The sequence below is a fragment of the Thermobia domestica genome, chromosome 15 (assembly GCF_964235325.1).
Source record: "Thermobia domestica chromosome 15, izTheDome1.hap1.1, whole genome shotgun sequence".
Lineage (NCBI taxonomy): Eukaryota > Metazoa > Arthropoda > Insecta > Zygentoma > Lepismatidae > Thermobia > Thermobia domestica.
Genome location: NC_137468.1, coordinates 22,289,054 through 22,361,142, shown reverse-complemented (window position 1 = coordinate 22,361,142; position 72,089 = coordinate 22,289,054). Strand labels below are relative to the sequence as shown.

Sequence of the window (72,089 nt, the reverse complement as noted above, 5' to 3'; positions counted from 1 at the left end):
GTATTCTGCCTTTCGGCAGTTCTTGGAACTAATGACTATTTTTTACTTCTGTTTTCATTTTTTCTCAATTTTTAGATTTGGGCCTGGAAACGTCTCTTCCACTTTTCTCGAACTTCAACTTCCCCTTTTAACTTCCAATATTTTCTCCTAGCTTTCAAATAATCGATCAGCTGTGTTCTTCTTCTTCCTATTCCTCGCTTCCCTTCCATCTTTCCTTCTATGGCGATGTGGCAATTCCTTCGCAAAACGTGTCCAATCCAATTGGCCTTTCTATGGAGGATGTTGGTTAGAAATGTCCTCTTCTCTCCTATTCGTTTTATAAACACCTTCGTTTGTTGCTCTCTCTGTCTATTTTATCTTTTCCATCTTCCTCTAACACCACGTTTCGAAGTTCTCTAAGTATTTCTTCTCCAACTTCCGTAATGTGCACGTCTCTGAAGTATACAGGGTCCAATGATCCATATATAGCACTTGACCAACTTTTTCTTAAGTCAAATATTGAGCCTGCTAGTTAAGAGTGGTCTTTCCTTGTTGAATGTTTCTTTAGTTATGGTCATTCTTGACCTGATCTCTGGTGCAGTAAGAGTTTCTCGTCAAAATACTTCCCAGATACTTGAAATTATCAACCTCTTCACGTTCTCTTAATTCTACTCATCCGTAAGGGCGTATTTCAACGGGATATTCTCATGACTTTCGACTTTTCCCAGTGTCAACTATTTTGTCAATCATCTCCTGTAGTCCTACTTCGGTTTTAGCTATTATAACCATATCATCTGCATACCTGATCTTGTTAATGATCTGAACTCCAATCTTGAAATCTCCAATTTCCATAAAAAAAAAACTGCAATATGAGCATGTAAGTTTATTGTGAAACGACGACTGAATAAAAAAAAAACAAAAAAAAAAAAACGTGACGGCCATAGGTCTAATAAACTCCTTTTACGCCTGTTAAAGACAGAGAGGCTCGAAACGTTAACTTCGTGTCCATCTCAAGACTGACTTTATTCTGCCGGTCGCTAACGGATAGCGTTGGAGCAGGCTTAGGCTCGCAAAAGACTGGAAATCTAGTGGTTGGTTATATGCAACTTTACTTCCTTGTGATGCATAGATGAGTATTTCTTAGCTGTTCAACTAAACATGAAGTCCCATCTTCTAATCACATTGTCAACATGAGAACATCTTAGGCAAACCTGTTCATCATGCGTTAACACAAAAATATTCAATGAACCAACACAGTATGGTCTACTGTATCCAGTGGCGTATTTAGGGGGGCTTCCGAGCTTAAGCCCCCCCCCGAAATCTTACTTACTATAGTAAAGTATATGAAATATTTTGCAGAATTTTCACATTTTCAGGCAAAGCTCCCCCCCCCCCGAAAGTTAGCAAAGCCCCTCCCGAAACAAAATCGTAAATAGGCCACTGACTGTATCCTTTTAGTAATTTCTCTGAAGAATTTACGGTACTATTTTACATTTTTTAAAGGTTTGTCATGTTTATGGAACTAATTCCCACCATTAGAACTGAGATTGACGTTCACTAAGGTTGAAGCTGAATGTTGCGGTGAAATTAACCAATGACATACTGTAGTGTGGGTGAAATTTGATTATGAACTCCAATCCAGGTTCAAAACGGCCACATTCTAAAATTTTCTTTTATTTCTCTTTCAGTTCGAGGAGAAACCTAATCCCACAGCCAATGTTGCAATACCACGTGAGGAAATCAAGTGTCAAACCTTCTCCACTTTATTCTATAAAGTTAGTTTGCATCATCATCATGTTTAAATAAGGAACTTCTTCTGTTTGGAAGAACAGCTGTAGTATTAGTTCGTTAGTTGGTTCATTCAGTAGGGGAAGGAGATTTCTATTTAATGGTTTGATTCAAAATAATAGAAAAGAAAAAAAAACGATGACTAAGTAGATGGCTAAGAAAAATTAAGAAGAAAACAAGAATGAGAATTGGTTTGAGATAATTTGTTCCAGAACAAAGACTCATTTGTCAAGATTTGACGTGCAATTAATATTTTTTAAACAAAATAAAAGTAAATAGCTAAAAGAAATGAATATAACATAAGCGTACATGTCCCAGATATGATTTCGCCTTATATACCTTTTAAGGTGATCAATGTTAAAAGGTGGACGCTATAATGCGCAGCTATTTAATCCAGTGCTAAACGTGCCTAAATTTTGAATGCATGGTACCAAATATTGTTTCAAGTTGTGAATTGGCCCCAACTTTAAAAGTGGATTTCTTCTTATGTCGTCTCTATATAGAAAAGCAACATTAAACACCAATTTTCAATCAAATAATCAATAATAATATATGGTGCAATAAAGAAAATGGGTGTAAGCTTGGACATTTTAAGAAAATTCTCATACACAGTGTTAGATCTATATAACATTCACTTGCAGGGGTAAAAGGGGATCTGAAAAGGTAGGGTGGCGCATGACGTCATGTTGTCCCCATGTACCCATCTTAGCACATTGTATTTTTTAGAAAGTGAGGGACGCCACAGATATTTTCTGGAAGTGGGAGGAAGGCGCCTCCCTGCGTACCCCCTCATTTTTACTCCTGCCCACATGGAAATATCTAAAGCTGGTCGAGAAATTCACACACTACAGAAAATGAAATGAAATCTTCAAGTTTTACGTCCCACGATTATGCCGGTTAGCCTAAAGGTGACTGTGATTATGAGAAATGAATGAAAGGTGGAATGAAGAAAGTGGGAGGACACAGGAGAACCCCGAGAAAACACACGACCAAGGTGTTTGTCCCCCACAAAGTCCACACTGCGCGAGCTGGCATCGAACCAGGGACCCCAAGCACCAGAGGTGAGCGCTCTACCACTGAACCACCGCGTCCCCCACCACACAGTACAGATTAACACTATAGTACTGACATATGATGGTGGATTGCTCTCCTTTTTCTTAGTGCAGGATACTTTAGTTTGCCTATTATTAACGTTTTTTTTTTTTTTATCAAAGCGTTTTGGTTATGGAAAGGAACACCATCATCCTTTTTCTTTCCTCACATAATGATTAAGTACAATTTAGCTTGAAACACGTAGTCTATTAGAAATTGAGTAATAAAACTTTGCATACTGTTTGTATAATTCCCCATCTAACTTAAAGAACTAGAAATCACAATTTGCTAACATACTGTACATGATTTGCAGCTACTGAATCCATGCATGGTCATTTTGATCCGCCTTTAACTCTAGGAATTCCTTATACGTTTTAAGTAAGTTCGTTCCTCGCCATTGATCAACGATTTCTTTCTTTTTCTTTTCTTTTCTTTCTTTCTTTTCTTTTTTCTTTCTTTTTTTGATAGCGTACGTTAAGAATATAGAAAGGGAACATGGCTAGTTATCGGCTAGTAGCTTTGAAATGTTTTACATTCAAAGTGTATTCTCCAGTGAATTTCAAAGTTTCTACGTATTTAAAGAAGAAGTATTAGTTTCATCTTTTCTTTTGTTGTTGAGGATATCAATTTCTTTAATTCGCTCTTATAGGGAAATGTAGAAATTGTACATAAATGTACACGTGAATAAGAAAGTTGACAGAAGAAAACCATTCTACGAAGCATACTCATAGAAGGCAGTCGAATGAAAACATGAACCAAAGAAGAATGTCCAACAATATGCATAAGATGATTGTGAAGAAAAGATTGGAAGACCTTCGGTCAACAGTCGATTCATAATGGTTGGTTTTCTTTAAGATTTGCCCAAAACATTGTAGAAATTTGCAAATATAAGCTTTCTACAACGATTCTTGTAAACTCTTTCCCATCTCCAATGTGTAAATTTACTTAGGGTTACATTCCGTAGCGGTTTGCGTCAGCACAACGCAAAAGTTGCGATTTACCTTGCAATAGTTTGCCATAGTAGTTATAATGACTTTTTTGCGTTGCGTTGCGTTGCTGTACGCAAAATTTTTCTAGGGCTAGCACGAAATGACGTCCTTAACGATATCAATGAATTCCAAAGGATGCCATTTGATAGCTGATATTCATTTAGAGAACACATAGGTATATAGATAAGCAGCTGGCGCAGAGTTCCTGGAGGAAGTTTATTTTACCAACAGTGATATAAGCGTATTAGGAGTATGTATGTTAGTCAAGAGATATTGTGTCGAGAATTGTTGGGAAGCCACTCGGATTTTGAATCCCTTTTCTCTAAGCTGTTTCAAGACTCGATTTTTGTGTTCATTTTTTAAGCGGAATGAGAAATAAGAATAGAAAACTGATACAAAATTTATTCCCAAATATAGCACTGTCGTCTGCATTCAAATATGACATTATTATTCTAGCACAATCTGTATTATCTCAGTTATAGCTTTGCTGGACAATTTTAAACATTTAGTTAGTAGATTATAGGGGTATTACTTCCTTGTACAGCAATCAATGTTTCAATTACATCTCATAAACGTGATATTTATTAAGTACATCATTAAGTACTACACGATTAAGTACATGAAATTAAACAATTTAATAATATAAAAGTATCAAATATCTATATACTATTGCAGCAGTTGACAATCCTGTAAACACTCTGTAGCTGTTATTTATAATGTATAAAGTAATAAGAAGAAGTTTTGTAATATGAATTGACACACATTTTGTTATGGAATTTTGTTCTTTAAAGAATCTTTTCTGTGTTAGGACGTGGAAATACATTTTTTCCCTTGTTTAAGTGTCAAAATTCTATTGGTATTTTCGTTTTAATTCCTGGTAATTTAGTCGATATACCCGATTCTGGAAGTGGATTTGAAGGGTTCGGTTGTAGGAGAAACTCGTGGTCCCCATGTGAAAAGATAGAGGCAATTGCCATAGAATGTTAAAAACTGAACATGTGCATATGGAGAAGAACAAAATATAATACGCACCATCCTGATAGACCAAAACGAAAAGAACGTCGAGGTTATAGTTAGTAGACATTCCGTCAAAGAAGCCCTTAAGTTCGCCAGGTCTAGTACTTTGCTCGAAATTCATATTTATTTTCTTACATTCGTATTTTCTTACATTTCTTCTCCAATTGTTTTATTTAATGAAGTAATATTTTGTTTCACACACCAGGTATAAGGTACTCTTTAACTTTATAGAGATGGTAAACCGCACCTTGAAGAATATTCGTGCCTGATAAGTGATCCACGCAAATGCTGAAAACTGTGTTGTATCGCAGACCACTAAAAACAAAAATTAAAAAAAAAAAACTATGATGATATTGATTTATTCACGAAGTATTAATTTATAAGATGCAGAACTGAAACAAGGAAGCAAAAGTTATATATTTCGTGTCAGTTGTTCACAGATAATAACAGATGAATGTTAGTGGAAATTAAATAATCCATTGAAGCCAAGCAGCTTTATCGCATGCCCTCTGGGAATACCCATCCCTTCCTGATATAATTACACTCTGATTCCCGTGATTTCCTTCTATTCCTGTAAGTACTAACTCATTTTTTCTTCTAATAATTATTAGGAAGAGACCAACTTAAATGAAATTGCTGTGGAGAATTTGGAGATAATTATCTTCCGTTGATAGCACATCTACCTTCAGTCTTTTGGCCGAATCGCTTTACTCCGTTCTACGTGGGTCAATGGAGCGTATAAAAACATGATTTCAATTACTTATCTCATCTTCTTATATGTTGGGTAGCTATGTGTGACGATTATCTTTTCAGATAATGGAACTTTGTATAAAAATTTGGTTCCCGTTAAAAGATATGATGTATGATGTAGATGATCAATATAGATACTCATAATAGAGCACAAATATCTTCACAATGAAAAAATATACAGAAAGTCTTTACTCGATGTGGAAATAGAAAGAGAGTAAACAAAGACATTAGTTATATGAACCTCAAAATGATTTCACCTAAAATTATATACGTTTGGGAGGTGATTGCTGACACCAAGTTAAGACAAAAAGTATAGAACAACTTGGGTACACAAATGCTTCCTTTCGGAGTTATAGGTTGCTGGAAACATGAAAAAATGAACTTTTAAAAGTCCATAGCTCCGACACTATGAGACCTACTTAGTCAGGTCAAGACTTTATTTAGGAACTAGTATATGTGTCCTATTAAATAAATCCATGTTTCAGAATCCTGCAGTACTTCTGCAACAATTTTTATACAAGTAATTGGTGAGTATTTATATGCCAGTAGGCAAACTCTCACTATAAAAATTGTTGCGTGAGTATCTTAGGATTCTGAAACATATATTTTTGGATAGGACATATGTTTGTCCCTAAATAAGAATCTCTGGCACAGTATTCATTTTAGCTATAAAGCTAAAAAAATAAGTCTTGACGTTCAATCTCAGATTGTCTCTCAGACAATTGGTGGAGAAAAGTAACGGTCTGCTGTGGTATATTTCGCATAAGAAACATTGTTTATCTACGGCAGCTGAATGGCAATCAATGTCTGTGGTTGCAGGATGTGAAGATCATATCAAACATTTTTCTAGCAAAATAGTTCCCTTCCTTTATTACGACACAGCGTGCTAAATTACCTTGATCAGGCCGGTAGAGTGAGTTCAACGCTCTCAGGATCTCACGTCTCTGGACTTCTACATGTGTCTCTGGACTACCTTAAGGTCTTTGAATATTTTGTCAAGATATTGCATTTGCAACATTTGATGCAGCGAATTGAGGATGCTTGTAGCGTCATGTGTCCAAAGACTTTGGTAATCTGAAAATGATGGGTAGAAGAAGAGTGCTATAAATATAGTTGCACAGATGGTTACTACAATATGTTTTGAGGAGATCAAGTCATAATTAACAAACAGTTAGTGATAGGGTAAAATGGTCAGTAGCATTGCGCTCCTGAAAAAAATATATGAAAGACGATCGTTTATTAAAAGAACAGCCAACATGTTTTTATCTTCTCCCTAATGTCTTAAAATTAATTGTGAGTTAATAACAATAATAGTTATTATTATTATTATTATTATTATTATTATTATTATTATTATTATTATTATTATTATTATTATTATTATTATTACATATAAACTTTCTTGTTAATTCCTTCGTTCTAATTTGTTCGTGCAACTATAAGTTCACATATTACAATACCTAAGTTTAAGTTAATTAAAATGAGATAAACTCGCCGTGGTTTAAATTAGATACATTAATATCTATTGAATTTTGAGTTTAATGTGTTATTTGAAAACAGGTAACTATAGCCTTGATCTTTAGATTCAAAAGCTTTTTTGTTTGTTTGTTTGTTTGTTTAGTAGAAAACCAGTTGTTGACTAATGGACCACTGCTCTTCACTGGGAAAACGGATATGGCAACAAAAGCTTAAGCCCTTGTAGAGGATAAATAAACAGTTCACTCACCAACCTCATGACTTTGCAATTTTGGGTTATAATGAAAACTGAAGTAAATGTTACAGCATCCCGTGAGATGAATCTCTGGTACAGTCGTTGTAGGTATCAATAAACTGAGAAGAAGAAAACTTGTCAAAATGCTTGAAAAAGTGTTTTGGGAATTGTCTAACATGTTTGCTTTTGGAGCTGCTTTTACAAGGATACTTATATATTACCAAGATTCCTGCGCAAAGATCCCTTAAAATCTATTGATATTTATATATCGTAGGCCAAAGAGAACGCTTAATTTTTTGATGCCCTTCTATTCTCTGCGAAGATTGAAATATATTTTATTAACTAGTAACACGATCATGTGGAAGTCATGAATGGATCAAGTCAATGCAATTTAACATTTCAAACGTGGACAAATTGTTAAGTTGGCATTAGATCATATTTTCTTTAGTTAGAAAAAAATAAAGATATATTGAATATACTTTTTTCATTGTAATTATTTCTTGAATTTGTTTTTTAAATGCCTTTTTGTTCTTCAAATGAATGCGATTAACAATTTTAATAGCACTACTAATTATTTCGAACCGTTTTAGAAATAATTACATAAGTATAGTAGATAGTACTTTGTAATTACAATAATTTAAATATGGTTGGCATCTATACTTTAAACTGAAATCTTAAAAGCAATACGAAAGTAATTTATTGTAAAATTGTTGGCAGATAATTTTCAAAGATGACTGAATTCCCGCGCCAAGAATTTCATAATTATATTCTCCGTGGAAAGGCATTATTATTTCATCGCTACACTTGTTTATTGATGGAGATTATTATCGACCATTATTTGTACCATATGCACATTTTAGAAGTTGATTGTTGTCATAAGGAAGACCGTCTGAGAAATAGCTGAGTTAGTTCATAGAAACAAGAAAGTATAAAATGTGTGAATTCAATTATAACTTCAAAATATTACCCCTTTGTTAGCTTTGATATCGACTTAATATTTTGTATGGGTTTGAAGTTTCTAACGTTAGTATTTCCTTATTGCAAAAGTACGAATAAAATATACTTATCCACAGTTGGTATTGTTTAGAATCCATTTCTATGTATGCATATTCAAGACACTAGAACAGCATTAAAGGAGTTCTCTAGCGACATATACTATACCATTTTTCAAAAGAAATATAACTTCGATATTTAAGTATAACTGGAAAGTAGCTTCTTTCTTGCTGATCTTGTTTCAAACGTTCTGACACTCGTACAAATCTTTCACACATTTTTATTTTCTCAAGTATGAAAGGTGATACGTAACATTAGCTCTCTTGATGCCGTGGACCTCTTTCAGCATTTCATTCTGTTCGCTTACATAGGTAAGAAACTGAAACCATTTGCTTCTAACGCGTTTCTCGAATGGAAAAATCTCGCATTTTATTCTTCGTTCCTCTTCAAAGCAAATGCACGGAAAGAAACGAAAGGGACTTTTCTCTCCATCACAAATTGATCAAAGGGAAGAGAAAGATAATGGCTCAGCGAGAGAGGTGAAGAATAGCAAATATGGCAAACAAATATTAAGATTAAAAAATCTTACTTTGTCTTATTTTCTGTCATAGATATTCCAGAAACTAACGATTATTATCCTTCAGCTCAGTATCAGTGAGTAATTAGTTATTCAGTCAGAAGTCAGAGCAGCAGATGAGTTAGAAAATTATTCATAGGAAATGTCGACATTATATTTTAAATTTATTTTTCTTTTATTTGAAAAATTTCGGAAATAAATAATTGCATGACATAGACGAATTATAGATTCATAAGAGATAAAACTGCATTCATCCAGAAATTTTCGTTTGGGAAAAATCAAAGTTTCTGGGATGCAACATTTCAAGACACTGTGTGTATATAGTATTGAGCTAATGTTATTCTGCACATGAAATGATGATAAGTAATTGTTAATTACAACCAGCTATATCCTCAGAAACATGATATAACATGGATTGGCTTTATAAGAAAAGAAAGCGTACAAATGAAATGTAAGATGGAATATTTGGGCTTCACCAGTCGTTCCTCTGCTGAACGAGTTTAGACTATTAAGATAAGTCCAAATGAAAGTAATGTGAACATTTTTTTTGTACGAGAACGTGGACTCGCTTGATCTTTTAATCTTCCGCGTGCCCACTTATTTATTTATAAACATAACTCCAGATACAGTTGAACGCCAGTTTACACTTGATTATCTAACAAATCTAAGAGATGATAACATAAGATAATAATAATAATAATAATAATAATAATAATAATAATAATAATAATAATAATAATAATAATAATAATAATAATAATAATAATAATAATAATAATAACATCAAGTAATAACAAGAAAAGTTGACAATAGTTATGACAATTTATCCATTAAAATGACGTCGTAATGCAGATTTATATGCATTTTTAGAACTGAATATATCTACGGGTGTATGTTATATTTCATTGTGTAACTTAGGAGACCTGTAGAACAGAAAGCTTTGAATTATTCACAGTCTAGGTCATACTAAATGAGAAAGATATGTCTTACGTGCTTGTCTGAATGGAATTCGGAAATACAATTCTGAGAGTAATGTTTAGGATCTGAACTGTCCATTTTTGAGTTTGTAGAGGTATTTGAATTCACTGACTTTATGACGAGTGTCAGATTGTTGAATATTTAGTGTTCGTAACAGTTCGTGCTTTCTCATCTCACGTGTGTGAGATACTCTGAAACATACTATTGCCAGGAACTAGTTAAGAATTGAGTTTAGCCGGGATACGTTTGTGGGAGCTGCCATTGTTCAGATAGGTGAACAATATTCCAATTTAGGAGAAATTATTGCCTTGTAGAACGTTGCTAGTTATCTCTGTCAACTTGTACAAAAGTCCTAGAAAACGCATCGATAGTTTAGTGATAGCGTTTATTTGTTCTGTAAAAGTTACTTTTGTGTCAAGAATAACCCCAAAATATGTATGAGTATTGACTCTCGTGAAAGGTGAACCATTTATCTTGTATGATGTGTGTACAATATTTTTCTTTAGGGAAAATGTTATGGATCTACTCTTATCGGGATTTACTTTTAAGAGCCATATTTTACACCAAGAACAAAAAATATCTATGTCGTTTTGAAGTAGGTCGGAATCTTCTGTACCGTCGACTTTCCTGAAGATTTTACAGTCATCTGCAAATAACAAAATTCTGCTGGAAGTTGAATTGAAGCCATTATATTAATCAACGCAAGATCAGCATATACGCTAATCATTTATACATTTTGAAACTCAGAAATTATTATTATTTTTATTAGCACGGACATCAAGCGAGTTTAGCTTTGAGTGAGAAATGAAAGATGCATCCCATATTCACACAATATCATTACAAATCATTTCAACTGCGTGGTGACGTTTATATATATATATATATATATATATATATATATATATATATATATATATATATATATATATATATATATATATATATATTAGGGTGGTCCTTAATTTTCGATTTCCGAATTTCTTTGCTCCCAACCCCTAAATTGGTTCCATGTCGGACCAAATTAATCTGTGAAAAAATGTACTCAATCGAAGAACATCTGCATGCGTTTACAATATATAGTATATGGCAAAAGTTTGTAATAAACTCTTGTAACTTAAAAATGGCTGAAGGAAAGGAATCATATCTTGGATAGAGGTTGTAGAAGTAGATCCATACCTGATACTGAGTAATGACCGAGAAGAAGGATATCTTTACGTTCACCATCTTGGATTCGGGCACAAAATTTTAAATAGAAATGACCTCGTATGATATATCATTTTGAGGTAGCTTTTGACGACAAACAGAAGTCTGCCTTTATTTTCCACTTATTTCTGAACATGTAATAATTATCAACTATGGAAAATAAAAGCTCCGAAGTAATACAACTTAATATTCTGTGAGTTTATATCTCTGTACGGGCAGCAGATTTATAAGATTGTTGAATAGTTTCCCTTATTTGAATTAAACCATAAAGTAAAGAAAGAAATGCACATGCCCATCTACTTGGAAAGAAGATATGAACTTTCAACGTGGGTTGAATACATTGAAAAACAATGTGGTGGTGAATGATGTTGCAGAGAGAGGTGTGAAACTGATACAAGAATACGGGAACATGCCAAGAAGGCATGGGACATGATATCAACACACACATTAGCCACATTTCAATATCGATCATGTCCCACTAGTGACATTTCTTTAGTTTAGAGTTCCTTTGTTAGTCCCCTTGCACAATTTGAACTTGGCCCCAGTTGTTGCATCCTTATTCGTATGCAACCGTGCATATCATATTGCATCGGTTTGATGGAATATTATTGGTGAATTGGCAATGGCTTTCATGTTCTTGATGCTATTCCTTACATTTCCAACGCTTTGAACTCACGTTTTCTTAGTATGTGTGATTTTTTTCTGGGCATTTTTCGTTATGTGTTTTCACATATGTGAATCACCCTACTTCATCTGTTGTGCTCTACCGACATTCCAGATGTATTTCTAAAGCATTTGAGTACAAATTCGCTACACTTAATACTCAGAACGTCACTGTTGGCTAGCATCCATACCTGGCGATTATGCAACCACACACAACAGCCATGAAGGTGTCCGCCATTAGTTCAAGAGAACTTTTTTTCTTGTCTCACTGGCAGGAGGCACCTCCCAAGACTTGTAACAGTTATTTTGCAACACCCGATATATATGAAAAAATCACCCGTTCCAAACACTTGAGCCCCTCGGACCCGGACCCGGACCAGGTTTCACGTAGGGGTCTAAAAAAATTACGAAATACCCAATGGTACACACAATCTGCAAAGTTCCTATCTGATATCTTGAAAACTAAAGGCATGAAAAAGTTTTGAAATTTGCCTTAAGAAAAGAAAGTCAGGTTCCTGCGCCCCCACTTGGCGCTGCCAAGTAGATCATCCGGTTCCAGAGCCCATCTAGGATATTTCTTGGTTCGTTCTTGACTTTACGAATAAAAACGGCTTAAATGCATGTAATAGAACCTTAATAAGTAGTCAAAGGTGATACTACGCCATGGTAACAAAACTTACCAGAAATCCTAAAAGGGTTAGGGGTTCAAAATAATTAGGAAAGACTATTTCGTTCATGGGAAGAAAGGACAAGAACTATAACTGTGTTCAATTATTATAGACTGTCAACTGCTGATTTACAAAATTATGAAGTTCACTTTACTGCAATAATTAAATCAGTCATTGCGAAAATTTCATATGTCCATCCCCACCACATTGTTGGTTTAGTGTAAATTCGAGACGTACGTGAAGAAACGCGCATCCTCTGAAAAAAAAAAACAATTGTCTGGCCACATTGTTGCATATCCTACACTATTGTCTCAATATCATCGATGCCATAGTGCACTTCGAGTTTGCAACCCAAAGTTTTTTTTCTTCTCAACAATTTACTTTGGTAGATATATGACCTTTTCGAATTAACTGATTCAATTGTATATAAGCTTGATATCTCTAGAGATGATTAAAGACCATTTCACGTATCTGAAGTACTATCAATTTCCAACCCATACAATTATTATTTTAAATTAACTGAAACGAAATGAAAATGAAAGATTTCTCTCGAAACATTAGCTAGTAAGTTCATGCATTCTGAACCATCTTAAAGTTATAAATTCTAGTATCTGATATGGGGGCGTGGTGGCTCAGTGGTAGAGAGTTCACCTCCGGTGCTTGGGGTCCCTGGTTCGATCCCAGCTCGCGCCGCGTGGACTTTGTGGTGGACAAAAACCGTGTTCGTGGGTTTTCTCGGGGTTCTCCCGTTTCCTTCCACTTTCTTCATTTCACTCATCTCTCATCATTACCGTCTCCTTTGGCATGACCGTGGGACGTTAAACTTCATTTCATTTTTATTTCTAGTATCTGATGGTTTTCGTTTCAAAGTAGATAGCTATTTTTATGTAAATAAATTCTTCCAAAGAAATGTGAAAGTATTCCAAGAATTTTCAGTCATTCGAGACAGGTCGACATTTTTAGGAGAAGTCTCGTATCGGTTCGAAAATTTGAGTCGAAACTTGCATCTGTCTTGGGACGTCTCGAATACCGAAACGCGTGATTTGACTCAAATCTCTTCTTGTTTTCGAATCGAATCGAAACGAGAATCGACTCTTGCTGTTCTATACATATAGGCCTATGTGTCAATTACTATGTTGTAGGGGTTAGTGGAATGTTCAGGTTATCTCTGCCGTGAAGATATCTATTGGTGAAAGTTAGTGCAAAAGTATGTCAGCTTATTTCAGCAATCAAATGTTCCATGATTTAAAACAGCATTTTTCTAGTCCTAATACATTGTTTATTTCCATTCTTATTCCGTTAGTTTCACAGCTCATTGCTTTACTGCAAAAACAAAATTAAATATTTAATTTAATTAGTTCATTCTCTTTTTTAGTTTCTTCTCAGAGTCTCTGCACGGTATGCGGTCGCCTATATACAAAGACTCTTTTGAAGAATTCAAACATACAATGATCCTTCGGGAAGGCATCAGGGAAATTAACGAGGTTGTCGTTGTTTAGTGTGACATACAGTCCCGTTGTCTTCCCATAACCACATGAATTGACACTTTCGTGATAGAACCCAATCTTATATGAATCTACATTAATCAGATAAAGAACACATTTTTCTTTACGAAAGGAGTTAAGACAGTTTATTTGCTAATAGATCAAATAGCATCATTAGCTACTTACTCTGTAGTCAACTTTCCACTGTAATTAAATATTGTAATGGTGCAGCCGGTCAGATAAGTGTATACTTAATTTTAAGTGATTGCATGAATTATTACTATTCAACGACATTGCAGAACTCATTCAGTCCGTTGTGCATATGACATATGATCATTACAACTTATGATTAAAACTTATATGCCTTTTGTTGACATTCAAGTCTCAGTTAATAGTGGTGTCCACAATTATCATTGAGGTTGCAAATTTCACTTTTAAAGATTTCCATGTTTTTGCATTGGCACTAGCGACAATATCCTTTACTTTCTGAATTAGGTATTGGAATAGGTCTGAAATTTCCTGTTTTCTGCAGTAATACTGTTACTTTATCTTTCGCATTCAGCACACACAATACACAAATCTGATATTTTGACACCCATAACATTACGCTATTAAGTATGTGCAATCCTAGGAATACAAATTTATTTTTGGGCTACTGCACCGAAAAGTGGTATACTACATTCTTTCTACTAGTTATATTTCTGCACAATTTTACACAATAGACATTTACAGCTACTATCAGATTTGCTGCGATTCAAATCGCCCAGCAGCGCTTCAAGTGCACACCTAATTTCTTACGTTAACTCAGAAACAACCTTTGTGTATATCCTTGTTAAATTAATGTGTTGAGTTTTAAGAATTCGTTTATAATTAGATCAATACCTTGATCAGAGCTGTTATATATTAGTGATAACAGAGTACATTCCTCCTGGTTTCTCTATCTGTCATTAGTCAAAGTTGCAAATCACTTATTCAAATGAATTTTAAATAGAAATTATTTTATTGCTTCGAAGATAATTAAGAACCGCATCAAATTATACCACACATACACTTGAAATATCGGTTAAAATTATGTACATAAATAGGTTTATCATATATGAAGAATATAGAGAGTGAATGTGTGTTTATATTTTTCGCAGAGGAATTAGCTCATTTCAAACGTAAGAACAATCCTTTTCTTTCAATTACACTGCATTAGCATATATTTTCTGTGTATATGTTGTTAAAATACAAAGAACAATTGTTTACTTTTGTAGTATTTTATTTTCTTATTTCTTAGCCTACAGTGTATTAAAAGTATCATCCAACACTGTATTTTCGGTATTCATTTCTCAAGGCACCTCTTCAAGTTTACCTGAAACAATATGATACATTTAAAAAATATTTGGCTTTTTAATGTTTCATGAAATGTAATTTACAAATATAAAATTTATATTATGATAGCTACAACAGTGCTATATATCTGAAAGTAAAATATCTATCAGTTCAAAAACAAAGACAGGTGGACACACACACACACACACACATATATATATATATACGTCTATTTTTGTTACTTTTTCCTTATGCATATAATACTTAGTATTACCCTTCTCGAAGTTTAGATTTTAGGCCATTCAGTAGTAGCTCTGAAGTAAAGGCAGTACATTGGGAGAGTACCTTAGTAGGCAAGCAAAAGGTGATTATTTTATTATATAATTTTCTACATTCAAATACTTTACTGAAATAATGTAAAGAGCAGAAATCTACATCTAGATTTAAAATAATCTTAGGGTTAGAAAGGTTCAATATGCTTTTTGAAAACTCAAATCATACTATTATTTTCTTTCTTTCTCAATGCTTTGCTAGACTTCTTGAAATACCAATTTCATTTTTATCAGATTTGAGAAGGCTGTGAAGTCTTTACTTTAACGAAAGTACTTTTGGAGGAAAAATGTCATATGAGGTGTACATGTAAAGTAAAATAGCAACTCATGTAGGTAGGAAAGCAACGTTATCGCGTTTTACGTTGTTTTATCGGATTTCACTGTAAGTTTTCAGCTTCATCTCGTGGCTATTTTTCATTTCTACATAGAATCTTTAATGTGATCAACATGTGTCCACAGTAGTTGCGGCGATCCTCAGTACTGCTAAATGTGAAGTGCGTTCTGCACTTTGTCATACATTTTATCTAAGCAAAAGCTAGGAATTTAGTGGATACTCACAACGTACACATCTATATTAAGAACATTTTTGTTATTTTATTTTTTTTTAAATTCGAGAATGGCCTTCATTGTAATGGAGACGCATAACAAATGAAGGTGAAATATTGGGAATTCTTTCCTGGTGTGCTATCTCACAGAGAATAGAACATAGAACCACGTGCACCAGAGTTGCACGCGCTTATCAGTATTTTATAACAGCGTTCCTAATTATCATTTATATAAATGTTATGAGCCGTGAATATGAACGAAGTGATCTTGTGAATGCAAAAGAGGTGAAGAAGGAAATTAAAAAGATATTGTGGCAGCGGACAGTAGAATTCTACATATAGAAAAGATAAAGCCGTGGTTTAGCAACTGTTTTCACAATGGTGGTAATTACTTCAAAAAGTTCACGAGCTAAGAAATACGTAATATAAATATTTGGTCAAATACCGTTCTAATAATAATAATAATAATAATAATAATAATAATAATAATAATAAGGATAAGAATAATAATAAGAAATTGAAAACAGATCAGTAAACATACATGCAGTATATAAGTTATTTGGCATTTTAAGTTAAAACACTTCTTAAAGAAACACTTAAGTGCTGGGTCATTATGATTAAAACACTAAGTTAACTTTATAAGATATGGACATAAGACAACAATTTTTATTTTTACATAGAAAACCACTTCAAATGAAATTAATAAATCAAGGCAGTATCGGGTCAGCTGCAAAGAAAAAGTGGATCCCAGTTCACACTCACCACATGGCATTGCGAAATTCACTCATTGTCATAGGGGCGAACTGAGAGCCACTTGAAAGAAAGAGGTAGTGAACTGCCGTCTAGAAAACCTGTATTAAGTGCGAGGGAAGCCAATATGCTGATAACACATCACCCCAATGATAGGAGTTTGACAAGCAAGTTGATAAGCTGATTTGCTGGGAGTTGTTGTAGCAAGACGTTGTTTCTTTATTTAAGTTTCATTGGCGCATTTATTTGCTGATTTGACACTAATAATTTTCCAACATGTATAATACGCCAAGTTCAAATTTACAAAACACTTTAAGTTGCGAATGAAGTTTGTTCCATTCTAATCCTTTCCTTTATCCAGTACAACATGGTGAGGATACCTTCTTTGACATGACTTGGCAACAAAAAATGTCAATAATAATACGTAAATGCACGACTAAATGTGTGTCTCTAATCCTTCATACGCAATAGGAAATAAATTCTAATGTATAGTATGATATTGTACATATAAGTGAAGAATGGTTTGAACAGCAGGTCATTTTGGTCATGAATTTTCTCTGGGTCATCTCGGTCTGGGTCCGCAAAAGTCACAGGCCCCCACCAACCGAAGTACCTGATATCAGCATAAATATTACCTCTGCAAAATTTAATCATGGCTAGTAATGATCACTACGTAAACATTTATTTGTTCCGTTGCCGTAATGATGTTTGTGAAGAAAAATATATTGTTTTATTCGATTTCCCATACAACAACAATGCATTTTTACGTAGTCTACACAAAAATATTAACAAAATACTGTTTGTATTTAACAGCATATTTTATATTTTAAACACTATTTTATAGATTTGATTGATTAAACTTTAATGATCCCTTATAAGAAAAATATCTTGCTTAGTTTTTCTGTGATTTTCATTCGTTTATAATTCGGTAAGTATTGGAGTTTTCTATTAGGAATGCCTTAATACATACACATAAATAATATACTAGAAAACCAATAAGACGTGCTAAGAACACAAAGAGGGAATAATGGTGATAAAATACATTAGGCATCCACAGAAACTCCCGATTTGTATCAAGAAGTGTTCGTAGTTTTCGGATCTATCAATATTGCCGAGTCACGGTTATACCCACGTCAGGCCATTTCACGGGTAATCCGGTTCTTGTGCGCATCAGTTCGACTACATCAGAATTTATCGGCTCACAGGTAATAAAACGTGTTAGTTGTCCCATTAGCTCTTGGCAATCCTATAGTCAACAGGATAAAACTAATTATGGGCCGACTATCCAATATCAGTAGATATTCTGTTTAAATTATCAAATAAAGTTTAGAATACATTGTCCTTGAGAGTTAGAGGGTGCTTTAACTGTGGCTAATTCTGTTTATCTGTGGTTGCATTCAGAAATTAAAGTTTTGCTTGCTGTACTTTGTAGACAGGAACCAAAACCAAAAAATATTCCAAAACAGGATAATGAACATAATTCAAATACTTTGAATTAATGTAATCCATCATTCAAAGTAATCAAATATTTTAAAATTCAAGAAATAGAAACACAAATTCAATTAATAATATTATTAAATTTAGAGATGTTAAAAGAAAACTTTAACTTACCACATAATCCTGTATATTTTTCATTGCATTGCTTGGAATTGCACTCACTACATGGAGATCCCATTTTATAGATTTTAGCTCCAGGGTAATTTCCTGATGCACGGTAGTTACAGATTAAAGAATTCGAGTCCCAGATTCCGCTTCGAAATTTAGAAAATCCGCAACCAATCTTTGTTGTCTCTGCCCACACTACTTGAGTGTAATGTCCAGCCGCTTCATTCTCACTGAAAGGTAAATATAATTTAATTGTCAATTTTTATTTGACTTATGAATATACTTAAAATAAAAAGATAATGGGACACCTATATTATTTAGCAATTAAATCTATATAATTTTATTATGATAATTAGTATATGCATTACAGTTCTTTCTTTATTAATACGAGTAATTGGATTAGGATGATTTATTTACAAAAAGTCCACTTCTTTTCATGTAACAGCTACGACGAAAAGTCACAAAGTAAAGTTGCCACTCGTGAAGGATTATTGATATTAAAACATATAGAATAATGATATCAGATACATGTAGTATGAAGATATCCTACTATTTTGTGATATATTCACTTTCAGTGTTAAAACAAGTACCCAACCAAAAAGTACAATTGTTTAATTTTTGGTATAGAAGATGAAATCTTGACGAGGGATCCATCATAAACTTCAAGACAGACATCATGATGTAATGTCAATGGCTTTTACATGAAGACATTTCATCTTGAGAAAGGCAGGGGTTGGATGGTGCCAGTTTAGGGCTCTAAAGAGGGTGTGAAATAGTTTACCAGTCACCACCATTGAGAAAGTTTTGATATAAATATATGCAGCATATCGGAAAATTCCAGAGTTTAATTTCCTTCCTGTAATATTAACGATACAGTGCTGTAACTTGCACAAACATGTCAGCTCGAAGTAACAAATGTATACAACATACGTACTTTCGGTCAGGCCGTTCTGAGCAGTCAGCGTTAAGTACTGCGTTAAGTAGTCCATTGTTGAGTCAAGAAACTTCAATGGACTAACAAGCATTTATTCGATTTCACGTTTCACTCCGAAAAATTGCTATGGAGATATTCCAGCCTATGAGAAAGCCTTACACCTAAAATTGATTCATTCTTGCACTTCTGTTTCATTGGTTTAAACGTTTAAAAGAAGGACAGCTCTAGTTCTCTAAAAATGACAGAACAGGGCCATTTCTTTGCATTTTACGGTTTCGTCAGCAGCAAGAGAATAAAAATAAAAGATATTTGTATTCGTTCAGTGGCACATGCGGAGGACAGTATCGTAACAAGAATGTGATAGCCCTAATGTCTTATGGCACGTCAGTTTTAGTATTCTTCAGTTGGGAACATACGTTCCTAGAACCCGGACATAGTTACTTGCCAAACGATTCCGATTTCGGGAACATTGAGAGAAAAAAAGATTTACCTATATCTCTTCTCCATAGAAGATTGGGTCACTTTGACAACACACCGTTGAACGAAAAAATTGTTTTCTGTGAACCGATTAACACATACAGATTTTGTTCAAATTTACTTTTCTGGTGTTTTAACCGTTGGAAAGCAATTCATATCCGGGCACCAGTCGAATGGATAAAACTTCGTGTTCCAAAGGCGACAAAAAGTAGCTAAGTATTATTAGCTAAAACTTCACCTTCTGCAAAACCGTGGATAGAATGGGATTTCATTGTAAGTCACCAGGAAAAAGGAAGAAAATGTCAGTTCATTCTGTGCAGCCTGCTTATGCCGAACAAATTTCAATTTCTAACGCTAAGTACAAAGATTTGTAGACAGTCTTGCCCTTTGTACCCTCTGTTCATCGTGACATTTTCAGAAGCTTGCCCAACCATGGTGACGATTCGATACAAGAGTGTCTCTATTCAGATAGTTACTCTGATGCCTAGAAATTTCTTGGAAACTGATTGCATGATGTAGACAAAAAGTTCATGCTGTTCAATGGAAAAGTGTTCATTTAGTTCTCACGATTTAGAAGTTAGGTGGAAAAAGAGCCCAAATTCAATAGCTTTAAGGAACTAGGGCCCTTTTTTCGCTCAACTTCTCAATACATATTTACTCCAATGTTCTTGCAGTTCTGCTGTTTACTTTTCATATTGAAGGTCTATACGCAAAAAGTTCATTTTCAAGGTATTCAATAAAGATTAGGGTTAACGTGATTATCACAATCATCCGAAGAATTTACCAAACTAGACAATCAATCAGAATAATGCATTTTAAATAAGATTAAAATCGAAACATTAAGGTTCAAAATTACATTGCTTTCGAAGAAAACCACTTTAAAGAAGTAACTAAATAAATTTCAGTGTAGTCCTGCGAATTACAGTTGTTTTTCAAACTTTCTTCTTCGTTTTTCTCAAAATTTAAAAGTTCTGGTTTGTCTACTCTGCCTGGATACCCTCCATTTTATGCATAAGTATCGGAGTTCTTATAGTCCTGATAGATGAACAACGTATATCTTTCGGTAGGTACCAGTGTATCAGAGAAGAATCAATAACATATTTAGTTATGTATTGCCAAAAGAATTCAGATTCAGGAACGTGTTTACACTGAAAAAACTAACAAGTTAATCTGGCAATAACGTATTAGTACAATAATAAATCAACGGCAGAAGATAAAATATTTAGGAGAATAGTTAATAATAGTGGACAAGAGTTTATTTATTAAAATTGCGTCGTAATTTAGCATTAGCAATAATCAAATCAAAGGAGAAGGAAAGAAACTGTCATTAAAGATAGCCTATGTCAAAATATATTGGATAAATGTGTTTTCCCTGTTAGTCTAAAACAAGTTGTACAGTTCGGACTAGAGTTGTCCACATACCTTGAAATCTCTGTTTTTATGATGAGTGCAAAGCCACTGTTCGGATATTTATCATTCTTAAAAGTTTGTATTTATCAACATTCATAATATCGAAACGGACTATCGAAGGAAATAATTTTAGGATTGTTTTCAGTCTTGATAGATTTTTAGGATTTGTCATTGTCAGGGTAGATAACCAATGTTCCATTTTTGTAGAATCACTGCCTTGTAAAAATTTAGTGGTCATCAAGAAATATTTTCTATTCTATTCATTGCCTTGAATATAGGTTTCTCACTGGTCACTAATGGGACGGAAGGCTCCTGTCTAATATAACAAGACTCACATTCTGATAGTTCGTGTAGAAAATGGAATCTTGCTATGTGTACGGTTGTTGAGAAATTGTTTTAAGGTATACTCTCATCATAAAACTTAGTTTTGGCTGTAAAATACACTGAATATATACTCGTATGTTACATACTATTCGAAACTGTAGGCTTAGCACTTCCTGAATAAACGTATGATAGAAAATATTTTTACTTGTATTTTTTTACGCTAAGAGAATTACATATCAATATATCATGTTCACAAAACGGACCATTGAACAGTTCGAAATATAAAGGAACTGTAAACAATATAAGTGGATATGAATTGTAAAGTTGTTCCGAAAATCCTTTTCTAATCGTATATCACAAAGATAAGAAGTTGACAGAAAAAACGACATATTCTGCTGTTAATGACGAGGAATGAAGGTATGTGATCACCGACGCAAAATCGTGCTAATGACCCGAGATGTTATACATGATCTCTTTACTATACCGTAACATAGATCATAAAAAAATATGATGATAACGTAAAATGGCATAGAATAGGAATGCCACAAAAATGGCATAAAATAAGAATTATTACTGTTTTAAAGTTTACTTCCCTCTTGTTTTGGTTTTGAGTTTTTAAAACAAACTACTTCGCATTCACATTCTCACATGTGTGGAAAATGGACCTTTTACGGAATAAAACCACAATCTTCCACTGGTTTTATCAAAATTTTGTTATAAGTGAACATTGTGTTTTATAAGTGTTTATTACCTTTAATTATGGTTTAATATTTTTATTCCAAATATTTTAAATTTAGTTCTTTATTTAAATATGAACGAAAGCATTTATTTACAAAAACATCAAGTTTGAGAAACGTCTATGACATAGAATAGCTTGGAATCACTGAACCTAAATAAATGTTATTCACACTCATTCAAAGGTTATGTGAACCTATTCTTACGACCTTCACTTGATATTCATTGGGCAGAAAAGGTCATATTATCACCTGGTATTGTAAACTAGTATTGTAACCTGTAGCCCAGTCAAAATAGGTTTTGTGTCGGAACAAATTCCCGGAGAGCTAAATTTTTTCCTGTTGATAGACTATGATGAGATATGTAATTTTCCAAAAGTCCCCGGTTCTCCCCCTGTGCTTTCCCCCCAACCCCCCTTAAAGGTGAATTTGCTGTCTCTCAGAAAATTAGCCGTAACTCCGAAACCAGTGGAGCAAATGCTTCGCAATTTTTTTTGTTTTCTATGTCTAATGTTAAGCTACAAAAAATTTGTCTTTCATTTTTCTCGAGAAATGTATAGTTTCGTGGCAATTGTGTCTTAAAGAGAAAACAACAGTTTTTTGGCGGGAAAATTTCCCTTTAATTTTTTCTACGAGGCAAAGTAAAAAAATGTTTCAAATAAAAGTTTTAGATCGAAGTCTAAGTTTTAAAACGAGGTATATATTGTCACGGTACCTAAAGCCAGAGCTGACAAGTAAACCTTACGTTTAGGTGAATCGAGTTGCTGACTGAGACACATATGAGAAAGTAGTACTAAATGTGGTCAGTATTTCAGTGAAGTTATAGGTGCGAAGCTCCAGGGGTTTAGGAGATACAGCTACCAGAACATCACATGGAAGTACAGAATAGTATTCATACAGTTGGAGGTAAAAGCCCTTTAAGACCTCTTTTAACGACAAAAGGTGAATAACAAATATATGGGTACATATTAGGACTAGGGGGAAGTCATATAGTAAGGGTATACCTGACGGCGGCCATCTTGAAATCCGCCATTTTGAATTAAGGTTAAGTTTTTAAAATAGGAATAGGGTCATGTGATACATGATTTAAGGCGCAAATTTACTCAAAAGAACAATGGTGACGTTAATTTTGATTTACGCGCATTTGGTAAAAAGTTACAGGGATATTAAATATTGTTGCAGCATATGTATTAGTCCTTTACTCCACTTTGTAAATTTTGTGTTAATGATAATAATTAAATAAAAAGCAGGTGGATAAATATTAGGTCTATGGTAAGAGTTGCCTTGATGGCGGTCATGTTCAAATCCGCCATTTTGAATCAGACAAAAGTTTTAAACAAAACGCATAACAGTGACACCTTATTAATAGCAAATTTCACCATAAATCCAAGGGTATAACCATTTTTGCTTATCATTAACGAGCACAGAGGTAAATGGGAATAGAGTAATGCAGGATAGATGACTTCTGGCTAGAAGTTAATCAGAAATACAATGGTGGCGTTACAATGTTAGTTGTTTGATGCTATACTTGCACGCCATTTCGTTGTTTTTCTTGTATGCTGTTCACATCTATTTCTCGCTCGCTCTTGTCCTCACTGTACTATTGCTCACCTTGTCTGTGCCACGCACACACGACAACATCAATATTAATCCACCTGCTTTTTATTTAATAATTATCATTAACACAAAATTTACAAGGTTGGGTAAAGGACTAATACATATGCTGCAACAATATTTAATTTCCTTGTAACTTTTTACCAATTGCGCGTAAATCAAAATTAACGTCACCATTGTTCTTCTGAGTAAATTTGCGCCTTAAATCATGTATCACATGACCCTATTCCTATTTTAAAAACTTAACCTTAATTCAAAATGGCGGATTTCAAGATGGCCGCCGTCAGGTATACCCTTACTATATGACTTCCCCCTAGTCCTAATATGTACCCATATATTTGTTATTCACCTTTTGTCGTTAAAAGAGGTCTTAAAGGGCTTTTACCTCCAACTGTATGAATACTATTCTGTACTTCCATGTAATGTTCTGGTAGCTGTATCTCCTAAACCCCTGGAGCTTCGCACCTATAACTTCACTGAAATACTGACCACATTTAGTACTACTTTCTCATATGTGTCTCAGTCAGCAACTCGATTCACCAAAACGTAAGGTTTACTTGTGAGTAATGTAGCTTTGAACGTCATAAGAATATGCTTCAAGCCTCATAGGAATAAGATCAGAAAATGCTAGTTTTGGTTCGGGGGGACTATTCCTTACCCTCATATTGGGCTTTCCATTATCCACCACCTATGGACCCGCCGTGTCCCGGACTGGCAACAACAGGCAGCTTTCTTATATTATATGCTTATTTTAATTTCTATACTTTTAAATAAATTCATAATAAGAACAGCATCACGGACCACCCACCCACCACTATAACCTAAAAATACTGTGTGCAGTGTTTGCTAATATTCATTTTAAAATGAAGCCAGATTATTCGTGTAATTGATCTTCAAAATCTTCATTGTATTGAGGTACATTGTTGTATGATAACCCATTACAGTGCTCACACATAGCTGAACAGGTAAAGTAGAATATTCTGCAGCGACAATAATCTCCACACTAGTGCTCTCAAACGGGTCGGGTCGGGTCAGGTCAACTCGGGTCGGGTTATCGGTTCGGGTCAGTCGGGTCAGCTCGGGTCGGGTTGTCGGGTCAGGCTAATCGGGTCGGGTTGTCGGGTCGGGTCAGTCGGGTCAGCTCGGGTCGGGTTGTCGGGTCGGGTTATTCGGGTCGGGTTGTCGGGTCGGGTCAATCGGGTCAGCTCGGGTCGGGTTATCGGGTCGGGTCACTCGGGTCGGGTTATCGGGTCGGGTTGTCGGGTCGGGTCAGTCGGGTCAGTTCACTTTGGTCAACTGAGTTTAGGTTGAGCTTAAACTCGGCTGGAGTCGAAAGCTGCTGTTTTTCACTAGCTGCCTAATTAAAAATAGCAATTTTCAATTGATTTTATAGAAACCATAAATCTATTTTGAACACTTGCAGCTAGTGTTTTTATGATAAATGCTTATTTTTCACTTGTGTGTACTTTAATTTTTAAATGTGGAAGATTGATTTTACCAATCGACTGTAATATTAATATCTACGCCAATATGGAGTCTGGATTTAGAACAAAACTAGAAGTTATTTAAGCAACGCCAAAAGAGAGATTGGATATGGACGACCAAGCCCAAGCAGGGCCGCGGTGGCTCAGTGGTAGAGAATTCATCTCTGGTGCATGGTGTCCAGTAGCGTAGCTAGAGTTTTTTCAGGGGGGCGGCAATGAAGGGCCCAAGAGGATTTTGAGGGGGACATCTCCAATATATTTATATATATATATATATATATATATATATATATATATATATATATATATATATATATATATATATATATATATATGTGTGTGTGTGTGTGTGTATTCAAGGTGAATGTTTCCATCTTTATTGTTCATGATTTTACTCTTTGGAAAACAGTGAAAATATAAGAATTTAGTACCACAAACAACTAGGATTCATTAATGCAATTGATTTCTAATATAAGTAAATAGTTATTTAATCATGGCGTTTAAAATATGTGTAGCTGGTTGACTTAAGTGGAAGCAAATACACTTTTACAGGTAAAGAAAATAACTTATAGGTTCATGCCTCTATTTGAAGAGGATCTTTCTATTCGTGTGGGCAGCAGCAAAAATATCCACAACTTGTTAAATATCTCACGATTTAGCAATTTTCTTCTCAATATAAAGTAACACTAAGTTTTTCAACCTATCATGAGTCATTGACTTGCGTATACAAGTCTTTAATCTTTTCAAAGAAGAGAATGACCTTTCACATGTAGCACTAGAAACTGATATAATCACAGAGATGATACCTAGCTTGTAGGTTTCTAGGAATGCGTTTTTGTAGACACAAAGAAGATCAACGAAATTCGTTAAGGAATCAGCTTTCGTTTTCTTCTCGTCTTCATACAACTTAATTGTTAGAGCAACCCACATTATGCTTTATTTCTTGTTTAATTATGCTTTTTTTAAAATTATGCTTTATTATTAATTTCAATGATTATTTTACATAAATCGTGTATAATGTATATTTATCATACATCAAATATTCTAAATATCTTGATCTATTTATTGATATTTTTTTGCAACTAGTTTCTCTCATATTTAATGAACTTTCTACTTAATTCATTGTAAAGAGATGTGCTTTGCTCGAATAAATTTTTTCTATCATTTGTGTGCGCCTTACAGGTACATATATACAGAAAGGGAAAGTAAAAGATGCCACCAAAAAGTACAGAAAGTGCTTAAGTTCAAAAAGAAAACATAACAATACAGTGATGACGCCAGAGGGGGGCAGGGGGGGCGAGCGCCCCCCCTAGTAGCTACTTCTGCCCCCCTGACTGCCACCTAGACTGCCCCCCCCAGACTCGTACAATCTTTAAACATTCTTTATGTAGTATTATATATCAGTATTATAACCAATCTCATTGACAAATTGTAGTCTACTTTCCATGAATTTACTATGTGGCAGATTAATCCTCAAGCTTTCTTCTTTGAGCGTCTGGGTATGCACGCATATTTCTGTTTTCTAATTTAGCCCCTTTTGAGGTAAATTTTAGTTATACTTCTTTCTTATGATTTTTAATAATTGTGCCTAGCGAACAATAGTAGATTTGGTCGACTTGTTTTCTTCTCATTGGATCAACTTCGATTGGAAACAAAAGAAAGGTAAAACCAGTTACGTAACTTGTTTGTATTTGTCCAGGTTTGAATTTTCAGTTTCATATTTTGTTTTATTTAAAACTTCTTTTTTCTGAAACATTATTCTCGGCTTCCAATATTCAGAGGATGTGCTTATAATAGCTTAGTTTGCAACTACCAGGGCTTAATTTTTTGAAGGAGATAAAAAGAGTTGTGTTTTCCCTTCCTGCAAATGATAATAATAAAATTATGGAATGAAATTGATTCCCAATAAAATGTATTGTCAGAGTGCTGATCTTTAGTTAGTAATTGGTTTATACTAGTGCTCCTTTACTTATTTTGTTTCAAAGTACTGACGTGACGTCTACCATATTGACTAGGAACTGCTGAAAAATTCGTAGCCCAACCCAGAAGGAGTGCACGTGGATTGGTGAAGTTTTACTTCTTCTTCTCTTCTCCCGAGAGTCAATATACTACCTTGTACAGTGCTCCAGCTTTTGCAGAAAAGTTAAAAAAAAAAAAAAATCTAGATTTCCTCGCACCACTGTTTGTAGCACTACCAGTATCTGATCTAAAATGGCGTCTTTCAAGTGTTATTTAAGTTTGGGAAATAAGTACACGTAATAGTTAGACGGAGCTAAATCTGCGGAATAAGAATTATGATCTAGACATTGAAATCCTAGATTATGCAATGTCAGTTATGTTCGCAGGAGCTTGATGGACAGGTGTATTCTCCTGAAGGAACATAATTCCTTTCTTTTCATTTTCCGCAGCGTTGAACTTTGAATTTTTCTTTCAGTTTTGTAAGTAATGTAGAGATTCTGGATTAAATATCTGACCATTGAGGAGATAGTCTACCACTCCATACTTATACCAGAAGAATGTTCCAAACAGTTTCTCAACCTACTTCTGTGTCTTGAACTTCTTGGGGCGATGGAGAAATGAGTGCTACTACTCCATTGACTGTTGTTCCGATTCAGGATCATAGTGGTACAACCATATTTCATCTATGGTTACTATTCGTCAGCGAAATTGATCAGCATTACGGTCAAATTGGAAGAATACTTCTCTTAATGCCGTTACCCTTTTATTCTCCTGACATATATTTTGGGAACCCATTATGCCGAGAACTTGCGCATACCCAAGCCATTCTGAATTATGCTACCGACGAGTTCCAAAGAAATGCCCAGAATCCCTGACACAAGTTTTGCTGAGAAGATAAAAACTGAGAAAGCGGGGTGCAGACCTCAGACTATAATAAATATAAATAGCTTAAATTATTTTTGTCACACAAAAACTGGGGTGGCCTAGGCCCTCCGGCCCCGGGCTATATCCACCACTGGCTGAAATGCTGCAATTTTCAAGAATAATGTCACAAATTGCATCCATGATTCCAGGAAGAGTCATTGCTTTTAATCATCCTGGATGTAAAGCATAATTTGTTGAGAAATTGCTACGTTTATACTAAGCCACTTACTTCTTCACCACTATATATAACGGAGGAGAGTCCCGTGGTGTTTCACTGATTTCCTAATTAATTTACTTCGGTGACTTTCCTTGGTGGAACAAAAATGTTATAACAGTAAGGATCTGGATGTTCGTGAAATTATCTGTTTGGGCACACGTAATCACTTCAGAGGCCTGAGAAACAATAAGAATTTCATTATTAATATGAAAATTTATATTTGTACATACAGAGATATGTTTTTCTAAACTACGATTTCATTTTTCTACCTAGTACCTACACTCCTTCTGGATTGGACTACGACATTTTCAGCAGCTCCTCGTAAATTTTCTCTCTCTCTCTCTCTCTCTCTCTCTCTCTCTCTCTCTATATATATATATATATATATATATATATATATATATATATATATATATATATATCGAGAGAGAGAGAGAGAGAGGGAGAGAGCGAGTGATACGTAGCATATAGACGAATGTGTTACTTGTAGCATACGCGAAAGTAATTCAATTTATGTTTAGGCTTCAAAAGTTTCATTGAAAAATATTTCATGTGCAGACGTTACTTATTTGTTAGTTACAAATTTTATTTGAAATAAGTTTAATTTATAATCATATAGATCTAACATAAAAACAGCAACGAAATACACAATGTAATGTAAAATAAGTCAAACGTAATAAATATGTTATTTTTGGTATGGCAAATAGCCGCCCCCGAAAATGTATCTGCCCCCCCTTTGTCCCCCTAACAACTTAAAGCTGGCGTTGTCACTGTAACAATATAGTATGGAGTTCTTGCATACTATTCATTGTTGGCGGAAAAATTTATTCTTTTACTTTCTTTTCTCCACATCAAAGGATTACACCGAAAAGTTTACAGAAATGAAAATAAGCTTTTCATTGTTGCATTGTTATGTTCTCAATGATTTTGCATTGTAAATATTGGCTTTAAAAAATATTAACACAGTATGTTAAACTTTCAGTTAAAGAGAATTTTCCAAGAATTGTGCTATATATTTTAAATTATGCTTTATGCTTTATTTTCTAAAATTATGCTTTTAAAACTAGTTTCCCAATGTGAGTGCATTTTGGCGTTCACCCAGTGTCGTGACCATAGTGCTCTCAAACGGGTCGGGTTGACCCGACCCGACCCGTGACGACTCGGATCGGGTCAGTTCGGGTCGGGTTACGGGTCGGGTCGGGTCAACTCGGGTCGGGTTGTCGGGTCGGGTCAGTCGGGTCAGTTCGGGTCGGGTTAGGCTACTCGGGTCGGGTTGTCGGGTCGGGTCAGTCGGGTCAGCTCGGGTCGGGTTGTCGGGTCGGGTCAACCGGGTCAGCTCGGGTCGGGTTATCGGGTCAGGTCAATCAGATCGGATCACGGTTTGGGTCAGTCGGGTCGGGTCGGGTCAGTCAATTCGGGTCAGTCTTCAACCCGACCCGACCCGACCCGTTGAGAGCACTACTCCACACGCTGCCTTGCAAGAGCATGAAATTATTGCTAGGAGGTCATCAGGAGCAAAAGGTTTCATACTCAGTATCTGTCTTAAGACTCTTCTTTTTCCATCACTTTCTTTCATATATTCATGTTTCCAACCCCAATCAGTAGGATTAAGTTTGTTCTCTAACCACAATTGCACCTGTAAGTACACTCTGAAGAGGTGCTGACGACACGCTTCTGAGATCGGTGGTAATTTATCTAAATCAAAGTTTGACTACAAGGAAGTCTTTGCAGTTAGTCTTGTAAATCTGAAATAACGAGCTTCGTTTAAAGTTGAATATGTACTTAGCCCGTACATTGTAAGAACAAACTTTTCTCCATTCTCGACAAGAGTATCTTTTGATGCATCTTGTTGCAGGAAACATTTGCCTCACATTTTGCCTCTGTGTTTTTTGAATTAATTCAACTGCTTTTGTTTTCCCAATTCCAAAAAAAAAAAATGATGAAGTTATATCACAGCCAGAAATAGCATCGGCAAAAAGGAGAAGATTGTCTATATTTTTGTTGGATCTTTTCAATTTATCGATATCAAAACAAGTGCTTGTCGGGTTCTTTCCTCCAACACCATTTCGAAAGAAAATGGGTCTCTTCTCTGGTGCTAATGCAACTAGCAATATTAAAATGTCCGTGTCATTTCCAACAACAATCACTCTGGAAAAGGTATCAAGTTTGTCAATTCCAGTCCTTACAATTTCAGTATCAGCATCTTCTTCAGCTATAACTGCTGCTAATCCAACCTTTTCCAAATCTTTACATGTGCATTCAATCAATTTCTTTTTGTTCTTTCTGTTAGAAAGAAAAGGTTCTTTTTTTACGACACATTTATTATTTTCGTCGAACTGTATTTCGCATGAGGAATATTTCAGTGTCCTCCTTTGGTGTTCTTCATCTTTCGTAGTCGCCTCTTCTGGATAACCATCGAACACCACTGTACAATTATTTCCATACTTGGACAGTACAAATGAGCAATAGTTCCTAACAATATCTCCATATGTAGCATCCTTAGGCCATGAAACATAATGAAGAAGGAAACCTCCATCGATAACTATCCCAGCATCTTCTAAGCATGGTTGCCCAACGATTCCTTCTGAAAATGCTTTAACTATAGACGATTTAGTTCCTTTCCGAAGATAAGCATCAACACATGTCTCAGGAGTTATACACTGAACACCACATATAGCATGGAAGGTATTCAAACCATCCAAAGTCCTTACATTTACATCTGCGTTGTCAAAAGCAAACTGGATGAACCCTTCAGTCCCGATATTAGGTGTTCCAGCACTTATCAGAGAAGATAAATACAGAGTTGTTTCGTAATAAGTGGCACATAAGTGATGACAACAAATTGATAAGATATTTACAGCCGAAAAGGCGATGAAGAGTTAGAGCTAATCCTGTTTGAATCGGAGAATAAAAGATCTTAGCCGGACGCTTGCGATTATGGCATGGTTGATAACAGTTGCTTTCCTCTTCACTTTTTCCGATTCTGACACATTCTTTTTACTCGTAACTCTGTCCATAAATAATTTAAGGGACTGTGGTACGACGATTTCTTCATTAGTTAGGTCTTTAATATCGGGATATGTATTTGAATCATAAGCCATTTTTTGAATATCCTCTTTTATAATATCGGCAGCTGCCTGTACAATTCTTATACTTTCATGCCCGGTTGCACCAACCGAAGATTAAGATCGGATAAGATAATCCATTGATTATTTTTATCATTGGATAAGAATCTTACATCGTTGCACCAACAGTTTGTGAGAAAGGATTAACTTATCCACGAGTAATCGAGAGCTGTATAAAACTATGACGTTTATGACATGACGTCATGCGATATCATGCATTTGATTGGCTAAAACAGTGCAGCAACAACTGAAAACTGATTCGCGTAGCATGTGGTAACTTTTGTACTAGATATGGGAAGAAAGCGGGTGAAGTTTACTCGGGAAGGCAAATATGTTTTAATGCTTTTGGACAAACATCCTTTAACAAATAATAATAATAATAATAATAATAAAAGTCATATCAAATACTAAAAAGAAGCTGTTTCTGATATTCCAATATATATATATATATATATATATATATATATAGAGATAGATAGATAGATAGATAGATAGATAGATAGATAGATACGAGAGCTTTTTTTTTTTTGGATAAGCGGAATGGCGTGGAAGATCAGCCGGCGAGAGCTCATGTAGTTCGGATCTTACATTAAGCTGTAGGACCGCATCTTATATTGCCTCGCTGCTGAAAGGGATGCTAAACTTCAAACCAAATCAAATATAGATATCTAGAGTCCAAATATTAAATTGAAAAAAAAAAATATAGACGAACAGCTTTTAACAGCCGGATAAAGGAGTTTGATCTCCTAGGACAGAGACATTTTCAAGTAAGGGTGGGTAGTCCATTTTTCTTAAATAATTTTTGACTACAAACTACGCTAAGCTTCACACAAATACCGTCTTGTTTAAAATCCAACGTTCGGTATTTGCACTGAAGTATAGGATAGGATAGGGAGAAGTAGAGAATATTAGGGTAGAATACGGTAGCGTAGGGTAAGTTAGATTACGTTAGCTCAATGCTTTGCCAATTTTTTCAAATGTAGGGTAGGTTAGAGTAGGTTAGGTTACGTTAGCTCAATGTTTAACCACTATTTTAAAATGTAGGGCAGAAAAATGAAATGAAATCTTTAAGTTTAACGTCCCACGTCCCAGTTTAAGGAAGACAAGTGAATGATAGAAAAATTGGTGGAATGAGAGTTGGAGGAAACAGGAGTACTCTGAGAAAACCCACGGACACGATCTTGTCCAAAACAAATTTACTTGGCCTGCAAACGAACAAGGGACCCCACGCACCAGAGGTAAGCGCTCCAAATGTAGGGTAAGGTAAGTTAGGTTACGTTACGTTAGGTTACCTTACAATCAATATTTAGGACATTATTTTGAAGGGTAGGGCAGAGTAGGAAAGGTTAGGTTAATTAACTCATCATATTGCCGTGTCTCACAATCACACTGTATTTAATAGTTATATGAGTATGAGTGGGGGGATAATGGAGACATCAACAGTGAGGTTATATCTATCTGTCTCGCCCCCCACGACTCTGTTCGGACCACCTTTTTAAAATCGAAATTTTGATATAGATTTACATCTACATCGCCTCGCCAGTTCCGCTGAAAAAAAAAAGTTTAAGTTCACATTTGCGCCTCCAGTTGGTTATACTTCATTCCAGAAAGTAGCACTGGTGTACGTAAATATGGTCATCTTTATAAAGTAAAGTTTATTTTAGTAGTTGACTACTAAAGTTTATTCTAGTAGTTAGAATGGCGCGTATATGTCAAAGTTCAGACACTCATATTTGAGTTTTATCGAATTATATCCTAACTAAATATAAGTTAACCAACCTAACCTGCTAGGTGGCAACTACGACAATATGTTTCTGCAAACAGTGCAGATAGTTATTAGTATGAACCCATGACAAGTGCTATTGAAACTCGTATCATTACCAAAATTCACATGTTTTCACTACCTTCGCTTGCGCGCGTACACGCCGCTCCTTTCTGATACACTTCTGCGCTATCGTGTGGGTCTACTAGCTTCGCCCTGCCCCGACTGGGTAGGTAGCATTTGTGCTTCATAGTGGCCACCTAGCACAAGTTGTTTTATGTTTTTTGCACTGTAGTTTTTATGCCATACCTATATCCGGACTCCATATTTATACGAATATATTGATTTTTTATTCCAAGCTGTAAAAGTTTATACGTATCTGTTTTCAAGATAATTGACTTGTAACTCAACCTAACCTAACCTATGGCTTAAGTTTAGAGTTGCTCCTCCAGTTTCATACCTACAAAAAAGCAATAAAAACATCAAAACGTGCAGTTTTACTATCCGGATCCATAGTATAAGCAGTAGTAGTAGTAAGAGTAGGAGTAGGAACGGGTTAGAAGGGGTTCTTGACATAAAATGGGCACGGTGCTGAATCATCGAACCTTCCGCGTCTTGAAAATAGTACTCACTTCCATATATCTTTTCTCATATTAAACATAACTTTACTGCCAAAGTTACATACCTAAACAACGCATAAAAACTCCAAATCATCAATTCTTACCGCATTTCTCCTGTAAATTTTCCTAATTTTTATATAAAAAAACGGAGGGGTAACTCTAAACTTAACACTAACCTAATATAATGTTATCTAATCTAATCTAACGAAATGTATTTTCTTGTTTCGATTTTCGTGTAGTCCGGCGATACAGTACAAATGCTAAAATTAACATAACACATTACTAACGTAAATTTCACAATTATGTGAACCTCTTAAGCTCAGACATTTGTCGTTGCGCAGCATGAATTAGCACATTGTATTCAGATACTTTACTTCATATTCTATGATTAATACAGTAGCTACCTTACAGAAAAGTCCACGGGGAAGGTTCTAGATTACTGGTCCCCCATGTAGGTTAGTAGCTGGGTTGATTTCTTTCTGTACTAAAGTTTATACATTTAATTTACACAGTACCGCTGAGCGAGCGTTAGCGAGTGAAGGCGGGTTAGAGCCCCGCACAGCACGCTGATTTCTGTCTTTATTACTGATCAATGGGAAGGGGGACCAGTAATCTAGAACCTTGTCCGCGAATAACAGGTTCAACTTTCATTAATATATTTTTACGTAGCTATGTATTTGGGATGTCTTCAGGTAAGAAAAAAACATATTTCTATTAGTAACACATTGGTGTGTTAAAATATTATTACAAATTTGTTCTGTAGATTTCACAAATCTATGGATCCGTGCAGTAAATGTGCACCGGAAATTCTAATGAAAATTTGCTTACATTTTTTAAAAATATATACACATCAAGTATAGGGGCACGATTATTGGAAGAAGCACGATGGCAGCAATCAATAGTTTTTATTGTAAAATTTGCAGAACATGCTAGCAGATTTAATGTAAGGATGGGAGCAATTCTAGTTTATGACATACAAAGTTAATGTTCCAATTTTCTGCTTCGGTTTATTACTTTTCTTTTCACACTTATTTCTGCAGTATTTAATAGGGCATATTCAACCCAAATAAACCAAAATTGTAAAGATTTAAAATGCCAATAGACCTGTTAAATAAACGAATGTTGTAGTGTATACCATAAAATATAATTGACCCCAAGAGAGTGTCTTGCAGCAAGGTCGAATCTTATAAATATAATTACCTTAAATGTGAGGTAAATTTAACCTACTACGTCCAACTCTACTAGGTAGCCACTAAAAACTACACTTCTTCAATTCACAAACTATAATAAATAAGTCAATGAATATAATGAATTAGTGCAAGTATGCTACTTTAATCGGTCCATTGTAGTAATGACAGATATTTATTGATACAAATATCACTTTCTTGCTTTAGGAACAATTGAAATAAGCACAGTAACACCATTTATATCCACATAACCACATAAACAGCCAAATTATTGATATAATCTTCTGCAAGCAATCCTCCAACAAAACAGAGTACTTCGACAGGAGAAAACGATTACAAAAAGCATCATCGTTGAAGTACTCAAAAGGATTTTCCCTGTCTCATTATTCTTCTAGGTCGGATAGCATATTCTATCTGTTCGAGCACTTCAGATTCATCTAAAATATCCAAATCTTTTGCAAGCATATTCACTCTACTCACAGCTGATCACGACGTTATCAAGGATTAAACTCCCGTTTTCGATGGCTAATCTTAATTCGACGATTTGGCAATATAATCTTCAGATCAGTGTTGGTGCAACACATTATCCTCACTTCGATGATTAACTTTAGTTTAATCCCTATTCACGGATTAATCCTCGGTTGGTGCAACCGGGCATCAGCGTTTTGATCGGAGTCTCGATCCTTATACCACTTGTCAATTATTTTGTGAACTGTCTCGGATAAGCAACAGACATTCTTTCTACCGAAAATATTTGAAATAAGAATCCGGTCTCCAAAGTGCGTTAATAGTCGGTCTTTTAAATATCTGTCACTATAAAGTGTGTTTTCTTCGTCCTTGCATTCTTCGGGAAGAAATTTGGCCATAATGTCTCGTAATTTTCTAAGAGTAAATTGGCATTCGTCACTGTTTTCAATATACTCGCACATAGCTACAAAAGCTTCTTCTATTATACTTTTAGGCCGTCCGACAGATTTCTCACATTTTTTATAAAAGAAATCCTTGTAGCATTCGCCATAATAACGAGCTTCAGGCGCTACAAGATCACTAACACTTAAAATCCTACTTTTAACATGGTCTCCCCATTCATCATTTCTTAAGCTGCGTTGTCTTAACATTGTTTCTCTTATTTCTAAAGTTACAACATTGTACATAGATTTTCTGCGATGACATGGGTACTTTAAGTCTATAGTGCATTTTTCTCCACAAATGAAACAGTTCGTTTTGAAATCAAACTTGTTTTAAGCACTTCTGAGACTTACAACAGAATGTAACTGTACTGATGTTGAAGATTGATTTGCAGTCAACGATGCCTTTACACTGGAAGGCCTTGTATAGTTCGGTCTACACTAGATATGAACAGTAGTGGAATGTTTGCCCTTAAGTTCTGTATGTAAATTATCTTTACGCTCTAAACTGCACTGAATAATTTTTCCGATTCCTTTCTACACTGTGGGCAAATTTCCTCGTAAAGAGGTCTTACAAAAAAAATGCATGTTAAATTATAATGATCCATTTTGAACAACTCCAACACCTCTACACCTTTCCTACTAAAGAAAAGATATTAAAAGTATTTACATTATTAAAAGTATAAAGAAAAGTATTACATTCTTCTTTCTTTGCGTATTGTGATGGAAATATTTTTTCTTTTTCACACAAAAGATAGAGCGTCTCCGAGATACAACAGCGGATAAGCAACATTTCAGTAATTTTACAGAAAAGAAAAAAATACAGGTTTAAATTACAACTGAGGCAATACATAAGCAAAATAATTTTAGGCAGTAGCACAGTCATCTGTTGTAGTGCAGATGTACTATTTCGTCGGATTACACCAGCACTGCGGCTCGCTGACCCGGTGGAATACATTTTTGTTATTTTTCTCGTTATGTATCAAATAAATACTATCATAATATACCTCGTTTTAAAGCTTAGACTTCGGTCTAAAACTTTCATTTGAAACATTTTTTTACTTTACCTCGTAGAAAAAATTAAAGGGAATATTTCCCGTCAAAAAAACTGTCGTTTTCTCTTTAAGACACAATTGCCACGAAACTATACATTTCTTGAGAAAAATAAAAGACACCTTTTTTGTAGCTTACCATTAGACAAAGAAAATAAAAGAAATTGCGAAGCATTTGCTCCACTGGTTTCGGAGTTACGGCTAATTTTCTGAGAGACGGCAAATTCATCTTTAAGGGGGGCTGGGGGGAAAAGAACAAGGGGGAAAACCGGGGACTTTTGGGAAATTACATGTCTCATCATAGTCTATCAACAGGAAAAAATTCAGTTCTCCGGGAATTACTTCCGACATCTAGCTTATTTTTATCTTCATTGACTGGGCTACTGATCGTTCCCTGGTTACATACAAAGTACATTTAGTAGTCATACCATATGCTTTATTTATGAAACATGTATCCTATGCACTTGATTTGCATTTGAAAATTTTATACTTTGTAGTAGAATGATGCATGTAGAAACGTTTAATATATATGACAGCTGATCTGTAACTCGCAAATATAACTGAATCACAAGCTCTGTAAAAACGATTTTTACAGGAAAATACTGAACGTGGTAAACTATTTCAAAATCGTTTACTGAAAAAGCAAAAGCATCGCAGAGTAGCATAATTTAGTAAATACATTCTAAAACTAAAATTTAAATAGTGATCCCCAGCACTAAGATGAACAGAGTAATTTATCATATGGAACCGTGTAGTTTGTCGATTTACTTGAAATATTCAGGTAAAAGTAGCTTGAAATGATGAGACGTACCCCCCCCCTAAATATATATATATATATATATATATATATATATATATATATATATATATATATATATAAAATATAAGCTAAGAGAAGTGGGTATTTTACTATTTAAAACAACGGTATGATTTAGAACGATATTTTTGATTCTATGGCAACTCCCATGCAAATGTCTTAACCGATACATTTATTTACGCAATTAATAATACAGTATAATAGCGTCTATAAAATGAATCAGTATACTATACTTACGGCCCATATCGATTATTTCCTGTCGCTTCAATAGTATCTACTTCTCTGTACCAATTTTCTATATGCTCCCTAATAATAACGGCATCGTCTTTTGTAAACCCTGCAGTGGAAGACCCTGCCAAGTTTTGCCCTACCACTGTGTTGTCTGTAAATGTTACAGTAATACAAAATAAATGTTAATAACAAGCAGCCAGGATACAATGTGGTGACATAAGTAACGCACGTTTTACCTACCAATGCTTGCTATTACATATTATTATTATTATTATTACTATTTCACATTATTTTTCTGTTTGTTTTCTTTAGTTTTACATAATTTACGGTAAATATGTATCTTTTTTGGTAGCAATTTGAGATAATTATATCATTGCTATTAATAAGGAAGTAAAGAGTGAGAAACTTCCAATTTTACTACGAAAACAAGAGAAATGTCACTGAAACTAATATTTTGTTACCTGAAGCATTCAACATTAGACGTGTCCAGAGTCGAAACATCTCAAGTTTAATAAGGAAATTTCAAAAAACAGTTAGTTAAATCGTGGTCCAATATCCGTTACGAGGATTTCAGCAACAGGTGTAGAAAGGTGTGTAGAAGAAAGGTGTGTAGAATCATTGTTATGCACTCCCCGAAAATGCAGTAGACGTCTTTCTCAAGAGTAATGTATTAATAAGGGAAGTGTTCCTAGTATCTTAAAGAAACTTAATATAAACCTTGCAACCGTCGTGTGCTGCTACGTTTACATGACAGAGATAAAGACAGGCGGTTAGAATTTGTACAATTTTCATGCACAATGTTAATGAAGATACCACTTTTTTATATAATGTGGTGTTCTAATGAAGCAACTTTCAAGTTAAATGGACAAGTTAAATGGACATGTTAATAATTGCGTGTACAAGAGCAATGTTAATTCACATGCAAATTGGGAAAAGAGTTTAACTTCCTAGGAGTTACAGTTTGGACTGTAATTTCTTCAATGGGAGCTATAGCCACAAAGATCGGGATGCACTCTTCACGCTGGATGCTGGAATTCAATAGATCAGCACTGTACATTGTGAGGTCAATTCAGGAATACATAACATGGGTAGTTGGAAAATGAGTTTGACTGCCATCATTAAGGATGACTAACTCACTCTCCTGAAGAAAGTCCGTTAGCTGGCGTCAACGATAGTTAGTGCAGACAGAGACCAGGGAAGCCGATAGGCATTAATATCTTAACAAGCAAGACTGTGGTTGAAGTTCATGACAGAGCTGAACCATATTAACTTATTTCTTGATATCTTTAACCTATCTGGCGATATAAGTAACACCTTTGTTAACTACGAAAGAGGCAAGTCCTGAATAGCATTCCGACGATTTGCTTAAGTTTCGACACTATCAATATCCTTATCTTTAATTACAAGATATTGGATAACATTTATAACTATACTTGATTTTTCACTTTGTCTAGTTGCCATTTTGTTTGCGATCTTACCGAGAAGGTGAACCCGGATCTAAATTTATAGTTTCATTCATATATTAAATACACAAGTGCAAGGAGATAATGTGTATGAAAGTCACACTTTCACCCTGGAACGCTTGCGAGGAATATTTAAAGTGGGACTGATGCGATTACGGAGAATAAGGGTGTAATGAAACCATCCGCGTCGAAGGAAATTGGAACTACATGTAAGGAATGAGAGAATTGGAACTAAGTGAAGTAAATTATCAAACACCAAGAAACAGAAAAAGACCCAATCTTCCCACAAGAGTAAAAAAAAAAAAAAAAAAAAAAAAAACCTTGTTGATTTTCAAAAATCTCGACACCAGATAAGACAATATTCGATGCACACAACAACAGTTCGTTATGTATGCGTGTTTACATCAGACGACGAATAACGTCAACGGACCATTCACTACCCAACACTCACACCAGCCACCCGAGAGTCTAGTAACGGTAGTCGCGGATGAGAGGATATTCCTGAATATGTGGATGAGCAGTGACACATAATTAAGGCATGAAACCATCCTCTCAGTACCACCCAAACCCCAACGATGACAGACGACTACGTGGAGAGACATGAGTAATTATTACCACACGGACATTTGGATGGCAATAAGAAATAGAGAAAAATTGGATACCAACAAATAAACATGTTAATTATCTACACTTAATAAAAGAATAATATTCGATGTCATTTTTGTAAAAAAAGAAAAAAAGAAAAAAAGAAATTATTTTATCTTAATAAAGCTTCAAAATAGAAACTTTTAGAACTTATTTTACATTAACGGTTTGACGGCTTAAAGGTAAGGCATTTATCTTTAGTACAATGGGTTCCTGGTTCGATCTCAAGGCATGTGAGTTCATTCAATGTGTACATTATCAAGTTCTTGGCTTTTCTCAAGCTTTCCCTACTTCTTTCTGCATCCCCATTCCACCAAATCTATGGCTAACATACACTTGCAATAATAATTCGTCTCATTTAAACAAAAGATCATCAGGATTTAACTTTTTACATTTACTGTCTTTTTTGGTAACGCTTCGGAATCTTTATAACACAAAATTTTGCTCTCATTTTTTGCAAGCACAAACAAATGCATCCAAGAAAATGATTTAATTGCATTCATAATTTCATAAGCAAATTGTTTCTTAAACCTTACTTTGTGTACCTTACTTGATGATACTTAAAATATGTATTTCCTTTCATATAATCTATTAGTAAACTAATGTTATGTAATTGATTCAATAAGTCTCCTACCTATGCTGTTCCGACATTTATCATGATCATCTATGCACTGATCTGCCCACCTCTGGGCTATCATTTCCAGTTCGGAATCCCAATTCTATGTTGCGAAAAGAAGAAATTTATGTTAATATTTTATAAGCGATAAAAACAAAACATTTGTATATCGTTTAAAATCGACACTCAAAGTGACACTTCAGAAATTGATACTTCAGAAATTATACAGATTATTCAATATAATTTAGATTCATAGCCTACAAATAACACACACAAAAAAATATATATATTTGAATACATATTACTATTATTAAAAATGTTTACAAATAAATTAATAACGGTGAAGTATGAATACTAATTTGTGAAGGATATTTCAGTTACCACCTTACTTATAATAATAATAATAATAATAATAATAATAATAATAATAATAATAATAATAATAATAATAATAATAATAATAATATAAATGTTGCGTATCCCTCCATTTTTAACACACCTACCTGTGACTTTTATAAGTAAAATGATTCGATAATGTTGAAATTAGTTTTCCATCATGTTTTTTTTCACTCTTACACATTTAATATTTAATGGATTTACAAAGTAGAAACTGCTCCCAGTCTTCTAAGAATATAAGTCAATGATGTTTGGAGAATGGCATTGAACCTCCGGGTTCCATAGGCCATAGAGTTAGTTAATATTCAATGGATATACTCAATAAATATGTAATGTATAAACAACAGGTCTCTCACTTTCCTTCATTTAGAATTGCTTTAGAAATATCCAAATAAAAGATTTACAGTTGCAATTATATGGATAATAAAAGCGCAAAAGCTTTACAATTGTATAAAATGTTTTGCAACATTGCATTTTTTTCACTCAATTAATAATAGCATTAGGATGATAAATCTACAAAGCATTAGGATGATAATCTATAAATCTATAACCAGGGTGCGAATTACCGGGGGAGATGAGGGGGATTTTGCCCCTCAATAACATTCTGTACCCCCCAAAGAAGTCAGCTGAAGTATCCCCACCGGGGATGCTTCCTTTCCCCCAAAACTATGTCCAGTATAACTCCAAATTTCTTCGGAATGATCGATGTAAACTATTCAGTTTTGGTCATCTCTACTTACAACCTAATTACCCACTATTTTCAACTTTGTTTAGTTGAACTATATTATTATGACTACGGTTGTTACATGCAACTGTACATTCGTACCCTTCAGTTCGTCATTGTTCGTGAATTTGAATATACTACCGGTAATTGTGTATAACAAAGCCACATATGGGTTTATAAATGTTCTTAGCGGTTGGGCAAGAAGAAGTAAACAAATAGTTTCTTCCACCATACTTGGCGAAGTTCGGACATGTCATATTCATCCTCTAAATTTATATCGATCATCATCTTATTTTATTTTTTGTTATAACATGTTATTTCATTTTCCAGTGTTATCTTTGTTAGTACATGGTCTTCATTCCCTAGTAGTGTGTGTGTATGCAACTCAAAAGTTGCATTTAATTTGTGATAATTAGCATAGTAATCACTGTCTTTACAGTTTACGGAAATGAACTTTTGAAACTGTACTCAAAATCTGAGATATAAGTATTCTCTCGTAAGTATATGTTAGCGTACACGCTGGGGGATACGCTCCTAGTGACCAGACATGTTAGTGAAGGTGATTTTTAGGTGAATAAGCGCATAATTGAAGATTTGTTTCAGCATTTGTTAATACGACTGGTCCTCCGTGTCATTGTCCGTGTCTGTGTAAGCATTTCAACTGGAGCGATTTTTTTTAAAGTTGACCCTTCATTTTTCCATCTTTCTTTTCGCTGTACAGTTTGCTGTCCACGCTAATAATGTTGTCTGAAAAACTTTATTTGAATAACGTAGCCCACAGTGAATCAACGAATCTGCAACCTAACAGTAATGAAACATTACCAATCTTCGGATAGGAGAAAGGGTAATGTTGTCCTTATTTAGTTGAAATTTTATAACAGACAGACTCTAATCTTAAGTTGTAACACTTATAAATTACTATTTTCTTCATAACTATGGGATGTAGCTTGTACTTGCTAATAGTAGAAATAGTTTTTATATATATATATTTGGCACGGCAAACGTTAAGGAAATGGTTAAGACAAGATTTGACTTTAACAAACTTAGAGAAACTTTTGGTGTATACGTTCCTGATTGTTTCTGCGGTGATTTACCTTTTGAACTTGATGTTGTTCCATCATGCGAAGGGTAGGAAGGATCCTTCAGCGTGCGTTGTCTCCTTCATGCACTGATCGCCAAGACCGCGATCGTTCCCCATCCCCCTGATTTTGTTCATCTTTCATTTCCGGGGTTTGGTTGAAACTCTGCCTCTATTCTCCTCCTAATCCGAACATGGGACGATGGTGTCCAAACTAGCACCTCCCACATTCGTCATGAAGCCCAAAGTCAGCTTGATATTTTGCAAAACGTGTCCGGAGATTGAACATACAAGCGGGCACCAAACCCGGTAGAAATTTTGACATTTAAGCAAGAAAAATCTAAATACAGCATCAAATCATCAATACGGAAGACACGTAGCTCAGCAAGTTATGTCTTCCTTGTATACAACCGGTAGACAACCGAAACAGGAACTTCAGCATTCGAAACAGGATCAATACTTCAGCATTCCTTAAGAATGCAGACCTATAGGGAAGTTAGGACAGACAGGAAGAGGATAAAGGAATCCAGAAGTGAAATATTAATAGCTTTGCGGAAGCTTAGGTAGGAAAGGACATTTGCCTTGTGCCATCATTTATTATTAACAGAAAAAAAGGAGAGAAATTACAGCGTGCTCTTCGAGCCTTGAGACTACAACAATAATTGAAAGAGAAAAGAAGAATAAATATTATCTTCCTTGTGTACATCGTGGGGAATCGAATCCGGAACCTCTGCGATGTGTTGCGGAACAGTAAAGTAATTGTAAATGTTGACTCCCTGACTCCCATCACGGAATCGATATTTGGAGGGGGAAAAGGGCAGCTTTAGCGGGGAGTAGAATCGCATACTCGAAATTTGAATTGAGATATTTTAAATATTTGGCCTTTGATTTGACCTTGATGTCAGAAATCGGGACCAGCAACAATCCATTTCTTGTTTCATAGGCTAATATCTAGATTTACTTTTTTTAAAAAAGTATGTCCAGTTTAAATGATAATTTTAGTGGTTTTCATAAGACTGAAGTTTTTTCTTTTTGATACCTGTATGTAATAACGCAAAGTGGAAGATTTCAATATGAATGGAAAAATTAACATATGCTTGTGATCATGGCTATCGCTTTTGCCGAATTAGTAACTAAATAAACCTTAGAGAGCTACGGGGACAAGAGTGAGCATAACTATTAAACACGTGCAGAAAGGTATGGTAGTGTGTGTGTGTGTATGTCAGACAATATATACGTGCATAGTTATTGTCGGTAGATTTATTAAATTAATAAATCTCTTATTTATTACAGATGTCAGACACACACACACACACACACATACATATATATATATATATATATATATATATATATATATATATATATATATATATATATATATATATGTGTGTGTGTGTGTGTGTGTGTGGGGTGGTGGGGGTAACACATTATTGTCTCATTTTGAAATTTGCACCTTCAGATTTTATGTCCTGTTGGCCTAATTCCCCCCCCCCCAATAGAGATTATCTAATTCGCACACTGCATATAACAATATAGGAAATTGGACGTATAAACAGATCTATATTTAAAAAAAATAGTTCATAATTTCAGAAATAGCTACATGTAACTAGAAGGAATATGAACTTCAAACTATTTTGCTATTTTGCTTGCAAACACTTTTTTGACATCTGGAACACGTTAAACACGAGCTTATTTTCTTCTCTGTGGACTTTAAGGATAACCTCCCCATAACCGTATTATAAATTCTTAATCACTAGTGCTTTCTTAGATGTTTTTACTGAAAACGGCATCTCAGCTAACATTTTCAAGTTAGTGTTTGTTATCTCATTATCATTTTAGGTCTCATCTTGTTTTCTAACAAGGGAACCTCCCGAAAATGATAGTTCCAGTGAAACATGAGACCTATGCCAATTGAAAGAGCTGTAACAGAGATGTTCATTCCCAAAAAATTAGCTGCCCATAGCAATAGATTCAAGAAATATAAGGGGTGGAAGTTCGGGAAACAGCAAGGTTGGACAAGGGGGAAAAGTGCAAATTCCGCAAAAAAGGGGGGACAAGGCAAAATACAATGCTGACAAGTGATGTATAGAAAGAGACTTGCCACAATAGGGAACAAATGAAGGCCACCAGTGGTGTTAACAGTGTTGTTAACTGCAATGAAAAGTACATGTTTTGCAAAGAGCACTATATGAAGTGAGTGCAATATTCAGGGTCAATCTGTCATGTAGAACATAAGATATGACGTGTATAATCCGAACTTCCACCCCTTATATTTCTTGAACCTATTGCTATGGGCAGCTAATTTTTGGGGAATCCTCATCTCTGTTACAGCTCTTTCAATTGACATAGGTCACATCTTTCACTGCAACTATTATTTTCGGAAGCTTCCCTTGTAAGACTCCTTTTATAAAGAGCCGACAGTTCTGTACACTGCTAGGAAAATGCATAGATGTTACAACCAAAAAATAGCGTAACTGTTCAGAGACTCAGCATTCATCAACTTATCGTGAAAAGAAGACACACTCTTCTAATATTCTTTATGAAGTGTAACAACTAACTTTCTTGTCCATTACATTCCCAAGTCCACTGTTGCATTAGAGAGTTTCATTTCTGGTATATTAATTATTATTATTATTATTATTATTATTATTATTATTATTATTATTAGTAGTAGTAGTAGTAGTAGTAGTAGTAGTAGTAGTAGTAGTAGTAGTAGTAATAGTAGTAATATTGGTGTTGTATTGTTAACTATTGAATTCAATTTCTAAATTATGTAAACGATACATGAATTACTTCGGATTCCAAACTATTATTTCATAAACTGTTTCATAAATTTAAAGCTGAAGAATTTAGTACTCATTAAATGGTTCTGTAGAAATTTTGACTGGATTAATATTCAATTATTTGTTTAAAGCACAATTTCACCTTGAGTATGCAACTGTTGTATGCAACTGTTGTAAACCAAAATACGTGAGAATTTAAGCTCATTAACCATTGATCATAGACGTAGTCTTTTCGATTTGAAAATCTTACATAGTCTATTACATGGAGGCTTTTTATTAAGATGGTTCTATTTCGTTAAGAGTTAATTACTGTAGAATCAGGACATTTATCCCTTTTGCTTGCTATAGGCTATTTTCTAAATATTCTATTTATAGCTGTATTATGACAGGTAATAACTTTCATTCTAGTTTACATCTATTTAAAAGTAAATTTTCAACTATTAGTCATTATTTTTTTATATAGTCGTTAGTCTTTTGAAAGTTGTTAACCTTGTTTAAATGAGTGCCTTCAATATACGTCTATATTTTCTTTTGTTTGTATAAATGTCTCAGTTTGTATAAAAACAATTGATTTCACATGTTCATGCGTGTATTTTTCTCGATCGAAAAATTTTAAATCATGATGAAATTGTCATTGTATTTTTGTTCGAATATCAGTACTATTCCTTTATTGTTAATCTTTATATGCATATCAATACTTTTCCTTCTTTTACTAATTTATTGCATTTTGCTTAGGATTACAGATACTACATGTTTGTTTTCTTGTATTCACTTATCACTGGTGTGTTTATTATGTTTCTCTTATTATTATTATTTTATGAAAAACTGTTTATGTTATAATTATGATTTAAGGTATTTTACAGTACTCTGTATTATTTTCTGCGAACTTCTGGCTCTCAAGCTGTTGAACCAATAATATGTTTGAGTTAATTTTATAATAATAATAATAATAATAATAATAATAATAATAATAATAATTATTATTATTATTATTATTATTATTATTATTATTATTATTATTATTATTATTATTATTATTATTAAAGTAGTAATGTTAGTATATTTTTTCTTTGAAAAGTCCTCGTTCAGATATTTCTTTCGGTGCATTATGCCGGACGAAAGCACTGTTTTTTTCTTTTCGAGAACGTACCGGTACCTTACGAAAGTTACTTCACTTTTAAAGTAGAATAATTAAAGCTTTTACTTTCGATAAGACTCAAGTTCTTGCTGTTTTGGAACTTCATCTTTGATTTTTCTAATTCATCAAATTATTCAGATTCTTTGGTGAAACGTACCTGGTGCAAGAGTAGCACTGATAATATAACTAGCCACTGTACTATTTATTGAAAAATTTGTCTCGGATTGGATAATTTCTTTGACATTCTTTGCTCCCATATTTGTTTGGACTAGCTCATTTTATTTCCTGAAAGTGCAAACTTAACTACCAGTACAAATGATAGAGACACGGAATCAATTTCTAGTGAGAACTGATGTATTTTATATTTCTCGTTAAGATATAGTCATGAAATATCGGTTCTGAAAGCTAGTTTTACAAGTATTTAACTCAGAAATTGCTTAACGCTATATTTTGGTCATCTACAGACCACATTAACCTTCTTGAATTTCACAAGATAAACCAAAAATGAAACTAATTTTCACGTCTATAATCTTGAAAATATTGAAACACAACAGCATTATAATGTAAGGCCGGACAATCCCAGAATATGCAATCAAAAGGTACCAATGAAAACTATCAATATCCCCCCAAAAAAGTTTTCATAGGAATTAGGTTTTTGAAAACAAAATCTACAGTGCATATTTATAGTCGGGTAATTAGGTAAAACGCGAAACATATAAACTGAAATGTGCTACAAAGACTAAGAAAGGAATAGTAGTCAAGAACAGGGAGTCCATACTTATTCTTCAAGGGATTAAGGAGTTTATTGTACCAAAACACTCGTATATTTTTAACCTGTCTTTCCGTATGTCGAACCATCCGAGAGACAAGACATTGAAAAATACTCAATGATTCAACACAAAATTTGGTCACAATATGTACCGTCAGAATTAGGTTCCGAATGCTTTCATAAAAGTGCTTGATAAATCGAAAAAGATATAAATCAGTTACTTTTTGTTTAACTGTGATGGTTATAGAGAATAACGATAATACTTCTATATAGTGGGAAGTTACTTGACTAAGCATCATATAAGGAGCAAGGTGCGATAAGAGACTGAAGGTATAAATGTCTTGCGAACTTGTACAGAATTATAAAGCCGAACTTCTATGTTAACAATTTATAAAGCTTTGCTAAAACCTTTTAAGAAGAAAACATAATGATAGCAGAATATGTTACATATATTTAGAAAAGGTGGTACAGCATATAAACAGATAAGATAAGAAAAAGACCGTTTTAATCTATTATTGTTAATACCCGACAACTTTCTAGAAAATTAGCTGTATTATTGTCTTATCCGACACCACAACTGTAGAAATGAAGTTGTCGCTGTAGCATTCATGCTCGAGAACTATTCAAGAGTAAGAAGTAAAGCATAATGTAGATTTAAACTTGTGTTAAATTTTACAAATCCAGTGTTTGTATTATTATTATTATTATTATTATTATTATTATTATTATTATTATTATTATTATTATTATTACTATTATTATTATAATTATTATTTGTTTACTTAATTTTGGCAGAAGTTATTGGACAATAAATGGTTTTTAATATAAGTATGAAATAATATTTCTTTAAAAAAACTTTACTTACAAATAAGTTTAATTTTCATTTTGAAAAGTTCCGAAAATAATCATGTAGATAACTAGAACAATTTTCATAAACAGAAGAGATCGATAAGAACCTCATAGAATTATTTACTTATTGTAACTATAAATAAAAGATTTAACGATAACAAGTATATAAATAAGTTAAATGTAATTAATATTGAGAATTGTGGAAAAATATTATTCACAAATCCCAATAGATTTAATTATATCCTCAATAAAATTTGAGATATTCTGCAGATAACTGTTGCCATCACTCTGCTTCCGATATTGTAGGTAATTTGTGATTAGCTATTCAAATAACAATGGCAATCCTTATAACAAAACAATGCAATCTTATTTAATTGAAATGCATGTGCCGCCGACGTGAATTAACATGCATAACTTCCAAGTGGTAAGTTTAATAGATGCTAAATGAAAAAATACTTAAAGTAGTTATGGTTAAAATGTATACGTCTTAAGTCAGAACGAAAACTGAAGTTAACTACGGGTTTTTATTCAGGCAAACTGTGATGTGAAAATTTTCACTTACCAAAACATTCATGTTAGATGCTGAAGGTTGCCCTGGTTCTTCCCCTTTAGCCACTCTGTTCCTACGTTTATTATGTTCATCCAATATCAATTGTCTAAGTTCTGTAGTTAGTCCTCCAGAAAGGTCATTGCACTTACCATCTTGATTTGGGCGCTCAGGAAATAAGGAAATAATATTTCTTAATATTAAAAAACAGTTTAAACCTTCATTTTATAGTTGTATGTTATATGACAACAATTTAATTACAATGAACTGGCAACAATTAGTGTAAGTTTCTCTAATTTCCACTTACTCCAAGTAATAAATGCTAGTATACACCAGCCCTTCTATATTTCACTATATAAGAAATAAATGCACAAGACTATAAAATGATTTAACATTATATATATTATACTTTAAATGTTGGAATATTATCAGTTATGACGTCCCATTAATCATATCATTCAATAACAATATGCTTTAAAGACGTTGAAAACGCACACACAAAAACATGTATACCAAAGTGCATGTATACATAATTATTTATAATTTTCGTCATTTAAAAACTGTATAATATTGAAAATGGAAAGAAAATAAAGGTTAATTAATGCACGAGGGTATATCATGGGAACCATACTTTGGAATGAGTTATTCGCATGGGTACAAACATCTCAATTCCACTGTGATATTAAGACGGAGATAACCATAGGTTTGTGTCTAGACTTCTTTTCAAGTAGGAAATTAGTAACAGAACTTAGAACTTTCTAAAATAGTTTATGTTAATGTCTGAATTTCATATACACATGTTTTCGTGTAGTTGAAGCAGTTTAAAGAGAAAGTTTCACAACTTTCTACTAGCCAACACTATAACTATATTTATTACAATAAAATATAAAACAGGAATTTTTAAAATGCAAGTAATACCTAAAATCAAAGACTAACAACTTTATTCCGAAGTAGCGTCAGAATTGATTTGCAAAAATAATACAAATCAAATTTGATAAGTAATCCTACGTCGTTTGACCTTAAAGTATAGCTATTGATAAAACAAGCAGAAGCTGGTTGTATTGTACAAGACAAATCTCGGAAATAGCAAGAAAGATTTCTCATTCCTAGTCACCGTGGATACGTTTCGCCTGATATGTTTCGACTCTGCTTAAATATTAAACCATTGAAACAAGATATCTTACATTTTCACTCAGAAGTTTCTTGGTAGTTGTTAACTAAATATGTGTTCGAATACAATTCATTTATTTTTATTTTAAATTTTTGCATTTTCGTAAACATGCATTACAGTAGAATAGAGACAAAAAATAATTGACATGCTACGACTTTTCCCTTATGTTTGTTTGATGGTGTGTGACAATTGTGTGAGTTTGTTATTTAATTGTTTGCAGTGTTATTATGTATATTCATACTAAATAAACCAGCAAGAGAAGGTGCCAAATAATATCCTAAGTCGGAAGATGTTTCCACATTTTTTAAATTATAATAATGAAATTATTAAAAGTACCCTGTAGTTGAAAACAATTTGTATTGAGAAAACAAAACAAACAATAGTATTACGTTTATCAATCTTTAAAAAGTGTTTGCATCAATGTTAATATACCGAAAGTAATCTTAATGAGTGAAATTAAAGAAAAAACTAATCACTGTTGCGCTATTTTTTATTGTCAAGTATTCACTTGATAAAAGCAGCAATTGGATAGACAAAACCTTCATAAGATACATACAGAAGAAATTATTCTGTATATTCAAAAGTAATACATATTATCTTAGTCTTCGGAAGTAGTTACCGAGTACAAACATATTTTAGATTTACCTTCTCCATGGTTCATTCTGTTTCTTTTCATTTGAATAGTTTACTATTAAACTATTATAGAATATACAATTAAATTTTATCGATTGAATTAAAGTCTTTACTAGTACTTTTCTGCTAGTAAAAGTTTCTAAATAATGAGTTCCTTTCATATTATCAATATATATAATAATACATATAAAGGAAGCACATATAGTACAATATAAACTATTATTTGAACTTATTGATTACTGTAAATATTAAAGTTTTACTTTATTTCTCATTTTAATAACAGGCCAAATACTAATTTCTCCCCTGCGGAATGTGCAGAATTTCAGATTTACTTATATTGTTCAGTATATAAAGTAATTTTAAGACAATGCTAAGCTTTATTGAAAGATCAAAGATCCTTACCTGGTATTCACACATTGTGTGCAAAGTATTATCGCATTTGATTTGGCAATAATCATCTTCGCCTTTCGCGTTGGAGTACAGAGCAAGAAAAGTCACCAGCAGAATATAATACATCTGAAAAATCATAAGAAGTTCTTATCTACTTTTGTAAAATATTTATGATGAATTATAAAGAAAGTAAACTGGAGAGAAGGTCATAAGGTATTTTGGGTAATGCCACGTCATTACATTCTCGCTTTCAACTCACAGTACTTGTCATGCTCTTTCACACGAGAAGTTTAATGATAGTTTGAGTCGACTCTCAAGAGTGCAATAATCAGTCCTACGTGATGCTAACACGCCATCACAATTCAAAGTAGCATAATCGGATTTCATTATTTCAATTTTGTGAAGAAAAAATACAAGGAAAGTAGGCCAATGTATCCTCAACGACTTACAGAACACATCGGACGTTAATCAAATTTTGGTGTGAAAATATTTTTTATTAATATAGAACGTATGTAAATAAAAGCGTGGAATCTGTTTGGTTTTCGCATTATCAGTCAACAGATTTGAAGCCTTGACAGACACATTTTCTGCGGAAACTTACGTAATTCACCTTAAAAAAACGTGGTAAATGTTAATTGAAGCGAGAGTTAGCCACGTTTCTACTATTAGATTTTATTGGCAGTTGTATGACACTCTGTGTATCTGTTCCACGGTATTAACTTGATTTTGTTTACATTTGGCCTTCGTTTTGTTTCTACGTACAGGAATCAGTGTATTGTTTGAGAGCTGAAATAAACCAGATATAAATGTGTAAACCCACTTCATGATGGAATTTCTACACATGTAAGGGTTACAGAAACTTCCATTATAAAACACTTTAAAATTAAATTTTCACAGACTTTAATGTCGGTTTTCTTTATGTCGTTAGAAGTACCTGCGCCACCTACTGTTCCCTGGCAGAATTGAAAGGAATAATTTCATGCTCCTCAAATTAAAAGAAAATGTTCCAAGTATTTTTCGATAGAAATACTGCATTTTGGTGAGACAGGTCGTAAGTTACAAAGTTACAAATCTCTTATTCTCGATACAGATGGAGCCAATAAATAATAAAGTGATCCCATTATTATTGTTCCCATCCCGAGCTTACTTTTAATGTTCAGAGATAGTTTCTAAATATATATTCAGTTTCCATACAATATTATGCAAATTTTTTGACTTATTCTGCAATCGCTGTTTTCGGAATTAAAATCAGTTAGGAACGTGCAATGTGTCTCTGTTTACATGAATTCGAAATACATAACTGCTTAGATGAAGAATTAGATGACAGGAAACCTCCGTCAGAATTCACTGTCAGCATTAATGGCGTAGGCTTATATGAAGTGTTTGATGAGTTGCAAAATTCTGAAATTGGTACGGATCGCAATAGTAATCGCGATAGCGATAGCAACAGCGAGCAATCAGCTGATGAAGATTTCAAACCTATTGTAAAATCTAAGTATATTGTGAGAGACAACGTGCATGCTATTCCATCGAACCGAAGAAGAAGGACAAGAAGTATTTTGCATTCTCTAGAAAAGAAAGTAACTAACAGCATAATTGATTGTTGGAAATAATTTTTCTGAGATACTTGTAGGAAACATCGTAAAATACCCTAAATGAAGCTTGACCAGTTTCGAGAAGAATACAGTCCTTCCGTAGATGTGTTGAATACAAATATGGGGGCGCGGTGGCTCAGTGGTAGAGCGTTTACCTCCGATGCATGGGGTCCCTGGTTCGATCCCAGCTCGTGCCGTGTGGACTTTATGGGGACAAACACCATGCTCGTGGGTTTTCTCGGGGTTCTCCCGTTTCCTCCCACATTCTTCATTCCACCATTTCACTCATCTCTCATCATCACCGTCTCCTTTAGCCTAACCGGCATAAACGTGGGACGTAAAACTTAAGGATTTCATTTCATTTTATTTTTGAAATGAAAGCTTTTCTTGGACTTGTTTACCTGGCGGAATTTATGGCATCATTACATCAACATGTTGAGGACCTTTAGGCGACTAACGAAACTGCTCCTGAAGATTTTTCGTCAGCTCATCAGGTTTCAAACGTTAAGACTCGTTATGGTTATTTTCTACCCCTAACTCTTTGAATGGACAGTCACGGAAAAGATTAAATATTTTTGGGGGGCATGCAATTGTTTAAAATTAAAATACGTCTGTCTCCTGACATTTTTACTGCCTGAAGATGAAGAAACGTAAACGGTTTACAAAATTGTCCATATATGTACAGGATGGGTGGAAAGTAAGTGTGAATTCATATTCAAGTAATATGTAAATAGCAATGAAAGCTTTCTTGTTAATAGACTAATGTATGTCAATTGTTTAATACATTTTCCCAAATCCTATGAATCTTTTGTTGTTCCTATGAAGGCACATACATGCCAGGGTGATTAAGCACTGAATCGATAATCAAAATTGAAGCAAGATTTTGGATGTGACAATTGTAATCACGTCCAAAGTTTGTGGATTGGTCAACATGGGAGGCAAGCTGTTCTTTATGCGTATACAATAATAAATTGCCACCGAAAAGTAATAACTACCGGAAGTGTCATGGGCTTCAGAGATGAGAGACATACTCGACTTCGCTACCAGAGGAAAGGGTAGCAACAGTGAGGGACATGTTCGAGCAAGCCCTTCAAAATCAACAAGGCAGGCAGTAAGAGAGAGTGGCGTTACACGTTATTCTGTGCGTGCAATTATCTACAAACATTTACATTACAGACCATGGAAGTTTTGTTCTGTGCAGAAGTATTATGCAGATGATTGCGAAGGCGTGTTGAATTTTGTGACAATATGTTCGCTTGACATGAAGATCATCTACAACTGTTTAAAAGAAGATATATTGAGTGCTGAAACTGCGTTCCACGTAGCGGAGTTCGTTAGTCGTCATAATAGCTATTATTTGACATCAGGTGATCACAAAAAATACAGGTTAAGCCGAAACTGACAGTGCAGTATGGACTATCTTATTACGACATTATTGGACCCTATCTATTGAGAGACAATATGAACGTTGAAAGATACCTGCAATACCGGAGGAAAATACCGGAAAATACCGAAAGATACCGGAAAAAATATATGACCTACAATTTTTGAACGGGACGAGTCAAATGAACTGTTGTTTGTGTAAGATGGAGCTATCCGTCATTACGGCTTGCCTGTAAGACAACTGCTTTTTGAACTCTTGGCAGAACGATGCATAGGTCGTCGAGGTACCAAAGAATGGCCTTCGCGAAATACAGACCTCAGTTCATGACATTTATTTTTATTTTAGTGCAATAAGAAAGAAGTGTATCGTAGCAAACCACAAACTTTTAGCGAACTTGTGAATAAGATCCATGAAGTCATAAGTGGTGTTCCTCCTGAGTTCTTAAGGAAGATCGTGGCAAATGTACCTGTTTATTTGAGACAGTATTTAGGGAATTCTGGAAAACACATTGAGTAACGTTGGAGAGATAACAGTATATAATAATATAAATGTGTGCAAAAAATTAAGTTTATACCTACAATACTTTAGGAGCGAAAAATATTAAAATAGGGTGTGACATTACGCTCACCCTGTACATAGCATAGTTTGGAAATAGAAAAGGAGAAGTGTGTTGTAAAGTTTCCAAATAAACATGGCTATTTGAATACATTAAAAAATAATCATGAAAACGTTAATTTGATCATACGTACGGGCATCTTCGTTATTAACAACTCTTCTAAACCAATTTCAGGCAGTATGTGTAGAAGACAGTTGGTGGAATATTTATTCATGCTATATATAGGAAACCTCAAATATTGAACGTAATCAATTTCGAAACTGACAGATGGTAAAACAGATACGGCATTCAAACTTATTCATGTGTAGTGTTTATTCGTGATATTAATTCTAATTTCAAAATTTGGATTATTCTTAAATAATCCCGACGTTTATTCAGATGTTTTCTTATATTTAAAAAAGTCTGAAAAGTTACAGCTGACATTAATTAACAATCAATGCACAGACATTGTATCTAGCCTTACTCTGATACTGGGGTAATTGTGCACAGATGCATGTAAATTAATTATTGTGATGTATTTGTAAGTACACACAGAAAGGTGCACTGAATGTTTGGAAAGAAACGTCCTGGTAAGAGAGGAAGTATGAAACCAAAAAGTGAGATAATTAAACGCCACGCGTGCATTGATATTGAAGCTTCGTTATTCCAATGCGTTCATATAATCAAATATTAGACATTATCCTGAAATATGTAAATTGCGAAGTATTTATTTTTGTACACCATTGTAAAAGCATTGAATAAAAAATGGTTTCTGAAGATTCTTGCTGATCGTATGGATTAGGTTTTTATTAAATAGCCACCAATTGTACACACATTATTGTCTCTAACATTTAGGCAAATAAATGACGATTATTTTGTAAAATTGTGACAAATGGAATATTCTACTAATTTTTAAAATTATTTTTACTATATACCGCATATCTTGTAAATTACAACTTTCAATCTACACGCAGGGTCGCATTATCAAATTTATGGGTAGTTCTTGTCCAGCGGATATTTTCTTCAATGCTCTTTCCGATATTGATTAGGGATGAGATTTTTCGAAAAACCTGTTTTGCAATTTTCGGAAAATTCGTTCAGAAGAACTCAAGTACATGATGGATTGGTAAAAACTACATACAAATGGAGTACACAGAAAACAAGCAAATATATATTTTTTATTTTCGGCTTGAAGATGGTAGTTCGCTGCAAATGTGTCGCATCACCCCAAAATTTGAGTGATGCGACGAACTCAGCAAGAAATATACAGAAGCGAGCGAAATTACTCTCTCTCTGTTAGACACACACACTTATATATATATATATATATATATATATATATATATATATATGCATTATTCTAGATGTCCATCTAGATGTCCATATGTACATTTCCTCGTCTGGAGACACAACTAGCACTATATGGCAACGTCGCAAATGAAGAACCATAGATCAGACCTACTAATCTATCAAATAGTTATATCGATTTTTTCCAGATCGCACTAAAGTCGATATTGATTGACACTAGCATCACTTATTTGTGTAACAAGCGATTCTACTCCTTGTTGTGTTCGTAAAGTAATGCTAATGGCTCCAAGTTAATCTGTGACGTTGCCACATTGTGAAATTTTGATTCTACATAGCGGCTGTAGGAGAGTGTATCATCATATAATATTTTCGCTTGACTTTGGCTTGTACAATAGTGCTCTGTGGTCCGTGAGCCAAATCTCTAGAACACCTGATATGTATTCATACAGGCTGAACAATTTATACTTATCATCCCCTCAAACAGAGAAAAAAGAGAGAGAAACGCGAAGCAACAATAAGAAGCACGAAGCAAGTATAACAGAAACACTTAACGAACAGTGTTGCCAACCCAATATAAAGATATATTTTTAATTACACTATGGCAGATTATTTCATATGTCAAATCAGCTTACCAAACGAAAACTTAAAATATCAATTTTATTATTCAGTGTTGCCAAATAAGGATATTATAAAATCAGAAACATTTAAAGTTTGAAAGCCTCTATCACAACGGAGATGGACAGGATAAAGCACATCGAAATTACCTTAGTGTTGCATACTATGCTCATGGTATGAATATTTTCGAATTAATAGGAACGAAGTTACCAAGGCTTGAAAATTTGCCTTGTTTGAAGGGGTTTTATTTTGAAACAATGCTTAAATAAGTATCATATCTAGTTACTTGTAAGGTTTGTAATGCACATAAAATTATTTTGACGATTACAGCACTTAGATATCTCAAATCTTTCCGCATATATAATAAACATTGCTAAAGTTTAAAACACTGGTTAAGTCACGTAATTACGAGAACTTGTTTTAATTACAACTATTAAAACCTATTGCTACAATGCTATAAAAGAGAAAGAGAACAATAATCATTTTAAATATTGTTCATAAATACGTCAGTTTTAATAGTGTTGCTTTCTATGTTTGTGATACTATAACATCCTTAGTTTGCAACACTGAATAATAAAATTTGTATTTTAAGTTTTCGTTTGACACATTGATTTGAAATATGTAATAATCTAGCGTAGTACCATTCGAAAAAAGCATAACTTTATATTGAGTTGTCAGCACTGTTTTTTGGGTGTTCAGAGATGTCCGACTTCTTATAGTTGCTTCGTGAAACGTTTCGCTTTACTCCCTCTTTTGGTTTCTCCGTCATACCGGATAATCAAGATAAATTGCCCATCCTGTATATAAAGGAAACTCGGAATTCATATTTTCCTTGACAAAAGATTAGGATGGAGCAAAACACCTGCAAATGTATGACGACAAAGTCTTTAAAATTAGTAATGAATGTAGTTCTGAATTAGCTAATGTGCATGTAGAATTGTAACAAAGCTGCGTACGGAGATAGTATGGATGGAGAAGCCAGAGAGCTACGGTGGCGGGCGCCAAAAACGAGAAGAGAGGTTGAAGCTAAAGAATTAAATGTGTATAGATAGATGTGAGGGCAAAGGGGAAAGATATGGTTTATAGTGTAGCACACGCCTGGCTGGACTCTCTTAATTTCTCTAACACCGGTATTCCTAGGGCCTACAAAGTCAATTATTTTTTGTAGTCATCTGGGGGCCACTTGCCGCTATCTAGCTACAACCCTGTATATATATATATATATATATATATATATATATATATATATATATATATATATATATATATATATATATTGTATATTTGAGAACTAGCCAGTGCGGTTACTGGTGACGCACCAAAGATGTGAGAATGCTGATGATGGGAAACGTGTAGAGGCCGAGGGGGACATATGTGTATGTTATTGGCGATGCGCGAGAACTCCACTCATTTTCAACCGTGAAGGAAATATTTTAATCGGACAATTAGATCTCCAGCAACACAAAAATGTAAATGATGTGTGTTTTTTTTTCATAGTATAAATAGTCCCTATTAAGACTATGAAGCAAATTGAACACGTAATGCGACTAACGTGTCCAAATGGTCCAACAATTTTAGTAACCTATTGAGTGTCGGTTTAACCATATAACTAAATCTAGGAAGAGAACAGAAATGCGATACTTACCATAGACATTTTCCGGTCATTAAGTACCGAGTTTACTTTAGTTTATAAAATCTGTTGAAAATGTTCACCATTCGCCCCCACACAATTGTGCAATCTATTTTGAAATTCATTCCGTTTTCGAATGTGTGTCTAGGAATAACCCCGTACTTGGTGTTAATTCTGTTTCAGAGGTCCTCCAAACTTATTGCTGGTGTCGTATACACAACAGATTTAAGATGTACCCATAGAAAATTGCCATCAAGAAACAGAGAGTCTACGACAGCGCTGCCAAACATTTCAGCCCATACATTGAGCTTTTGTGGAGCTGCGAATGTCCTTCAACAAATAGATTTTTTATCTGAACAATATCGGCAATCGTGCTTGTTGATAAACCCATCTAAATAAAAGGTGCATTCATCGGAAAAACAAATGTGTTTCTCTAGATTGGACATTTGTCGTAGTAAGTCAGTTATTTCCTCGCAGAACTGCACTTCTCTGTGTCCCTGTCATTGTCGTCTTCTTGTAGTTCATGTAAAATTTGCATTTTGTAAGGATAAAATTTGTGAATCTTTAACACTTTCTGCACAGACCCTAGAGACAATCTAGTACTTGCTGCAATGTTTAGTATTGATGTTGTTGGATTAGTAATGAATGTTTCCAGCACTTTAATTTCAGCTAGCTCGCCAATTACTCTGTTACCGCTCACCTTCTTGTTAGCTACCGATCCAGTCTCGGAGACTTTAGTAACAAATTGGTGAACATATGAGTGGACAATATTCTCTCGGGATATCTTTCATTAAAAACTCTAGCAGTTCCCCCAGCGCTCCCAGTAGACCCACAAATAAAAATCATTTCCACTCTTTCTTGTAAAGTGCACACCATTTTAACAACTGTTTGTAATCCTACTATTACCCACGTATGCAATCGCCGTAGGTAATTCACTCGACTGTAAACACGACACGAGAACTTGTACACCAATAGCTAGACCACAGTCACCATGAATGCACTACTACACTATGCCACATTTACAATTCCTGAGTTCGTTGCTATCTAAAGTGGACGGCTGTCCTATGCAGCTCTTCTTCGCCATAACTGATAAACTTTGGCTGTTTTTAAAATACACAACACACTTGTTTGCTTATATTACGTTTCTATAAAATGTCCAGTCTATAATGAAAACTGTGATTAAAAGGTTATGCATACAATAAATTTTCTGTCATTACTGGAGAACTATTCGTTCAGTTTCAATGTTTTCTTTAGTAACTTGTTTCTTTTTCTACACCTTTTCATTTGATATGTCGCAAGGTATATCTTCTATTTCAAATGTTTTAGTTGGGAGATTGGGTGAGTGGGGGAGATTCTCGCACATCGATATCGCCCCTAGGCACAATGGGACACTTAATACTATCAGGAAACGTTTTCATCCACATCTTGTACATTTTTTTGTTTTTGCAGGAGACTCAATTGACTGATTGCAATATTTCCTTTACGAACCCATTTCTTTTTTCGCACCCTTTCATTTGAAGATATATATATCATTCCGTTTCAAATTATGTAGTTGGGGAGTGCGGGGAGGTTCTCGTCCGTCGCCAATAATACACATAGTCCATCTCCACCCCTATCAAAAGCATGTTCATATCTTTTGTGGCTCACCAGTAAACCTACTGGCTAGTTTTCAAAAGTACTCCCTATATATACAGGTTAGTTACAATTTAAGTTCTGCTATTTACGTCGGCTCAGCCAAGGCATGCTGCAACCAAAGCATTACATTGAAATTTGGTAAATATGTTAATGAGACTAAAGCGAGTTGCACTGAAAAGAAAATAGTTTCATTTTCTACCACCAGGGGAAATGTGGTGCTGTACAGACTAGGGATGGCCAAAAATTTTCGGATCCGGATATCCCGGATCCAGTGAAATCCGGATCCGGATCTTGCCGGATCCGGACCTAGATCCGGATCTCGGATCCGAATCTCAGATCCGGATCTCGGATCCGAACCTCAGATCCGAAATTCGGATCTCGGATCTGGGTCCGGATCTCGGATCTGGATCCGAAATTCGGATCTCGGATCTGGATCCGGAACTCGGATCTGGGTTCGGATCTCGGATCTGGATCCGAAATTCGGATCTCGGATCTGGATCCGAATCTCAGATATTGATTCGTATCCAAACCTACATCTGAAATTGTGATGATAAAATTGAATATCTAAAATTCGTCAAAACTTTTTTCGGATTCACTAATATAGTAGGATGCTGTGCTTTTAAATGTTTCCATAACACGTTTGTGCTACCTTTGTTCTTTGTGTTATTTTAACCTTGCAATATTTACTTTCTTATATAAACTTTCTTATTTTCTCATATACAAATGAAATATCTTTTAGATAAGACCCTTCTAATCGCAGGAATACTGGACAAAACAAACTCTTTATTAATAGTAGTTTCTGACTCACTAGAGTCCAACCATCAACAAATCTTTCACTTCGAAGGTACAACAAAAAATATAGACTGGTTGGCGTGGAACAACAGTAGATATTTAAACATACACACGAGAATTTCAGCAGAGCGATATGATTGTGTAGTATTATTAGTATTAATAAAAGTGTTCGTTGTACGACTTTATTACCTGACTTATGGCTTGCCCTTCTGAGGTCAGGAGTTTGTTGAAGGAGTAAATATAAAAGAGATTTCTGTTATTTCTTCTTCAGTTCAGGTTTCTTTAATCATACATTGCAGGACGTAACCAAAACATATCCATGCATCGTATCATTGAAACGTTTTGTGTTTTGTATATTAGTGTTCAAAAATATTTAACATATTCGCATTTGTTCATGTGATCTCAGGTTCAATTCTCGGTGGAACATACATGAGATAATTGAAAGCTGAAACAATATGAAAATAGTATTTAAAAGTCAGGAAATTAATATTAAAACTTTAGCTATCTATCGGGACTGTAAGGCTAAAGTTAAATTAACCCACACGTTTCGTGCAGATATATTAAGTCGTTATAGTTTATTTACTATAAGCTACCAGATACATCCTCAGAGGCCACTTTACACTGTAATAATCAACAGATGAAAACATTGGGAAAGGAACGGAAGGAAGGTCTCCAGAGCCTTAGATCAAGGTACTAACATAGCATTTGCCCAGTATAACTGAGGAACAACCCTGGAAAACCCTCAGTCAGGATAACTGATCTCCGAATTCGAACTCGGTATAATCCAATTGCGAAGCAAGAATCCTAACAAGTAGCCTGAGCTCACTCCGTATTATTATTATTATTTAATTAACGTAATGTTCTAAAATTAGTGCAAATTAAACCCTACTTTCTTTATTGCTGATGATATGGTTAATAAGCCTACATGAGATATCAGTCTCCCATTACATAGGCCTTGCTCAAGAAAGAATACCAGAACTGGAATTCAGGAAGCGGGGGTGAAGAGATTAATGAGGATGAGGAAACTATGTGCGATGCAAAAACTGAGAAATTATGACTTCATCACAGATATATTCACTTACATACGTCAATTAATATTTCTCTGATACAGGGCACTCTACTTTCTATAGTGGCAGGAAAATGGCCCGCTTTTGTAAACGAACACATTAAGCACGTGCATATAGGCACAATATCCGTGCAAAGAAACATAGGTAAAACTAGAAAAAAAATAGGGAAAGCGAGGGGAAAGTGATAAAACGCCATTCAGCTTTTTAAAAAAAAAGCTGAAAATAACTTGGAGCTACGAAAGACGCGAGGCGAATTTTATTGAAATGATTGTTTTTCCTTAGTGATTAGTTGTGCTAACTATGAACATGAATTAAAAAGAAATCAAGTAGCTAGCTCTGAGTTTCGCAAACTGGTTGAAAAGAAAATATTGGATAAAATTTAATAATAAAGAAGGCGTTTATGATAATTAAAACAAATTAAATTCTTGGCACGACAGTCCTTTGGTTCCTACCATCGGGCTTACGTTCATTTGAAGTGGGATTTAAATGCAAGACATTTACAGTAAAAGGATCCACAGCCTAATGCCGCAGACCACTCGACTATGGCTGTCGGGTTTTCTCGGCTAATCTGTAGCACATTTACAGTAACTGATTATTTTAAAAGTTGCTCCTAAATACTGACAATCTAAGTTTTATGTATCAAATATTTCCTGCGATAATACCATACATTCTCCGACTTCTATAGACGAAAAGCTATAGTTACCCACATTATCTAATACAGAAATAAGTTCTGATTCTCTAATAGCTGCTGATGGTGATAGTCAAGGTTCACCGAAGCATGATCCCAAACCCAAACTGAGATATTGATGTCCCTGGAACGCCTGAAAAGTCATTGTGGGTAAGTGAAATGCCCACTTGTCAGGATGAAGGGCGATGGTGATGTGAAATGCAGGGCTGTCAGAGGTACTACTTATAATAATTGGATTTGTAATATTCTATGTTGCCGTAAACCCTCTTCAAGAAGATAACTGTTAACTTTAGCTTTGAAAATGTTACATAAAGAGTTCTATTGCTATCATTAGGTTGCATATAAATCTCTTTATTCCGGAATTATCGGATTTATTTTACCGCTTAACTTTCACATCTCTTCTGATTTACGAATATTTAAATCACGATTATCCCCTTAAGGTCACTTAGTGATATTTTAACTTATTTCGAACCAACTATGTATATGGCTAGTCTTGTTATATGGGAATAATTGAGACTAGAAGCAGTCTACAGACTACGTTCAAAAGAATCTTGTCCGACCTCCTGATAAACCACGTCTTTCAGCAAGGTGAATTGTGGCAATCCGATACTAACATGAGGAAATCTTCCGGTCCAAGTAAAAGCTTCCATAAGAATCAGGACCCTAATCAGTGGTATGTGCCTTGCTAATTTTTCTCCAATGTGAAAGTACCTAACTTTATTGTTAAAAATGAAAAGGTTTTTATTTCAAACAAGTTGTCATTACAGTTTTCATATTTGAACACAACACTCATGAAAAGTCATGTTAAAGCGCGACTTACTCCTGAAAAAGAATATTTATCTGTTTTTAATTTCTCGTGTTCCTCAAACTACATGCGGAATTAGTGCAAGTGACTTCCGCTCGCATTACCTAGTGTCGCAGCTCCAGTACGCGAGCGGAACGTACTTTAAAATTTCAACTTCAGGATTAACAGTAGCGAGCGGTCACACATGATAAACATATGAAGTCTCTTAATCTTTAGCTGCAGACAGATCCGGGGGTGCAAGTACACTATGAATAATAGAGACGAATTTTCTTGCCCATTTTATTGTTAAAAGAAAAAGTAAAGTTACAGTTGAAGTCCGTCGGTTAATTTAGATGTACAAACGCCAAAAAGAAGGTTGACCGACGGACTCCCGAGGTTTATAGTATGACGTGCGTCTACGAAGTTACAACAGTTTTTGGAGACACATCACATTTATAATAAATGGTAAAAACGTGACAAGTTTCTGCAACTTACGTCAGATCTTATGACTATTTTGTACTTTGGTCACCAATGTTAACTTTCCATATACACCCTTTTGTGCACCCAACACTATAGCTGCGTGCGCACATAGACTCATTTAGTATTTTCCCTTTTCGTACACATTTTTTGTTATATTAAAAAAATTGACACATTGATATTCAGTGCTTAAGTCCTCATCACGTGTAAGGCCTGGTGACCATTTCTTAACAAACATCTCCAAAAACCTTTCATATCCTGTTCTGAATTACCCCTTTGACTTTGTCTCACCCTTGAAATTTCTCCTACAATATCCACTGTTAATAGGAATTTTCCATTGAGAATATCCTATCATTTGGATTTAAGAACACACAAAAAAACATATTGAACAGATGAAATAAACGAAACAGACATATATATACAATACAAACAAATGGTAACTTCTCAATTAAGAAAGGGAGATCGGCCGTCCTTTTAACATCCCATAGCATAATTAAATATGATTAACCAACAATAACAATCACATAATATTCAGTTAAAGAAAAAAAGACAAAAATACAATAATAAGATGTACGGCTGTGACACTAGGTACAAACGCAATGGCGTATTTAGGGGAGAGGCTTCCGGGCTTAAGCCCTCCCCGAAATCTTACTTTCCATAGTAAACTATATGAAATATCTTGCAGAATTTTCACATTTTCAGGCAAAGCCTCCCCCCGAAACAAAATCGTAAATACGCCACTGTACAAACGGCTACGATCTTGGTACTAGCACATGTTTCGGTTTCCAGATCCCAAAATATTTATATTTCAGCCTGATTCTATGTATGAATCCGAAATTTCAAATCTAGATAAGAGGCACCAAAATTCATAGTTTATTCTCGGTGTTCATATTGTGATTTACTAAATAATTATGAAATCTAATTGTAGGGTATACATTTGATATTTTGAGCAGACTGAGCAAGATAAATATACGTAAAAAGTAGTCAATACTTGTCTTAACTGTTTATGTTTTCTTAACTGTCAATGAAATAGGTGCATTGAGGAATTTTAAATATTCATCTCGGTCCTGCAACCGAGTGGAACTAGATTGGACATTCGAACTCTCATCCGGATCATTTTTTTTCTTAAGTAAGCCAAACATTTGATCTTTAGAGTAGAATGAAGGAAACAAATAGACTTGTCAATATTCGTCTTAATTTTCTGTTCTCTTCTTCACTGTCAAGACTTCGTGAAATTACTTTCGGCGAATTTTAGATATTCAAATTTATCATAATTTGGATGGGATGTGGGTTTGGATAAGAATCAAGATCCGAGATCCGAATCCAGATCCGAGATTCGAGATCCGAATCCAGATCCGAGATTCGAGATCCGGATCCAGATTCGAGATCCGGATCCAGATCCGAGATCCAGATCCGAAATCCGAGATCCGAATCCAGATCCGGATTCAGATCCGAAATCCGAGATCCGGACCCAGATCCGAAATCCGAGATCCGGACCCATATCCGAGATCCGGATCCAGATCCGAAATCCGAGATCCGGATCCGGCCATCCCTAGTACAGACCGTAAAACAATTTATACAAACGATCGCGTGAGGTGCAACATGGCTATTGATAAGAGAAACTGTGCACTGTTAGTAAAATTGGTCTATCATAACGGGAGCAATAAATTACAGTGGAGCATTGTGGGAACGTTGATGTCTGGAAGAAATAAAAAAATGATTATCATCAAGAAATAACTAAAAATAGAAGCTACTGAAATTCGAGACAACGGGTGAGGTACGTGTGGCTCCAGGAAGAGGAAGACGACGTAGGTTGGTGACGAGGTAGGTGTTGCTGTTGTGGACCCCGCAGCATGTATTCCATATTCCGCTACCAGTGCTCGGACGGTGTCACCGGAATTTAGTATCCCATAGTGTAAATAAAGTTCTTAGGGTCATATCACACTGGTATTCTCAGAGGATTCACACAATATAACAACTGAAGCGCCAAGCTCCGCTCAATGCCTCGAGTTTAGGCTTCTGTTTTTAGCACGGATGGAAGTGGATAACATATGTCCGTGGGTTATCCTGTGCACTGATGGGGCGCATTTTACACTACAAGTGGCAACGGACAAGCAAAACTGACGCGAATGGGGTAGAATGGTTTGCATGTTGAGTTAAAACAACCGTTACACTCTGCAAACGTGACTGTGTGTTGTGGATTCAGAGAAACGTTCATTATTGCCCAGTTTTTCTTTGAGGAGTTGACACCCAAGGAGTTCTCACCTGTACCGTGACATCAGCATATTATACGAATCTTCTGGTGTGACATGTGATTCCTGTGTTAGAAGCACGAAACTGTTTAGCGATGACTGCATTCATTCAAGACGGGGCAACACCACATCAATCGCCATGAGAAAGATCTGCTTCGTAAAACCTTCACTACTGATTGCACCGTCTCCCGAGGTTTTCCAAATGCTTAGCCAGCAAGATCCTTTGATCTAAATCCGTGTGATTTGCGACTGTGAGACATCTGATAGCTCGGTCTACCAGGGAAATGTCCGGTCACTGTCCGGAACTGCTGCGAGCAACTTTTGCGTATGCTATTGCGCTGTGTCTGGTGGTAATATGGAGCAATTGGTCACTGTAACGCAAATGTTAATAACGTTATCCCCATTGCACGTTTTGTTACCATTAAGTGGAAATAAATTTTCACCTTGTGTTACCCTCACATTGTTCTTAAGCTGTTTCCTTTGCACTATTTGTTAAAATCACCTTCCCTTTACCTTGTTTAAACTAAATTTATCTCATTTGTTTGGCATCTTTGACCTAGATAATTAGGAACATTTGGAAGTGCGTATTTTCTGTTTTAGCGCCATATTTTCCCTTGGTGGCGGAAAGTGAAACTAACACATTTCCGCGTATTTTGCTTCTGCATGGTCTCTGCAAACTAATCCTTACTACATAGTCGTGGCAATCTTAATTAATATGGTTTCATTCTGATGCACTTAATAGTTCCAGCATACAAGGACAAGATATCCCCAGCGTGGCTATTATTCGGCTTAGGTTTTTTGCTTCCTTTGGAATAACTCAATCCTATTAGCATATCTCCGCAGTGCAGGATGAGTTCAGTTGAGTTGATTTTGAATTTAAGGTCGTGTTCAGCAGCGAGGCTATGTAAGACGTGTACCTACTTTTTAACGTGGAATCCAAACCAAAGGATCTCCCGTCCTGGAGAAGCCTTCCAGAAAAGTTTACAGTCATGATTTTGAGGTTAGGATAAGTTCACTACTAGCCAAAGACAGTATTTTGAAGGCGACTAAATCAAATTCTATGTAAGCTTATTACTTCTTTTATAATAAAATTATTCACCATATTTTTGGTTCACGCCTCGTATATCGTATAATCACTTACATAGTTCTCAAAAGACGTAAATATCACAAAGCCGTTACAGCAATTTGATATTTCAGACCATTCAGATGATTTTTTTTTCTTAAAGAAAACTTGTATACTGCTATACCGATACTGCTAGAAATAGCGTATTTGGTGATTTTATGTAGTGTATTTTGGTTTTCTTTGCTTCTATAAGATTACTAATGTGTATCATGTCTCTACATCAGTTTGAAATTGCTGTAAACTGCATTATGATTTTTACTTCCGTTGAAAACCTTCTATGTTATTGGCTATGATAATTATACAAACACTTTAGCGAAATAAAACCTTTCAAACAAAATTAAAATTTCGCTCCCTATATAATTTTTTTTCTATTTATTTCATGATCATAGGCTTTCCAGAGAATTTTCACCGGCGTGACGTCATCTATACAGTAATTTTAGAAAATAAAAACTCAGGTAGGTGCAATGATCCATTAGAAAGGTGTGGGGGGAAATAACAGGGCGTGGCGATCTTGATATCCATCAAAATTTGCGGGTAAAACCCTATTTATTGTAGAAATTTTATTTTATTCATTTATTTCTGAATGTACAGTGCGTCCAGAATATTTCCTAACACTACATTTTTCACATTTATTTCTCAAGGAACTGCTAGTAGTAGGGACCCCCGTATGCCCGAATGACTCATCCTCACTCTCTTTTATGACCGGGGTGAAATGTCAATGACCTTGGCCCGGGGTCAATGACCTAGGGGTACCTAGGACCACCCCCTTTAAATTTTGGCAGGGGTACCATGGCCCACCCCCTAAATTTTGGCAGGGGTACATAGGACCACCCCCCTTAAATTTTGGAAATTGCCAAATCTAAAAATTTGGTATGGTAGCCTAGGACCATAGTATGTACCTCTAGCAGTATTGGGTGTCTATGTCGTTCCCTTTTATGGGTAAAAAATTGCCAAAAATTCAAATTTCGGGGTTTTTTGACCTAATTTATCCCCTTTGATGAGGTGTTATTACCCTATATAGTTATATGGGCGTATACAGGGGTCCATTACCTTTCATAACATATGGGTATATTAATGCACCCCTTGAAAAATTTGGGAGGGGTACCTTGGCCCACCCCTTAAATTTTGGAAATTGCCCAATTTCAACATTGGGTATTATAGTATAGGACCCTAATATGTATTAGGTTAAATTTGGGCGGTCCACCTCATTCCCTTTTAGGGGTACAAAATTGCCAAAATATAAACGTAAGCAATACGTTATACCACGTGTTTGGTTTTTGGTCGATTTTATCCCCTTTGATGAGATGTTATTATCCTATATAGTTATATGGTCATGTATAGGGGTCCATTCCCTTTCATAAGATATGGGTATATTTGTGCACTCCTTTAAAAATTTGGGAGGGGTACTTTGGCCCACCCCTTAAATTTTGGAAATTGCCCAATTTAAACATTTGGTATTATAGTACCGGATCCTAACATGTATTATGATAAATTTGGGTGGTCCACCTCGTTCCCTTCTAGGGGTACAAAATTGTCAAAATATAAACGTAAGCAATACGTTATACCACGTGTTTGGTTTTTGGTCGATTTTATCCCCTTTGATGAGGTGTTATTATCCTATATAGTTATATGGGCGTATACAGGGGTCCATTACCTTTCACAAGACATGGGTATATTAATGCACCCCTTGAAAAATTTGGGAGGGGTACCTTGGCCCACCCCTTAAATTTTGGAATTTGCCCAATTTAAACATTTGGTATTATAGTACTGGACCCTAACATGTATTATGATAAATTTGGGTGGTCCACCTCGTTCCCTTCTAGGGGTACAAAATTGTCAAAATATAAACGTAAGCATTACGTTATACCACGTGTTTGGTTTTTGGTCGATTTTATCCCCTTTGATGAGGTGTTATTATCCTATATAGTTATATGGGCGTATACAGGGGTCCATTACCTTTCATAAGACATGGGTATATTAATGCACCCCTTGAAAAATTTGGGAGGGGTACCTTGGCCCACCCCTTAAATTTTGGAAATTGCCCAATTTAAACATTTGGTATTATAGTACTGGACCCTAACATGTATTATGATAAATTTGGATGGTCTACCTCGTTTCCTTCTAGGGGTACAAAATTGTCAAAATATAAACGTAAGCATTACGTTGTACCACGTGTTTGGTCTTTTGGCCCAATTTATCCTCTTGGATGAGGGGCTATTACCTTATATGGTTATATGGTTATGTATAGGGGTCTATTCCCTATCATAAGACATAGGTACATTTGTGCACTCCTTTAAAAATTTGGGAGGGGTACTTTGGCCCACCCCTTAAATTTGGAAATTGCCCAATTTAAACATTTGGTATTATAGTACTGGACCCTAACATGTATTATGATAAATTTGGGTGGTCCACCTCGTTCCCTTTTAGGGGTACAAATTGTCAAAATATAAACGTAAGCAATACGTTGTACCACGTGTTTGGTATTTTGGCCCAATTTATTTCCTTGGATGAAGTCCTATTACCTTATATGGTTATGTATAGGGGTCTATTCCCTATCATAAGACAAAGGGACATTTGTGCACCGGGAGGGGTACTTTGGCCCACCCCTTAAATTTTGGAAATTGCCCAATTTAAACATTTGGTATTATAGTACTGGACCCTAACATGTATTATGATAAATTTGGGTGGTCCACCTCGTTCCCTTCTAGGGGTACAAAATTGTCAAAATATAAACGTAAGCAATACGTAGTACCACGTGTTTGGTTTTTTTGTCGATTTTATTTCCTTTGATGAGGTGTTATTATCCTATATAGTTATATGGTCATATATAGGAGTCCATTACCTTTTATAAGATATGGGTATGTTTGTACACTCCTTTAAAAATTTGGGAGGGGTACTTTGGCCCACCCCTTAAATTTTGGAAATTGCCCAATTTAAACATTTGGTATTATATTACTGGACCCTAACATGTATTATGATAAATTTGGGTGGTCCACCTCGTTCCCTTCTAGGGGTACAAAATTGCCAAAATATAAACGTAAGCATTACGTTGTACCACGTGTTTGGTTTTTGGTCGATTTTATCCCCTTTGATGAGGTGTTATTATCCTATATAGTTATATGGTCATGTATAGGGGTCCATTACCTTTCATAAGATATGGGTATATTCGTGCACTCCTTTAAAAATTTGGGAGGGGTACTTTGGCCCACCCCTTAAATTTTGGAAATTGCCCAATCTAAACATTTGGTATCATAGTACAGGTCTCCAATATGTACCACTATAAATTTGGATGGTCCACATCGTTCCCTTTTCATAGGTAAAGAACTACCAAAAAATCAAATTTCGGAGGTTATTGACCTCTATTTAGCATGTTATATGGATATGTACAGAGGTTTATTATCTTTATATGTTTATGTTCCCTTTTAAATTTGGGAATTATCAAATAACAAAATTCGGTAAACGTTTTCTAAGCCCCATTGTAGATGTTGATGTTCCTCTTATGGCCAAATATTCAAAATTTAAATGTTATTGACCGGCTTTATTATTGAATAAGTACAGGATTTATTACTTTTTTTCATAAGACACAGGTGTATTTGTGTACCAATCTTAAATTTTGGAAGGGGTACATTTCTTATTGTCGTATCAATAATTGGTAATTAGATAGTATTTCATTCATTGGGTAAATCATTAGGATCACGTGATCGGTTATTGACCTATGATGGGATTAGGAGTCCAGGACATTGGTACATTGAAACTTTGTAGGATAATTTGATAATGCGTCATTGGTTTTGATTATTCCCGCCAAATATAAACGTAAGCAAGACGTTGTACCACGTGATTGTCCTTGATGAGGTAGTGTACAGGGATTCATTTCCTTTGTTGTGGTACTTCTTAAGTTTGAGTACACACACACACTTCTAGAAAACAGTTGGTTCTACTCAGGTAAACAATTGACGGACATTATTGACCTTATTGATATGATTAACTCTAAGACTTAGGTATATCAAGAGAAGTATTCTTTAAATTTGGGAATGGTGATAAACAGAATTTTAACGTAAGGTGTGAAATTTGAAACAATACATTGAACTTTAGTCACAGCTCATAGTCTAAGATCATTGGTGGTGATTGATTTGAAATCTGATAGCTAACCTTATTGAATCTTATGATTCATAGACGAAAGGCAATACATGCTACAGCAGTTTAAAATTTAATCATAAGGTGATGTAATCTGACACTAGCAAAGTTATTGTTAATGCAATTTGATTGGATGATCACTATCTTTCCTGCAATCTGATTGGTTGATCACTATCTTTCGTGCAATCTGATTGGTTGATGATTTTCAAATCTTTGCTGTATTCAGTTTTAAGTTTTGTTTAACATTTAAAAATCTTGGTTTCGTTAAACATTTTGCACTCACTGATAAATATGATCAAAACCGTTTATTTGTTAATCGAATAGTTAAAAACCGGATAAAGTTTGACGGTTAACCGTGAAACGTAAATTTTTTTTAGTTTGAAATTTTTTTGCTTGAAATTTTTTGTTTGAAACTTTTCGTTTGAAATTTTTGTTTGAAAAAATTTTTGTTTGAAAATTTTGTTTAAAATTTTTTGTTTGAAATTTTTCGTTTCCAAATTTTTTGTTTAAAATTTGTTGTTTCAAATTTTTGTTTCAAAATTTTTTTTGTATAATCGATCACGTGATCATAATGATTTACCCAATGAA

At 34.7% G+C, this 72,089-nt stretch overlaps 1 protein-coding gene and 1 non-coding gene across 2 annotated transcripts; one reads left to right on the top strand and one right to left on the bottom strand.

Moving 5' to 3' along the window:
- Positions 1–15,147: 15,147 nt before the first annotated feature.
- On the bottom strand, positions 15,148–55,187 carry LOC145671832 (venom allergen 3-like). Its single transcript, XM_081741058.1, has 7 exons — positions 55,151–55,187; positions 51,435–51,548; positions 49,244–49,396; positions 40,960–41,044; positions 38,224–38,368; positions 18,445–18,668; positions 15,148–15,246 (listed from the first exon to the last, which is right to left on the bottom strand). Exons 1-7 carry the CDS (start codon positions 55,154–55,156, stop codon positions 15,224–15,226), a joined length of 750 nt encoding a protein of 249 aa, XP_081597184.1. The 5' UTR covers positions 55,157–55,187; the 3' UTR covers positions 15,148–15,223.
- TRNAR-CCG (transfer RNA arginine (anticodon CCG)) lies at positions 53,143–53,214 on the top strand. Its single transcript has one exon. It is a non-coding gene; the product is annotated as a tRNA-Arg (tRNA).
- Positions 55,188–72,089: the final 16,902 nt, after the last annotated feature.

What these genes read in the sequence shown, in the direction of transcription:
- LOC145671832 (XM_081741058.1), bottom strand. An exon ending in GGAAATAATCGATATGGGCC is followed by an intron (nt 18,669 to 38,223) that starts GTAAGTATAGTA and finishes TTTACCTTTCAG; the next exon opens with TGAGAATGAAGCGGCTGGAC. An exon ending in AAAATATACAGGATTATGTG is followed by an intron (nt 15,247 to 18,444) that starts GTAAGTTAAAGT and finishes ATATTGTTTCAG; the next exon opens with GTAAACTTGAAGAGGTGCCT.